This window comes from Perissodus microlepis, chromosome 23 (genome assembly GCF_051167445.1).
Source record: "Perissodus microlepis isolate ML-2025 ecotype Zambia chromosome 23, ASM5116744v1, whole genome shotgun sequence".
NCBI lineage: Eukaryota > Metazoa > Chordata > Actinopteri > Cichliformes > Cichlidae > Perissodus > Perissodus microlepis.
In genome coordinates this window covers 36,301,099-36,367,326 of record NC_140482.1, presented here as the reverse complement: position 1 = coordinate 36,367,326, position 66,228 = coordinate 36,301,099, and the positions used below count along the sequence as shown (strand labels likewise).

At 39.4% G+C, this 66,228-nt stretch overlaps 3 protein-coding genes across 3 annotated transcripts; all 3 read right to left on the bottom strand.

Moving 5' to 3' along the window:
• Window positions 1–18,253: 18,253 nt before the first annotated feature.
• faslg (Fas ligand (TNF superfamily, member 6)) lies at window positions 18,254–23,357 on the bottom strand. Its single transcript, XM_084922185.1, has 4 exons — window positions 21,192–23,357; window positions 20,592–20,637; window positions 20,443–20,505; window positions 18,254–20,359 (listed from the first exon to the last, which is right to left on the bottom strand). Exons 1-4 carry the CDS (start codon window positions 21,486–21,488, stop codon window positions 19,941–19,943), a joined length of 825 nt encoding a protein of 274 aa, XP_084778311.1. The 5' UTR covers window positions 21,489–23,357; the 3' UTR covers window positions 18,254–19,940.
• Window positions 23,358–23,368: 11 nt separating this feature from the next.
• On the bottom strand, window positions 23,369–27,725 carry LOC146362002 (uncharacterized). Its single transcript, XM_084922183.1, has 5 exons — window positions 27,579–27,725; window positions 26,531–26,571; window positions 26,362–26,436; window positions 26,089–26,278; window positions 23,369–23,906 (listed from the first exon to the last, which is right to left on the bottom strand). The coding sequence occupies exons 1-5, from the start codon at window positions 27,643–27,645 to the stop codon at window positions 23,419–23,421; spliced, it is 861 nt and encodes a 286-aa protein (XP_084778309.1). The 5' UTR covers window positions 27,646–27,725; the 3' UTR covers window positions 23,369–23,418.
• Window positions 27,726–42,975: 15,250 nt separating this feature from the next.
• Window positions 42,976–45,692, bottom strand: jun (Jun proto-oncogene, AP-1 transcription factor subunit). The gene has a single exon (XM_084922142.1). The coding sequence runs from the start codon at window positions 45,296–45,298 to the stop codon at window positions 44,315–44,317; it is 984 nt and encodes a 327-aa protein (XP_084778268.1). The 5' UTR covers window positions 45,299–45,692; the 3' UTR covers window positions 42,976–44,314.
• Between the last annotated feature and the right edge of the window lie 20,536 nt (window positions 45,693–66,228).

The window sequence follows — 66,228 nt, the reverse complement described above, 5'->3', positions numbered from 1 at the left end:
AAGGAGAAGACGCGTGCGCTTTCTTGGAAAACTGGCTACCGGAGGCTCTGAACTTGGCGCCGCTACGAACCGCTCTGACGCTGGAGAGAGCGCATCGGGTCGGACAGAAGAATATGTCAAATACCGCTGCACCAAGGACTATGATCACGAAGTTTCTAAATTACAAGGATAAAATGACCGTGATAAGAGCTGCCAGGGCAAAGGGACAGATTCTTTTCAAGAATCGCCCGGTGAGATTTTATGAGGACTTAGCGACCGGAGTGCACAAAAAACAGAAAGAGTTTGACGCCGTGAGACAACAGCTTCGCTCCATGGGTATCCGGTACGGCATGATTCCTCCTGCGCGACTGATAGTGACACACAACGGACAGTCCCGCATCTTTAACCTGCCAGGTGAAGCGGAGAACTTTGTGAAGGCTCTGAGGTCAGAAAGTGGACCGGGGTGAGATGATGTAATCATGGTCATACTACAGTGTGTTGGCATGGAGGGATGATTACTGAGCTTTAAGTTTAAAAAGAAGTGAGAGGGAGAGAGAGAAAGGCCAGTTTGTTATACTTATTTGTTTATTGGTCCAGAGGCTCACAGCCACTATTAGTACCCTGATTTTCTTATCGTATTCAATAACGAGTTTTTTGTTTGCATAGCGGGGTGGGGTAAGGGAAAAGTGTTCAGGCACAGTCGGTTGATCCTCACTTTTGGGTGGAACAACCTTTAGCTGTTAGACAGGTGCCAATATGTATAGGGGGAGGGAAATGGGTGCCCAAGTTCAAGTTAAAGGGGCATATTCAGTATTCATTGTTATGGATGTAGTTTTTGACATTCAGGTATTATTTGTTTCTCTGTCCTTTAATATTTCAAATGTGTTGGGAAGCTCATTCAGTGTTGTATGTTATGTCTGGTGGGATAAGAATTAAAATTTCTTCTTGGAACTGCAGAGGGCTACAAAAACTGGAGAAGGTAAAACAAGTAATGTCTAGGCTGAACTCTATGCACTCTGATATCATGCTGCTGCAGGAAACGCACCTGTTGTCTAGTCAAGAGGCGAAGATTAGGAGGAGGTGGCAAGGCAGTATATATTCTGCGCCCTTCACTTCTCAGGCAAGAGGTGTTATGATCTTGATCCACAAATCTATACCATTTCAGGTGACAAGGGTTATTAAAGACAAGGCTGGGAGATATGTTATTTTACAGGGCACACTTATTACGGAAAAAATAATCCTGATAAATATCTATGCTCCAAACATTGACGACCCAAAGTTTTTTCATAATCTTTTTCTTACAGTATCATGTCTGTCTGGTAGCCTTATTATAGCAGGGGATTTTAATTGTACGTTGAACCCAGAATTGGATAGGAGCTCAGGTATTGATCTCTCTCATCCTAAAAGTAGGCAAACTATTCAACATTTTATGAAAGAACTTGATCTGAGGGATATTTGGAGGGATATGAACCCTAAGGTCTTAAAATACTCCTGCTATTCACATACACATAAATCATACTCGCGTATTGATTACTTTTTAGTTTCTGCCAATTTGAGTTATAAAATAAAGGACTGTCACTATGATAATATTTTAATATCTGACCATTCGCCAAACTCGTTAATATATGAAGATTTGAGACTGAAGAGAGATCCCCCTAGGTGGAGATTTAAACAAAAGTGGCTCCTAGACTCAGAATTTATATCTTTCATAGATAACCAAATAAACATTTTTTTTGATACTAATAGGGATGAAACATCACCCTGCTCAAGATGGGAAGCTTTTAAGGCCTACATAAGGGGTCAGATTATTAGCTTCACAAGTTATAGAGCAAAGCAAACTTATCAGAAAACAAAAAAGTTGGAGGCAGAGATTGAGATGCTTGAGGGAGAATATTTTCAAAGTTTTTGTCCAAGAGTCCATCAAAAGCTTCTGTTACTAAGAACACAGTATAATGAACTTTCTGCTTCTAAGGCAGCCTCACATCTTTTGCGTCTTAAACAGACATTCTATGATCAAGGGGAAAAGCCCGGGAAATTATTAGCCTGGCGCCTCCGTCAATTACAGAATGAGAAAAACATTGCCTCAGTTGAAAACAGTGATGGACAGGTTATTGTTGACCCTCTAGGAATTAATGAAACTTTTAAGTTTTTTTTTGAAAAATTATATAACTCAGACATAACACACATGGGACAAGAGCAAGATCTCTTCTTAGATACCCTTCAGTTGCCCAGCATTTCAGGACTAATGAGCGCAGATCTTGATACACCTATAACAAAGGAGGAGATATCTATAGCAATAGACCATTTGAAAACAGGTAAAGCCCCAGGCCCAGATGGGCTGCCGACAGAAATTTATAGGGCATTTAAAACTAAACTGCTGTCCCCTCTTTTTGACATGTTTTCGGATTCATTTGAAAAGGGAATCCTTCCGGTCTCATTAAGAGGAGCCCTGATAACTTTATTGCCCAAACCTGGTAAACCGTGCAATAAATGTGGTAACCTAAGACCAATAAGTCTTCTTAATGTGGATCTAAAGATACTTTGCAAAATTTTGGCTCGAAGACTGGAGAGATTTTTACCTGATCTAATTACCTGTGATCAGAATGGGTTTATTGCGGGTAGACAGGGATTTCATAATGTGAGAAGAGTGTTGGATATTCTTCATAGTCAGGAGGGAAAACCGGACACTGCTCTACTATCATTAGATGCCGAAAAGGCCTTTGATAGAGTTGAGTGGCCCTATTTATTCGAAATATTAAAAAGATTTGGCTGTGGGGATAATTTCTGTCGGTGGATTAGACTTTTATATAATGAGCCATATGCTGAAATACTGACAAATGGAATTATATCTAAACTGTTTGAAATTAAACGGGGCTGTAGGCAAGGGTGCCCTTTGTCCCCTTTATTGTTTATTTTAGCAATCGAACCGTTTGCCATTGCGGTGCGGTCCCATAAGAGCATAACTGGTCTATCAGTAAACCAACAGGAATACAGAATTGCTTTATTTGCAGATGATGTTGTTCTTTTCTTGGAAAAGCTGAAGGAGTCTATCCCAGCCTTGTTGGATCTACTACACATATTTGGACGGATATCAGGATATAAAGTGAACAAAGAAAAATCTTCATTAATGATACTTAACTCAGAAGAGAGAGAGGGTGCTGGAAATTCTTTCCAACTCAAAATGGTAGACTGTTTTACCTATCTGGGGATTAAGATAGTGCCATGTTTGAGAGACATTGTTGGAGCTAACTACACCCCTATGGTAGACTCAATCACCTCATCCCTAGATAGATGGAAGCCCTTGCCTTTGTCACTTATAGCGAGAATTAATGTTCTTAAATTAAACATAATGCCCAAACTTTTGTACCTGTTCCAGAACATCCCATTGTCACCCCCTGCTAACTTATTTTCACACCTGAAGACAATTTTTGTACGTTTTTTGTGGAATGATAGACGACCAAGGCTCCGTTTATCACTCTTGTACTTACCGTATGACAGAGGAGGCCTCAAATGTCCCAATCCACTTTGGTACTATTGGGCAGCCCAATTGAGGACTATGATGTATTATTTTACAGATAAATCCCCCCCGCCTTGGACAAATATGGAAAACAGTTCAGTACCTCTTCCCCTTCCCCAGTACCTATACTCAGCAAAAGTCAAAATGTTGAAAAAAAAGACAAAAAATCCTATAGTCAGAAATATGATTATGATCTGGTATCGGGTTAAAAAATACCTGGGTGAACCCACCTCTTTCGCACGCTTTAGCCCAATATGGGGTAATCAATTTTTCCCTCCAGGCAGAGCAGACCCTGGTTTTAGGAAGTGGGCTGACAAAGGCTTAAAGACAATAGGGGATCTCGTGGGATCAGAGGGTGAGATTTTGATGTCATTTGAGGAGTTGATTTCCAAGTATGATATCCCATGCAAACATCGATTTAAATATCTACAAGTGAGAAACTTTATTAGATCATCTCAAAATCAGTGTTTATCAATCCCTCCGTTTTCCACTTTGGAAACAGAAATGAAAAGAGATTGCTTTGGAAAGGGAATAATCTCCAAATTATATAATATGTTAGTAGAGGGTTCCCCTGAATCTTCTTTAGGAAAACTTAATGCCTGGAGGGAAGATTTACAGGAGGACTTATCCTCCGAAGACTGGGAGGAGGCATGTACTGAAGCACAAACACAAACTACCAATACTCGTCTCAAAGTATTGCAATATAATTGGCTAATGAGGACGTATGTGACTCCAGAAAAGCTTAATAAGTATAATGGTGATATCCCAGACTTGTGTTTCAGGTGCGGAGAGGAAAAAGGGACGTTTTTCCACTGTGTCTGGGAATGCAATAAAATACAACGGTTTTGGAAAGAGATTAAACAAGCTCTGGATATTATATTGGGTACACAACTAGCTCTTGACCCTAAACTTTTTATTTTAGGGTTATATCCTGATGGACATCTTATGTCTAGAAAGGTAATTACCGCCCTGGACTTATGTCTACTGCTGGCAAAAAGAGTCATAGCACTCTCATGGCGGAAGACCAGTAAACCAAAATACATTAACTGGATTAAGGAATTGTCCACAACTTTACCTATGGAAAAAATTACTTACATTATCAAGGGGAAACTACCACTTTTTCAAAACATCTGGGGTCCCTTTATGCAATATATGGGAAATATGGATCTTGGCAGTATGGTGGATGGGGCAGATGGGGTGTAAATGTTGGTGGTCCTCTGCAGTTTCCTAAATTAATCTCTTTTATACTTGATCTTTAATGCTGTGTGAATTGTACATTTGAGTTTGTAACTTTGAACCATGCACAATAGTGTAACCGAGTTGATGTTGAGCAACCCTTGGAAATAGAGAAGCTTATTATTATTATTATTATTATTATGTATATATATATTTTTTTATTTTTTTATTTTTGGGGGGGGGTTTGTGTTTTCCTTTTCCTTTGTTTGACTAAGTTATTATTTACAGGTCATATAGTTTGTACTTCCACTTAAATGTTGCTCTCTAACATCTTATAAGTGTCTGATTTGCAAGGGAGGGCGATTGACTGTTATACAATGATTTAGCTGCCCTGGATGTTTCCTTTGCTGTGGAAGTACTCCAATTTCTGTATGTAATTTTGAAACGCAATAAAGATATTGTTGGAAAAAAAAAAAAAAAGAAAAAAAAAAACCCAAAGTTCAATCAAGAGCAACATGGCTGCATAAACCTTAACCCGTAGTTAGAGTCAGGCTATTTCTGACCCACCCTTTGAAATCTTGAGTAAAAAAAACACAAATAAAATCAGTGATTAAACTAGCAGGTGAAAGCAGCAGCTTCTTCTTTTTCAAATTTTTTCTTTTAGCTAGAAATCTTTAAAGTTTAATTTTGGCTTTGATAGTCTGTTGTTTTTAAATCTCTTAAAAGCTGAAGTCTTTTTGTTATCTTTGTTAATTCCTTTAATGCCATTTTCCAGGGCTGACAATTAGACTCCTGCTTTGGATATAGCTTACAATCGGAATACATCCAGTTCTAGAAGTCAGAATAGAAACGGAGACTATTTTTGTTGCAGATATTCCAGAAAAAGATACTACGGATGTGGGTGGCATGGTGGTGCAGCGGTTATCGTGCGAAGCAGGCTATCACTTTCCTGGCTAAGGCCTTCTTCTCCTTCTCTGGAGTTCCTTTTGGTATTCAACCTTCAGTCCAAAGACAATGTTTGGTTCATCAGTGACTTGAGGTGACAGATGTATAGACTTCTGTATAGATTGGCAGCCTTTTCAGGCTGTAGCCCTTCTGTCACCCTGTGACAGCTGAAAGAGACTCAAATCTTCTCATGACCCTGATTTGGATGAGTGTTAAATGAAGGAAAACTGTTATCTTTGCTTGAGTAAATAAAAGAAACCCTGCAATAACAGAAATCCCACTAATTAAAATGTTGTATCTGAGTTACATTTGTATGAAAACCAAAGTGTAGCAAAAAGTAGCATGCATATTCTAACATAACTTTGATATTTCTGTTTGTTTTTTCTGGGTAATCCTGCTTCCTCTGGGAATCTATAGAAATCGATGTTTGGTTAATCACTGACTCGAGGAATTTACTGCAGATGTGGATGTGAGAGTGTGTGGTGTGTCTCTATTTCTCTTTAGACTTGCAACCCCTGCAGGGTATTAACGTTTTGCAGACACATGACCACTAACCAAGCGACATTAACTTGTCTAATATTTTGAACAGGTGACAGTCAGGCTGACAGTTTATGGTAAAGTGTCATGCAGGCCTGCAGGCTTTGGTCAGCGGTCCCCTGGCAACCACCCGTTGCTGGAAAAACATGCATTGCCCAACTGGGTGGAAAAACCTTACATTGCCTTGGTCATGCTATCATATTGCTGTGGTCGTAGTTTAAATGAAAGTGATGGATTTTTCTGGAAACTCTGTCCAGCTACACTCCAAGCTGTAGTGAAACTGAGAAAAGTGCAGCACAAACAGGTAAAAAAAAGCAAAAAGTATGCCTTTTGAAACACCTTGTCCGTTATTTATTTTGTGTCGCACTATTTCAAGTTTAATAGAATACCCTATTATTTTCATTGTAAGTGTTCAACAGTTACAGCTTACACCCCCCCCCCCCCCCCCCCCCCCCAAAAAAAAAAAAAAAAAGAGCATCCCCTGTTTCATCCAGCAAGAGTCAGCAAGCTCCATAAAGCACTGGCAGATAGTCGGGAAAGCACATTTTTCCCGGCAACAAGTGGTTGTGTCATGTCCAATGTGAGGGCCAACTCTTGAGCAAAGTGCAAATTGACATGAGAAATCTCAATATCCCACCTCTATCTATGTGTCACACACACACCCACACACAGGGCTAATACGTCAGGCTACTTCTTACCTGCTGTTATGAAATACCTTATGATTTTTTTTCTTTAAAGTTTCATTTTGGGATTTTAAATGTAAACATGAATTTTTGTTTAATGACTTACAAAATTTAGTTATCTCTGTTATTTTGTAAAACACTGAATTGTTGTGTGTAATGTCATTTCACATGGCAAACAATAAATACATTTGGAGAACTTCTAATCTTGTACAAACTTGTTCTTGTTCTTGATGCCACAACAGAAAGTGAGAGCATTGGCATGTCAGGTATGCCAGTAAAATATGTTACTGTTGTTTTTGTGGGTTACTCAGTTCCTGGTTTCACCATCCTGGTGGTCTGGGGCCTTTCTATGTGGAGTATGCATCTTCTTTCTGTGTCTCTGTAGATTTCCTGTGAATATTCCAGGAAATCTACAAATACCAGAGGAATAAATGTTTGATTAGTCAGTCGTGACTAATCAGTTGATGAGTTTGTAAACTTTCAACTTTTCCTTGTGATTTGGTCTCTTTTCTTTTCACACGGAGATAAATCCAAGTGAACTCCAAGTGAACCAAAATGCACCACTACAAGCCACTTGAGAATGTTCGGCTTGCTTATTGGCCAGGTGTGTAGGACAGGAGCAACGAAAGGTAATACAGGAAGAAGGTGCTGTGTTCCAGACAACAGGAGAAGATGGAGAATTGACATTTATTTTATGGCTAGCTGCCCGAACAGACCTTTGCACATCTATAGTACCTTGCCGTATTCAGAATTAAAAGCATATGTGTCTACAGGAAGTCTTTTTTTTTAGCTCATACTTGCAATGTACACTTGGTAGTTGGGTTGGATCAAAGTAAACAAACAAACCGCACTGAAGTTCATTTGGAGGAGACCACCTCCTCCAAAGGGTCTTGGTGCAGTTGTTTTTGTTGGCACCTGAGTGCGATTACTGTGTTCACACATACGCAAGCGAACCACACCAATGGGGAAAATTCACCAGTGACCACAGACCAGCAACACAAGTGACATCACACCAATGACCAAGTGACCACTGGCGTGGATGTAATTGTGTGTGGTTGACTCTCTCTCTCTGTTAGCTTGTAATGGACTGCCAACCTGTCCAGGATGTATCCCACCTCTTGACCCATGACAGCTGGCAGAGGCTGTTTACTTTTTGCAACCTACTTTTAGTCTATTGTTATTTGTTGTGAAACTTCAAATTGAACTGAGCTATATTTTGAACAATATTTTTCTGGATGCACACATGTCAACCCATGCTAATGATGTCAAGATCAAAGCTCGAAAAGTTCCAATTCAAATGCCAGATGCTTATCTTAAAAATAAGCATCTTTATCTTAAAAATCCGTATTGCATGACTGAAAAATGAAGCAACTCAAATACTAAAAGACAAAACAAAAACTGGAGCTGCAAGCCATAGCAATGGTCGAGCAGAGCTATGGCTCAGGTGTCATGCACACCAGGGGTGCAACGATACACAAAATTCACGGTTCGGTACGATACTTTGGTGTTACGGTTCGATATTTTTTCGATACAAAAGAATGTTCATGCCTTTTTAATTTGTCATTTATTAAAATTACAAATAGATATTTTAACTCAAAAGTACAGTTTTTAAATGTAATGTTGCTGAAACAACAAAATAATAGTAATAAAAAAAAAATCTATCTGATCGAGAAATCACTCATCTTTGGAAAAGAGAGTTTATTACAGAGAAATGGCTCTTTCCAAAATAAAAGCTATACTATACTCTTCTTCTGCTCTATATTCTCAGCAGCATATTAAACATATCAGGTCTCCATAAGGAGAATCATGTGCTAACAGCTGTCTAAATGACTCGGGTAAAGTTTGTAGCATGTGTGCTTGTTGTTTTTGTCTGCTTCCACTTGTCTTTGCACTAGGATGATGTCGGCGTAAATGTGCAGTCATATTCGTTGTGTTCCCACTAGTGCTGTCAGCGTTAATCTCGTTAAAATGAAATTAACGCCATAACGCGGCAAATCTCCGTTAACGAGTTACCGTGGATCGCCCCGTGCGTGGGGCTGGATGGCGTCAACACGTTAACAAGCTAACTGCGCTAACGCACTAGTTCCCACCAATTGAGCACTGCGTGGCACATCCGACATACTGTTTTACTTTTGTCCATGATGCGCTTACCATCAGGGTCATGCTTCACATGAAAACCAAAATAGTTCCAAATGCCAGATCTGAATGAGGGTGGGGGAGGTTCAATTTCGGCGTTGAGGCAGTTGCCATGTTGCAACAAGCTTAACTTCTGTCTTGCTAGCTTGCGCTGCGCTCAGTGGATCTGCACTCGACAGTGCAGCCTAGGCAGAGTAGTCGAACGCAGATCCACTAAGCGCTCAACACAGACAGCATCGTCAGAAGAAAAGTTGATAAAATAAATAAAAAAATTGGTATTGTTCGATACATATGCGTACCGAACCGAAAGCACTGCATCGAACGGTTCAATATCGATACGAGTATTGTTGCACCCCTAATGCACACATATGTTTGCTAATTAGGTGTTGAGTAATTTAGCTACTGAAGACCTCGTATCACCACTAGGTGGCAATAGAGAATATCATGAAGCTGCCAATGAAAATTTCATGTACATGGAATGATGATTATCACCTACTGTATATTTCTTGTTGCTACTAGGTGGCACTATGACTCTGACAAAATATTGACACATACACACCTTCACATTTGGAATCTGGAAAACCTATGCTTGAGACATAAAATTTCGGATACTGCCACAAATGACCCAACTACCGCCATTACCACATCCTTTCATTCAAAATTTAACAACACTGAGATCTTTAAATTGAACTCCCCAAAGATCATGTTGATTAAATTAAATCTCTGGGAGGATTTTGTTAAAGTACAAGGCCTGAGATGGCAAAAATGTTGGCAACATTACAAAATTTAAATCAAAATGGCTAACTTCCTGTCGGGTTTAGAGTATAGCTCCAAGAGACTTTTTTGCCAACCTTAAGACATTACATAAGGCTGCTGAATCTCAGAGACCTTGATTAAACGAATATATATTTTTTATATTGTAGGTGGCGCTATGGAACCAGTTTGCAAAACCCAGAAAAAGCCACCATAAATTTTTAAAGCCATACACTCCCTGAGGGTGTGTGCTAAGTTTCATGGCTTTTTAAGCTTTCCAATCCTCTCCACAACAACTTCTTTTTTCATTGCAAATCGCCATACCACCAGGGTCTGCTGTTAAATAAAAATTCAGAACTTTCACACTGAAGCGCTGTAACTATAGTTAACTATTATCATAGTCATTTGTTCTGGACTGGACCGTTATCACACTACTATGAAGTTTGGGCCTGATTGGATAATGTACATGTGAATGATAGCAACTTAAAATTTCATGGCTGAATGATCAAAATTTAACATTGTGCATTGGACACACCCTTCAATAAAAACAAAACTTTCCCAATTTAGATTCACCCAAGTCAAGTTTAGATTGATTAACTTAAGCTGATAAAATCACGGGGCCTTGGGATTATTTTGTACATTGGCATTTGTTTACCAAATTTCATGTAGCTTGAACCAGGTGTAGGTTATATTCTAGAGCAGTGCTCCCCAGCCCCTGCGCCACAGACTGGCACCGGTCCGTGAGTCGTTTGGTACTGGGCAGCGAGAGTTGAGGCTCAGGTGTAAAATGTATGTTTTTCAGGGTTTTTTATCAGTTTTTAGCGTCATTTAAAAAAATAATAAATAAAAATGTTATCGTTAACTCTGTTTCCCTGGGTTTTTCCCTGTGTGTTATGAATAAATCCTCTTTTTTTTTGCACCAGTACTGGTTTTATTTTGTTGTATTTATCCCCGACACTTTAAAGGCCGGTCCATGAAAATATTGTCAGACATAAGCCGGTCCGTGGCACAAAAAGGTTTGGGACCATTGTTCTAGAGTCATCGCACAAAGCCCATTTCCAAAACCAATGAAAGATGTAAAATTTCACCAGACCTGATGTGAACTTTTATGAGTTTCTAAGCATGGTTAGGCAATCTAAAAGGTGATGAGTTATCCCATTGATGTTTAACCCCACACACTGCACTACAAACTGTCATCAAGACAGCAGTTTTATATCTGAGTGTGTGTATAGTAAACATATAGTATCATCACATTTAGTCAAACTCAACATGTCACATACAATTTACATTCAATTTAAAGTTGAAATTGAACATTAGAATTGGTCAATTATTGGAATTAATACAATATTTCTGAAGTAATTTTACATATGCAAAAGAGTTACTTGTGCTTCCTAAATACAGGCTGGCAGGACCAAGGAGTGTTATAAAATGATAATTTGGCGCCCTCTAGTGATGGAACCTGAACTTGCATGTTGAGATAAAGTGAATCCAGCGGTGGGGAACCCCAGGCCTCAAGGGCTGGTGTCCTGCAGGTTTTAGATCTAACCCTGGGTCAACACACCTGAAACAAATAAATTACTAGGCCTCTGGAGAACTTCAAGACTCGTTGAGGATGTAATTTAGCCATATAAATCAGGACACATCTAAAACCTGCAGGACACCTGTCCTTGAGGCCTGGAGTTCCCCCACCCCTGCATTATAAAGAGAAAGGTTCTGGAATATTATACATTTAATACATTATTTAATGATGTATTTATTTAATTCAATTTGTCATTTCTGGCCCTCCATACTGGAAATTTATGGAGCATAGTTATAAAAGGTCCTCTGCTAACTGCCGCTGACAAAATAACATCAGCACAAAAAGGAGCTTCAGGGCAAGGGTTTCTATGGCTGAGCAGCACCTGTAGGCTGTGTCCACATATAGATAATATAGTGGCTAAATATTATTATTAATGCACAGAAAGAAAAATAAATTCAGTTTAAAATTGCACATGCACTTGTATATGATAAATAATCAGTTCCAATATTGTCTGTGGCTGAAGTGCTGTGGTTTCTAAACGCTTCCACTTTGCAATATTACATCTAATGGCTGGTTGCGAAATGTCTAGGAGGGAAGATTTAATCGACTGACATGTTGCAATGATGATACCCTATTACAGCACCATGGTTAAATGTAGCAACCTCTTTAAAATAACCTTTACAAGTTGTGTAAAAACAGAATGCATGGACTACGCTCTTCCTCACATCAATGGGAAAGATTCCAAGATAAAACATCTATACATTTATATATTCAGATTTGAGCATTTATTTCACTGGCATTAATAATTATATTGTTATTCCACCAATCCATCCGTTTATTTTATATATTTAGGGTTTCCAGCGGGCTGGTGCCTATCGCTGTTATCATAGGGTGAAAGGTGGGGTATGCCAGGTCACCAGTCTATTCTCACATTCACACCTATGGCCAATTTAGAACTGGAGTCCATGCATATCTTTGGACTGCTGGTTGCTGGTGCATCTGGAATGAACCCATGAAAGCAGGTGGAGAACATGCACTGGCAGGCGGATTAAACGCCCTGTTTTGTTTTCTCTTTTCTTTTCTTTTCTTTTCTTTTCTTTTCAGGAAGAGGCTTTTCATTTTCACAGTATAGTTTTAGTCTACTGTAGTGTGATGTGAAAGTAGCTCAGTATGTAAGAATTTTTCTGGATGCACACGTCTGTATAAACACCCACACCAATGATGTCAAAAACAAGGCATGGAAAGTTCCAGTGCTTATCGCTCATAATATCAGTATCGCATGAGTGAAAAATGAAGAAAACTCAAATACTAGAAAAAAAAGGGCAGTTCATGTGTGATAATGACTTGATATGGGGAATTTTGACATAGCTTTGTATCATGAAGGTGGTCCCGAGCAACTGAAACTCTAGATGTGTCAATAACCGCACTACATGAAATTCCCGATTTAGGCTCTCTTTTAAAAAATGTTGCTGTTTAACCCCACTACAAACTGTCAACAAGACAACAGTTCTATATGTGAATAAGTTTACAGTTACTTTAAGTGCAATATTACCTGCCAATCATTTTCATAAAAACTATCAAGTAGCACAATTTTATCTTCCAACTCAAGTTGTATTTCAATGTATTGTTGTGTTCTTTTCGCCACAAAATTATACGTAGTTTAAACATGATTTTCACTTGGTTGCACGGTCGGTTTTAAGTTTGGTGACTTCATAGTTTCGTGCAAACATCTGCCCACCTGTGGCTGAAGATGAATTACAATCAGTGCCATGATGTGCTTTTTGATAGAGCCAGTAAAGGGCGCCAAAGTACTACTGTTTGGATTTAATGTGAATCAACCTCTATTTGGCACCATGTTCAGGAGTAACATCAGTACAAGCACCGATATTAATATTCGCCTTAACCCCGAAGAAAATGATTTAGTTCGCCGAAACAGTGTAGTGAGAAAAAATAAAGTGAGCCGTAGCCTTTCACTTCTTGTCACAGCTTCAGCCAAATGATGGTGCCAGGCACATGACTCAGTGGCTGTATGACTTATTTACAGTAACACAACAGAATAGCAGAAGTTTAGAACAACTGAATATCTGTTCTCAAGATCTAGCCTTTTTTTCTTTTAGTGTTAATCCGCTATTATTTATTTATTTACTCATTTTGTTTTGCAAACCCAAAATCTTCTTATTCCGGCTGCTCCCTTTAGGGGTCGCTAAAGTGGAGCTCTAGCTGAGATCCTCCACTGCAACACCAAACCGAAGGGAGACAAGCCATGCCTCCCTTCACTAAACCTCCCCTGTTGTGTTTTCCTCTTACCTGTGTATCCACCATCTCTCCTTTTCACATTTCCAGAACAACTAACCGAGCCTGGCGAACTTTATTAACCTGTGTGTGTATATGTAGTAGTCAGTCTTTTTCTAATGGATGTTTATTTTTTGCTTTTAAACCACTTTAGCTTCAGACACACACTCAAGCTCTCCTTTTCACACAGCGTGTTTAATCTATGTCTCCAAACGCGTCAGTTCCTACAGCTATTTAATGGTGAATCACATTCACCGTAGGCTGCGCCTTTCAGTTTCAGTTTCCTTACCAGCTAACGTAGAAGTCTTTTTTCTTAAATCTGATGAGTGTTTAGTCCAATTACTGGCTGCTACACCGCCGAACAGACATCGGGAAAGGTTTATTCCTGCAGGCCTACCTTTGATGACTGCAGCTCTGTCAAGGCCACGTGCTGCCAAAATGACTGGTTTATCCAAACTGCTGCTTGAGGCTTCGGACGAGGACCTTTGTGATGACTTTGTCTGTTGATGACTCTTACGGTGACAAACTGTTTGTGCATCAAAGCTGGAACACGTCTCACGTGTAAGCTAAACCTTCCTGCAGCCGCTTTGAAGTCACAGCTACGTGGTTTTGCTTTGTCTTTCTGCCTGATAGATGTGAAACCTTATGAAGACTCCTTTGATCTTCCTCAGTCTGTTTTTTTTTTTTTTAGATGAGTCCATTGCTGAAGTGATCTGTCTTACAAGTACTAAAGGGTAAATTAAGACATAAGCACATAAATAACCTCATTATGATTTGGGGAAATGCTCTTGTTTGAGTCTGATTGCTACAGGGGTGTGTGTTATTTATTTTAACCAATCTGGACGCTGCTGTGTAACTATGACATCAAACTTTATTTGATTGCCTTCCTTACTCTATTAAAAACAAAACCCCCTGCAGTTTACTGAATATCAAGCGTGTGGCCAGAGCCGTGGGTAAACCCCTTGAAGTTAGGGGAACTGAAATAAGTGTCTCTGTATTTGTTCTTGTCTGGTGTGTAAAACAGTCAAAACTTAAATTACCTGCCCCCCACACTCGAGAAACGTATATCATTGCTGTGCCAAAAAGGTGATCCACTGCCAAAAAGTGATTTCTGGTATTTGCCAAAAAATGATTGCTTGTATTTAAAATGCTATAAATGAATTGTTGGCCTATAATATGTGAAGCATATGCCAAATGTATCCCTATAATAATTCATAATAATTCATAATATCAATTCATCTTGAGCCACAAACAGCATTCCTGTCACAGGGTAGAAGCCACAATCAAACTTATATACAGTCAAGCGCATAATTATTCACACCCCTGGCAAATTTTGACTTAAAGTTACTTTTATTCAACCAGCAAGTTTTGTTTTGGGTTTTTTTTTTTGTTTGTTTGTTTTACCGGAAATTACACAGGCGTCTCCCCCAAAAATAATAAGACAATGTACAAAAAGCATCATTGTGGAAAAAATATTTCTCAGCTTTTATTTATATTTTAGCAAGTGTCATGTCCAGAATTATTCATACCATTCTCAATAATCAGTTGAAAAGCCTTTATTGGCTATTACAGCAATCAAACGCTTCCTATAATTGGAGACCAGCTTTTTGCGTGTCTCCACAGGTATTTTTGCCCATTCATCTTTAGCAATGAGCTGCAAATCTTTCAGGTTGAAGGGTCTTCTTGCCATCACCCTGATCTTTGGCTCCCTTCACAGAATCTCAATTGGATTCAAGTCAGGACTCTGGCTGGGTCACTGCAAAACATTAATGTTTTTGTCTGCTAACCATTTCTTCACCACATTTGCTGTGTGTTCTGGGTTGATGTCATGCTGAAATGTCCACTGGTGCCCAAGGCCAAGTTTCTCTGCAGACTGCCTGAATCTTCATGTATTGCTCTTTTTGCATGGTGCCGTTTACTGTGATTAGGTTCCATGGTCCATTGGCTGAAAAACACCCCAAACGCATTAGGTTACCACCACCGTGTTTGACAGTGGGGATGGTGTTCTTAGGGTTGAAGGCTTCTCCTTTTTTACGCCAAATGAAGGAAACATCATTGTGACCTACCAATTCATTTTTTGTTTCATCTGACCATAACACAGAAGACCACAAGTCTTCTTCTTTGTCCAGATGAGCATTTGCAAAGGCCAAGCAAGCTTTTGTGTGCCTTATCTGGAGAAGTGGCGCCCTCCGTGGAACACAGCAGTGTGCAGTGTCCGTTGGACTGTCTGCCTTGAGACATTGCCACCAGCAGTGCCCAGATTCACCAGGATGGCCTTGATGGTGATCCTTGGATTCTTTTTCACCTCTTTCACTATCCTCCAGGCCAGCACAGGTGTCACTTTTGGCTTCTGACCACGTCCTCTGAGATTTCCCACAGTGCAGAACATTTTGTATTTTTTAATAATACTTTGCACTGTAGCCACTGGAACTTGAAAACATTTAGATATGGCCTTGTAGCCCTTTCCTGACTTGTGAGCAGCCATATTGTGCAGCCGCAGGTCCTCATTGAGTTCCTTTGTCTTAGCCATGTCTGTCCACAAACCAGCTGCAGAGAGCTGCTGTTTTTCCACCTGTTGAGTTGATTAAAACAGTGATTCTCAATTAATCAGGATATTTAGGATGCTTTAGAACAGCTTGGACTATTTGGAATGATATAGAACTTTGGATTTTCCCAGAGACTGCGACAGTTTGTGAAGCATATGAATAATTCTGGACATGACACTTTTTGCTCAAATGTAAATAAAAGCTAGGAAATTTTTTTTTTCCCATAATAATGCCTCTTGTACATCATCTTATTATCTTTTGGGAGATGCCTGTGTCACTTCCAGTCAAAACAAACTTGCTGGTTGAATAAAAGTAACTTTAAGTCAAAATTTGCCAGGGGCATGAATAATTATGAGCTTGACTGTATCTTTTATTTACCCAGTTAAAAAGTCTTGTTGACATCAAAAATGTAGTTTTGAAATGTCCAAGACATTAACAGAGATTGCAGCTAATATAACATCATAGGTCTATAAAGATATTTTAAGTGACCAAAAAGGACTGGATTGATTATAGTGAAGGTACAATAACGCAGTCATAAAGATACCTCTTTCATAATTTCTTTATTTTATATATAAATTTATTAAATCCTGTTCACTATAGTCTATTTACTAATATAAGTAGACACACATTAAAACAATTGAAATCACTTTTTGCCCGGCTTACACACATTATTCTAACACAGGTGCGACCTGGCCCTCAGAAGTTTGGGAGATAAATATCCTGAAATATCCAGTGAGGCACCAGCTTGTTCAAAATGTCTGTAAGGACATTCATCAGGGACGGTGTGTGAATCTCTTTTGTGTCATGGTGGTCGATAACCATGTTTTTAATCCCAAATTAGAGAATGATACTCAGATGAGGGGAAAATTCCAAGAATTTCCAGGGGGATGAAAGTCCTTAATCTGATGCTTTTCTAACCTTGTAGTTGGTCTTTAGCATGTAACGTCATTTGAATCAGATGTTGTACACCATAGGACGTGTTTCAGCATCTTTATCTACAGTACTATTGTTTTCACTTTTGCACGGGTCTTGTGATGTCTGCCTTTTGCGACAGGGGGTGCTGCAGACCCCCGCCTCCCTGCTTATTGGGTTCTTGCATGTGGCACTAAAAATATGATGAAGTGTGCAATTTAAAAAAGGTTCCTAGGCTTTGGAAACAGGGGCAGTTGGCAACACAAATGGTGAGGCGGCGAATTGAAGCTTTAATGAAGTGATGCATCAGGCAGCAATTACTCACACATTTAAATTCACTTCATGAATAAGATCTCAGTTTTTTAAATTTGTTTTTATCACTATGATCATGGGTTTTAGAGCATCACCCTAACGTATGAGACTTATACATTAAAAAAAGAAACTCAAAATCACACCTTTGCGTATTTGTTAAACGTACCACTCCAAAACCATGCCCACTACAATAAAAACTCCACTCATCTCAAGACTCTGGAACTGCAGAGAACAGTGAGGTTGATGGTGATAACGTGAGAAGGTCGGCGTGATGCTTTGTATTCCATCTGAAACTCAGTCGGATACTCAGTGCTGTCAAGTGGGCAGAGCTTGGTTGGAAAAAGGTGATGACAATGGGTATTTTCCTATTTAATCATTAAAACAAACCTCAGTATTTAGAGTCCTTGTTACTTGCATAAATACATCTCAACGTACAAGTTCAATTACTATGAAGCTGTTCTGTGAGTTGGCTCCTAAAATATTTCTATATTGACCAGAATTCTTTCCTTACTTCACATCAGCTTTGGTAAAACCTTTGGCACAGAGTGTAACTTCGATCCTTTGATCTCTTGCACTTATTTGGAAAACACTACCACCGTCACTACTAGTATGCATATGAAAAGTAGAACAGAGTGACAGTGCGCGAGAATTCATAATAGCAAAAAATAAACCAGAAACTCTGTATGGGTGGCAAATAAATTTTTAATCTTTCTAGTCATCTACTTGACTTTAATTTTCAACATGTTTGTGTCAGCCTCTTTGGTGGGTCTAAAAGCCACAGGGGATGTTTTGCTCAGGCAGAGAGTAACCGCTTATCGCTTAGCTTGATCGTGTGATTGAGTTATACATATATCTATATATATATATATATATATATATACAACACTCTTTTGCCACATACTATCTAATCTAGTTGTCAGAAGTATAAGGTTCCGATTAAGTCTTACCGAGGAACTCATTTTAATGTGTGTTTTTGTTTGGCAACTTTTTACGCAAAGTTAAAAGCTTAAACGTAAGGATTTCAGTTGCAAGGCCACCACAGTGAAATGTGTGTACAATAAAGATTGTGCAGTAATGCAATCATTTGGATTTGTTTTATAAAGTGCAGCAATTATATTTCTGTCTTCAGAGGTTTAGAGGGCTTTGGAGGCAAAAGCGAGACTTAGTATAGAGTATTACTTTCAACAGCCAGTATCGTGATGATTATAAACAGTGAATATTGGAACAAGATGAAACCACAAGCCTAGACCAAGGCTTCACCAGACTGATTTATACCGATGAGTAAAACGCTGAACACCTTCACAGCAGTGGTTTGAATAACGCTTTCTAGATAACTCTGTACAGCTGCATCTGGAGGTAAGGCCTCAGCAAAGTAGAACAGACGTGGTTCACTAAATGACGCTGAATTTGTTTAGCACAGCAAAAGAAACACAATTAAATGCACTTCACTTGCTCAACTGTAGACTTCCTTTAAGGACTGCACAGTGCATGAAAAATATCATGTTTCATTTTTGCTCTTACTGATCATTAAAGACTGTGAAAACAGTAACTGCTGAGATAGTTTAATCCAAATTATCTGGAAAAAACTAAAAACAAAAACCCAGATGTTTTAAAGGATTAGTCAGATCTCATTCACAGTTGTACAAGTGTCTTTTAAGCACAAAGTTTTTCACATAAATCAGGATGCACGCATGCACGACCCTCGTGATAGTCTTACAGGAAGGAAACACGTCAAAGCCTGTTTCAGTTTTGTCCCTTCACTTGTGCCCAAGCTGCATTTTCTCACATCTACTAACATGTGTGTTTGTGGTGTACAGAAAAAGAACAGAGCAATGAGGGTGCTAAACTGAAAAAAAGTTGCAAAAATGCAAGTACAGATGCAGCGTGGTCTCTAAATCATCTATGAAGCAGGAAAAGTAGCTTTTCATGACTGGCTGGTTTTCAGGCTCCTTTTCAGATTTAACTGAAAGCTTTAAAGAAAATCTCCTGAAGTGTTAAACTGATGCTGAATCTGAGTGGAACATATGGAAATGAGGGTCATTATCAGTAGTAAATTCAGGTTGGTGTCTTCATGTGAATACTTTCCAGTGGTCATACTCAAAACTCATGTAGGTGTTCCTCATAAGACAGACTACTAACACACCAGATGTCAAATGGAAATACTTTATTTATTAACAAATCTGCTTGCTCTTTCATCTCCTGTTGAAAGAAAATAGGAGTATATACTTTATCTGTATATACTTTTAAACTTAAGTATAACAACATTCGTTTTATAGACAAATATTTAGATCAAAACCAAAATAAATACTTAGAAAATGCTGAAATTAAATCAGCACTTTAGTGTCAAGTGACTCCCCCATTATCAATAAAACACACAATACTTCTTTCTGCATGTGGTTCATTTACTGTCACTGCCTTTTTTTTAAGGTGCCATTTACGAGAATGTGCACTATTTCCCTGTTTTTACCTTCACAGATCATATTATGCAGAGTGCAGTTATTGTGTATGATAGAAATAACATTCAATATATCAGTCAAGTAAAGTAATGAGTAAGTTTCACTTCTGCCTGAGTTGTTTACATTCAGTTGCGTACAATTTCAATATAGGACACAATGCCCAACACCCCGGATTCTTTAGATTTTGTATAGACCAAAGAAGTTGCCATATTGCGAGTGACTAAGATATCTTGGGTGGGATACATTCACATAAACTCTGTCATATTTTTTCAAGAACTTGACCAAGCCGAGGTAACTCTCTGTGGTCCACGAGTAGCTCGTCTGCTGAGGGCAGAAACCCCCCCTGTGGGCTTTCATCAAAGTCAGAGGTTGGGTATGTATTGCTCTCCTCACAAACACAGTGTGATCAAATGAGGACGGAGGTGAGCATTGCTTAAAGATCAACTCAACCCGTGAGTAAATGTGGTAGATTCCGGTCTCATTGACCTGCAGAGCACCATCTGCAGTGAGATAAGCCACTGCTCCGGAGATGAATGCCTGACTTGTCCTTGAATCCCATCTTAAAGTCATAGGGTGTTCTGTTTTCTCAATTCGCCCTGCCAAATGAAAGATCTGATGTTAACAAATGTGCAGTTTGTAACAATCAAAGAGCATGGCTTAAATTTAAAAAAAGACATACCTATCACATGTGCTGCAGATCTTTTGCTTTTGTCCTGACCATTAAGGCCAGATTCATCAAGACCTGAAACAACACACAGATTAGAGTCACATCATCTTTTCTTATCCTTTAATGGGGAAAAAAAAAGCTGTGTGATGAGAGAGACCTACCAATTTGCTTCTGGGGTACACTAAACTCAGCCGCAGGTTGGTTCACCTTCAGTAAAATAAAAGTGACATAGAAGTCTCAATACCACATCATAGACGCTGTGTCTCAGTGCTTATTTCTAAAACTCGCAGAGAGAGGATATCCTGTCTCACTGGACTGGTGACCACAGATGGAACAATGAAGCCCTTGGTATGCCTTTTAAATGTCAAGGCACAGCTAAAGAATAACACATCTGTAAACAGTGCCAAACCGAATAGTTAATTAATTAGTAAACTTTGCTGGTCTGCTAAACTTTCCAACTACTCTTCCATTCTCCCACCTTACACCTACCCATCACTCCCCCTCTATGCATGGGTGACAGTAGTCACCTTTTTCACTTTTGGTGCGTGTCACCAATTAACACATCTGAAAAACCAAAACCGAACATAAAGGAATGTTACTAAAATTATGTCTTTGCAAATGTTACTTACTCCCCTGCTTTGTTAAGAGTCATCACATCATTACTGTATCTCTTTCTTGATTGCACTAATCATTAGCTTATTAACTCACTGTAAGATCGTTGGATTTGTTCATTCTTATGAATTTTCCATGTTAGTCCTTACCTCTCCATCACTGTTCCTCAGTTGGTCCTCTATCCTGGAAATCTTAAAGGCTTCAAATCCCAGGGCTGCAAACACGAGCAGAAACAGAAAGAGCACGACCAATGCCAGCCCGGGGCTGATTCCCATGCAGCCCTTACTCTTCCCACGGCTCTTCATTCTCTCCTGGGCAGGCGGGAAGGACCAGCAGGGTATAAGACTTGGAGGCTGAGCAGAATCCTGCTGTCTTCCTCCTCCTCCATCCACAAGAAACATTTGTGGAAATGGATAGTTCTGCTCAAAGTTCACGGTGCAGGCCATACCACTGATCTGTGATGTGTGACAGATATGTGCATCTATGTCCTCTGCAAAAAGGAGGTGTGTGCTTCTGTCTGAGCACCTCTGACTTAAAAGAAGCTGTCAAGGCATTCACCACCCACAACCCTCCCACGCATTGAAGAGAGCATGTCATTTTACATGAAAATTTTAACCACTGCTTATTTCCTCTGGGTTGTTTTGTGTTTGTTTGTTTTTTTCAAAATATTGCCATGTAACTTTTTATTTAAATGTTATCAAATAATTTGGTTTTTCTATGCTTCATAGGTCAACTATATGAGTGTACTGTGCAACTAAGTCTGAGAAGAAAGGAAGTTAGAGGTTTCAATTGACCCTCACCTCACTAACCACCTTACAAGTCACTTGAGACGTGAAACTTTTTCACAAATTCCACAAAAGGAAAGATTGAGCAACTACAATCACCTGCACTGGATGTTAGAAAAGTGTAAAAAGTCTAGCTGCCCAGTTGACATAGTTCTGAGCTTCTTTACTGGCCTTTCTGGTTTGACAAACTGAAACTTGAAATTTGAACCAGAGAGAGATGTCGCACAAATCTGAATCGTTTTAGAGAATAAACACGTCATTATCAAATGGTATTTTTCCTTTGATTTACTCTTAATGAGACACAGTCTGTTAGTAAACAGTGATACAGCAGTTTCAATAGCACACAGAGTATTCTTGGTGGGATGATTGTGCTGCCACATAAAAGAACGCACATCTCTATCTCTGCACTGGCTTTCCTGCCATCTGCTTGTGAAGACTTGACAGCAACGATACTTCAGAGGTGAGACTCAACCCCAACCAATACCTCAGAGATGGGCTTCCAGGAAAGCTGAACACACACCGCTTTCCTCCCTGCTCAGTACATTGTTAATAGCGTTGTGGTCTTACTGACATTTTGGGTTGGTTTCCTAGGATATGGAGCAAATGCGCCTGCCATCTCATAGTTGTGGGTGCAGCAGTTTCCATTACCTATTATCTTTCAATCACAAAATTCTGCTTACAAGCACAAGTAACCCCTATTAGTGGGCTCTTGGGACAAAAAAAAAGTGTCTTTCGAGTTTCGACCTTGCAGCTGAGAGAGCTGCAAGGCATTTAGAACGGCATCGAAGCAAACGATTTACATCAGCTGTGAATTTAACTAATAACGTCCATTGTCTAGATTCTGTAGTCTTTATCTTTTTTTGGTATTGGTATATTTTAATCAGTTCGGTGCAAGCCCTCAGTCCTGTCCACAACTGTTTCATTTTTCCAAGTTCATGCAGAGACAGTGGGAACTCCACCATAAAGTGTGCAATAGGTTCGAAGTAAAATGGCAACTACGTCACACTTAACCATAAATTGCACAGACTGCATTTAGTCTACAAGCTGATGTATCTGTTTCCCAGAAGTGTCATGCTGAAAGCGGTCCTCGCAGCAACAGTAGCAACAGCTTTAGCAGCAAAGAATGGGTTAGGTGGGAGGGTGGGGTTTTGGGGTCTAACCAGGCCGTCTACGCGGCTGCTCCAGTTAATATAACCTGAAAGAGAAGACTAAAATGAATCACTGAATCAGCAAGTGACTCTATCAATTAGTTGGCTTCTCACACATTCTTCTTCTGTTGCATAATGGAAGTTGATGTGGTCAGGATGACTGACTTTGCTCAGAAGTGCCTGAAAATGACAATGAACTTCTCTACCTGAAATCAACGACATTACTCACCCTCTTTGGAAACATTTCCTTACACAGCAGGTTTTGTAACTTTGTCCTAAAATACTTCATAATTTTCATAAATGAAGCTATTGTTATGACATTATATGACAACAGACATTTATATGCTAATATAAACTTTGGATGGATGTGCTAAATGAACACAGGAGATGAAAGAGTTTTCAATAAACCATTGTATTATAAAATATGTAATATAAAAAACAAGTTATGTGTCAGAGTCATCATCAGAAGAAGAATAACAGTCTAGTCCCAAGACATGACCAGTCCTTTCCTCCATTGTCTCAATGTTGGATGACTTCCCAGGTATCCTCCCTGCTGCTCCACAGTTTGAGTTATTCTGTTGGAAGGCAGCTTTCTGCCCAACAGGCTCTGATACCCCGTCTTTGCTTTTCTCTGAATATATTTGTCTTGATAGGGAATTATTAAGATTTGGCAAGCCACACTGCAGGATCCTGGCAAGACTCTGCGTTTGAGAGGAACTAGGCTGAACTGGTGTTCCTCTGAATGAAGCAGCAGCCACTGCCAGCCGAGTTTGATCAAAAGAAAGCGGCTGGTCCTGAACTGCGCACATGGCCTTTGAGGTTTCAGAGACCAGCTTAGTGGGTGCAAAACATCCTGTCATTCTGCTAATAAAGCCACTTTCATTTTGCTGACTGGCATCGTTTTGTGACTCACAGGTCCGAGGGTTTTTAACTGTAAATAAAAGTGAACACACGTGAGATATATGTATGACCGCTAACACAGTCTTAAAGCAACAACAAAACACACAATGTTAATTTAACAGGATAACAATTTGTGTTAAAAAAAGATTATGTTTTAATATAAATTTTTTACGCTACATCTGGCAATTTAAAAATTGTGTTGTTACTGATATAACTGTTTGTTATAATTTTTATATTATTATTTTTTTCCCCAGGTGGTCTCAAAAATATTATAGAATATTTTACTGAGTATCAATATGAGAGATTGAAATTATAGTTGTGTGACAACTGCATTATGTAGCATGAACGTAATGATGCATTAACCTTCTCTTTCATGGCGTGCTTTTTTTAATTTCTCTTTGCTATTTGGGCTGATTGGGACCTGATGAAAAAAAAAACAAAAACAAAGAACTGACTTTTTACCTGACTTTGCTCTACAAGGGCCTGATATCCACATATGAGGACATTTGTTTTAAAATTTGATAGAACAGTGGCAGCATAATGTCCTTGTAGAGCCAAATTTAGTACTGTGGTCTAGACCAGCGGTCCCCAACCCCCGGGCCTCGGACCGGTACCGGTCCGTGAGTCGTTTGGTACCGGGCCACGAGAGTTGAGGCTCAGGTGTGAAATGTATGGTTTTCAGGGTTTTTATCGGTTTTCAGCGTTATTTTGTTATCATTTTGATCGTTAACTCGGTTTTCCTGGGTCTTTTCACGTGTGTTATGAATAAATCTTCTTTTTTTCGGTACCGGTACTAGTTTTATTTTGTTGTATTTATCCGCGACACATTAAAGGCCGGTCCGTGAAAATATTGTCGGGCATAAACCGGTCCGTGGTGCAAAAAAGGTTGGAGACCGCTGGTCTAGACAACCCAAAATGTGATGTCCACATATGTGGACACCAGGTCCTAGGAGGTTAATATTTACAAGGTAAACACCTTACATTAGTCAAATCTAATGTCAGCTCAAAATAAAAAAAAAAGATGTATATGCTAACTCACAGATTCTATATTGTTTAGTAAAGTCTTGTTACAAGGCCTTGCGTTACAGTTGTGGTCTGCAGTTTCCATCCAGTCATCATGAGCATGAATGTAAGGATAGTTGTAGGCTCTTCATGATTTCCTTGAATTGTTTTTTTTTTCCAGAGAAGAATAATTATGTAACATGAAAATTAAAGGACTTTAAAAAAAAAACAGGAATTGGGCGCAGAAGTTTAAATTATCACTTATTCTAATTATTATTATTATTATTATTATTATTATTATTGAATTTCTCTAATTCACACAAGATCAAAATTTAGGATGAAATATATAATTTGATAACTCTAGCTGGATGTTTTACCACTGTTCTTGGCAAAATTACTAGAGTTCATTTAAATTGGTTATTTTCATGTCACAGACCTGGTTATTCAATAGGATTGAGGCTGTGGCTTTGGCAAAGCCATTCCAGGATCTAAACACATCAAAAAACATGTGGACACTTGTGTCCATGTTTCAACCATTTGGCTGTTAAACTGAAGGAAAGTTGTAGAAGTTGAATGTAGTCCCCTTTCATTATATCATCTACTTTGTGTAATGTACCTGTACCACTGACAGCAAAATGGCCCCACAGCTTCATGCTACCACCATTACCAGATTTACCTGAAGGTGCATATACTTTTCACCCTCTGAAAAGAAAATTCAAAATAAACTCATCCTGGAAAAAGAACTGTTCAAAGAAATCATGAAAAAATGCCATTCATGGTATTGATGGTACCATTCATTCCTCTTATTCATGCCCATGTTGAGTGTATACAAACAACTAAGTGTTTTCACCGTCAACATCTTGGAGTTTTGAAACCTGATGCCATGAGCTGGTGATGGATCTGAATGTGAAATTCAAAGAACACACTCACCAGCTCAGCTTGCCCTGGTCTATCCTGCTTTCTGAAACTAATAATGACCATCATTTACAAATATTTTATTCAGTATGAACTAAAAAGTAGCAAAGTTGTTACTTAGGAGTCACTTAAGCTTTAGCTTCACTTTTCAGACTTGGAAATTATGTATATGGTTTATCTTATTTCCACATTACACATTCAGACTGTATTTTTTGTGACATTCTAAGATGAAATATTCTCATAAGTCAAAAAGAAAAACTATTAGTTTCACTCTAAGCAGAAGATTAACTACTTACCAATTCCTGGAGAATCTTGCATATCTGCTCTTCGTTTGCAATAAGCTCGAGGAGTCCATGGCTTGTGTTTACACGATGGATCAAGAACTCGTAGTTTGGCAATGAAGCGTTTGTACTCTTTCTCTAAGGCCTCAATGTGCAGCTGGAACTCTCCTATCTTCCTCTCCGGGTAATGAGAAAGTTGTGATTGCTGGAAAAACAACAAGAACTCGGTAAAGTATAAATAAATAAATAATAAAATAAACCCAATCTTGCTTTGTTACAAACACTCACCTGTAGATAATACTCAATTTCATTCTTGATGCTGGGGATCCACTTTTTCACAGCAGCAGCTGAATTAAGAGTAGACTGTGAAAGGAAATGGCTTGATGAAATTAGCCAGTTAAGTGAATTATGGTGACAATTTCATGACTTTTGTGTATTTTGTTTGCTTCTTCATTACCAGCTTTGGTCGACGCTCATGAATATCTCTGAGGCGTCCCTCTGTAAAGGAAAAGAAACCTGTGTAGCCAAAGTCCATCTAGAACATAAGTGAGCCCCCCAACGAGGTGCAATACCATCTTAGATAAAGTGCACAAAAGTGCCAGTGAATATCTTCATCAAAACATGGTCAAAGGTCACAAGGAATATATTACTAATAACATAGATAAATTAACTAACGAACAAAAAAATCCTGCTAAATATTCAGTTCAGTAGCACAACAGTTACTTGCCTTGAGATTCTTAGCATAATGTTGCCTCTTATTAATTATTTTGTTTTCCTGCAGAACAGCCTGCAGGCCATATTTTATGTGTCTGTAATCTAGAAACATGTCTAACCACTCAGCCATCTTGGTCGACCTAAAGGCAGTTATTTGGGCAGTTATTCTGCAGCCTTATGTAAATGACCTTAAATTTCATTAGCCATCTGGGCATAAAATATTTATTTACAGATTCACTTGATGAAAATGCTTCTAGTATCATCCACCTAACTTTATAGATAGATATAGATAAAAGTTACTCCCCTCTTGTTTTATATCTGGGGAAGTTTCCGATTAAGAAGTACTTACTTGTCCCTACTGGGAAATCATCCACAATCACCTTAAAGCTTTTATGTAACAGTCGTCTTACTCTTCTTTTTTCTATTTTCTAACATAACAACAGGTAAAAATGCAAACTTATATTTTAGTTGGTTTTGTCTCTGGTTATCATCTCTGGGTTTCAGAAGGGATCGCTTATGGTCGGATATGCGTTTTCACGTGGGCTAAAGCCTGTGTATTAAACCAAGTGAATATGTGAGAATGAGAGACAGTGGACAAATAATGCTATGCAGTCCAGCTACTTTTTGAGCTTTGGTGAGCGTGTAAACTACAAGATTTCAATGTATGTTTTTAATTGGACTAGCAGCTGAGGGTTAGCACTAGTGTAGTTAACAGGCAGAGCTAGCTGCCCCCAAAGCGGCTTGTTTTTATCAACTGAATGCATATCGCACTAAACTTATTACCCGCTTACCCTCTCTCTCTTTCTGGAGCCACAGTCTGTTCAGTCTGCCCTGCTGTTTTTCCTCATTTCTCGCCATTTCCACTTCGTCCACAAAAACCGCTGCGAATAAGGAAAAACAATATCACGTGACACAAAACAGCCCTCACGTGATCTCAACCAACATAACGCGAGAGCAGCAGTTAAAATCGCAAAATACATGCAATACCTCGTAAAACCAAACCCAAAATATTTGTCTTGTGGTTCGTTGGTAAGCGAACGAAATGAAATGTAATATATGGGTTAAAGCGTGCAAACCAAGTGCATTTCTTTTTCTTTTTATTATATTATTTTTTTTTTTTTTTAAATATTATTATTATTATATTTTTTAATGTATTACCTGCAAAGGAGCAGGAAATCCGAATATTCAAGCAGAATCTGTGTAGAAAATAGTGTACATAACAATCGCCCCTGTTACAGATTTATTACATGCAAAGTTGTTAGACATGATTAGATATATTTTGTGTTGGATAATTATTAAAAAACAGACATTACTTAAAAATATCTAATAATACTTAAGTAGCTTAAAAAAGTTCGGGCGATTTAAAATATAATTAAGCTGCTTAAATGTAGAATTGCACTTTTCATATTCTTAAATGGAAATTATTCATTCATATATGTGCATATCAATTTATTGCAGCCGCTGATTAGTTTACTTACTCATATACTGATGAGTAAATGTATCTATAACAATTAAATTGACATATCTGCAACAAAATGTAAGCAAACATTTATACTGTTTATTTTATTTCAAGCAACTAAGACGTTCAAATGAATTATATGGAGTAGAAAGAACAACATTTTCATCCAAAATATAGAACAGGAAAAGTAACAAAAAGCCCCTTTAAAAAAAGACAGTAGCGCAACATTGAAATACTAATATAAAGTACATTAAACCTGTACTTCAGTAAGGTATTTGAGTAAATGTACGTTAAGTTACATTCCTAATCGCTGTCATTGATATCCAGTGACGTTTACCACTGTAAGATTAACAGCACTCTAGTCCAGCCTAGTCAAGCACAACACCTACTGGCAATATTTGGGTAACAAAATACTTCCTCAAACATATTCTTTAAATTTGTTATTTACATATTTCTTCACAAGCCTTGACATGATAACAGTCTAGCCTATGGGTGTGCAATCTGCTCCATATATGGTGGCCTCCATAATGTTTAGGATAAAGTCACATTTCTATAGTTTTGCCTCTGAAGTGCAGATATTCAAATGTAATTCAAGGGTTTTTAAAAAAAAATTGTGCATGAACCAGAATTACAGGCATTTTTATAAACAGTCCCCCATTTTCAGAAGCTCAAAATGAATAGGAAAATTGACTGACCAAGAGGTTTCATGGTCAAGTGAAACCTGTTTCACTGTTATTTCATGACAAACAAAGCAGACATACATCTCAGCAACACCAAAAGGCCAGAAAGATCACAGAAAACAGAGAAGTGAATAATTTTGTATTATAAATTATTTCCATAGTTAAGAATAACAGCTTCGCAATATCTAACCAAGTCCAGAACTGTCAAGAGACATAAACCATGAAAGGAAATACTGAGAGTGCAAACCACTGATTACACTCAGGAACATAAAGGTCACATTTGAGTTTTCCAAAAAACATCTAAAGACGCCTGCTTAGTTCTGTTTAAAAAAATTCTTTGGAAAGTTGAAAGCAAGTTGAACTTGTGCCAGAATGGGAGGAGACAAATATGCTCATGAACCAAATTGCATTATCTTTCAAACATTGTGGACTTCAAGTAGTCATTGACTGCAAAGGTTTTTTTTTTTTACCCAAGTATTAAAAAGAGTCTATAGTTTTTACATTTATTTTAGTTTGTCCTATTAATTTTGAGCGTCTATAAATGGGGCACTGTGTATAAAAATGGCTGTAAATCTTAAATGGTTCATACAAAAAAATTTAACACCTCGAATTAAAGTTGAACATCTGCACTTGAATCAAATATTGATTGTTTGATTTGAATTGAATTTGATTTAAAAGTTGTATCCAAACATTATGGATGACACTCATTTGGGAGTTTTTTGGAACCTACATTGACTGAAAAATGGCCGTATGCGGCCACTGAACCTATAGTTTAATTATAAATTTGTTTAAAAAAGGAGCCGTATCCGACTGTAAATGACCACGGCAGAGTCGATGACTTTATAAAGCTTTTCAACATATTTTATTTACACTTTCCTCACAGTTGCTGTACACACAGTTAGCCGCCGCTCTCCCGCTGCCAGCCACACAACTCCACAACAACAACGACATAGGACCCCGGTCAGTCTTTTAACCCGGCGAGGCGTGATTGCGGATGCCGTTGCAGGTGCGTTCGCCTACCCTGTAGCGACACCGCCGACCACGACCCGCCACACCGACACTTTCATCGCCCAGCCGGGGTGAAGAAATATAGAAATAAAAAGCAGAATCTGTGAATTCCTTCAGTGAATCAGATTATAGAACTAGTCCAGGCAGTAAAAATGCATTTAAGCTTTTACATTTCCTAAACTAAGAATATACCCACTTGATGAGACCTGATATTACCTAAACGTTAGGAAAATTTAGTCTAGTTCTTTGAGGACAGAGCAGTTGACCTCTATCTAATTTGGATTAATCTATATTTTGTGTCAGTAAATTTGTAAAACAGGAGCGATGTCATTTATTTTTACCCAGTGTAGCAGATCGTGTGAGGGATGGCTGAGCAGTGGAAGCACAGATGAAAGGGCCTAAAGATAAAAGGCCAAAACTAAATACAGCAACTAGGAAAATCGTTCAGGCCCAGTTTATTTTGATGACTACTAATGACGCTCAAGAGGAGTTGAAGTTCTTGCCTAAATAGTCCAGGAAGGACTCCTCCTATTCCTTGAGACCAAGTAACCATAAAGCAGGGGTCCCCAATCTCAGTCCACGAGGGCCGGTGTCCCTGCAGGTTTTAGATGTGTCCTTGATCCATCACAGCTGATTTAAATGGATAAATTACCTTCTCAACATGTCTTGAAGTTCTCCAGAGGCCTGATGATGAACTAATCATGTGATTCAGGTGTGTTGACCCAGGGTGAGATATAAAACCTGCAGGACACCGGCCCTCGTGGACTGAGATTGGGGACCCCTGCCATAAAGTAAAGTCCTGTGCATAAGTCTTGAGTCACATCTCTCTCTCTCTCTCTCTCTCTCTCTCTCTTTTTTTTTATTAAAAAATATTGTTTCCAATGATTCTGTTTTTCTTGTAAATTTTTCAAGTGCTCTTTTTATGGCTACTTTCCCCTCATTTTTGGTCCATTTTCAGATGATTTTTTTTTTGTTTTTTTGGAACCACTTTACATTGACCTTTGGGTCATTCATCATGAACAATGCACATAATTCAAGGGATGAACCAGTGTTGTGTCTACACATAATAGAAAACCTAGTAAAGAATCAATTTTCAATTGTATGGTTTGCCCCTCTTTTTTTTTAGCAATCATTCTCTATATGAAGTTATTGTTGATCGTCAGATCAGTCTTTTGACCTTGAAGGAGAGGTCAAAGGTTAAATGGAACACAAGCTTTTACATTTTATGTTGTACTTTCTATATGTTAATGTTGTGATGTGAGAGTGGCTATAAAACTGACATTTTCTGAATCTCTGAAAAAATCTCTAAAGAGTATACTGATTTAATTGTGTTTTATTTTTGGACACATTTTCAGTGAATTATTTTAGTTCACTAGTTCCAGGAGGTCAAAGTTCAGACTTGTGATGTCATCAGTAAGTGCAAGAAGGAAAAAAGTAAACAGCGTGTGGAACGTGAGAGCATGGGTTGCTGAAGATATGCTATGCTGCCTGTAAACTCCAAACCTGAACTGAGGAAAATAAAGTTGCCAAAAGGAGAACGGAGCCATGTCTGTCTGAGGGTGCAACATTAACAATACGCATCACACTTGTGAATGTGAGAACTGAGAAACTTCACAGACATCTTGTGACTTAAAAGGCTTTTTGTAAAATTTCAACCAACAAATCATTAAGTTGACCTTGCAGACTCTGGTGGATGTAAGCCAAGTTTTAATGGATTGTTAACACAACCCCACTATAAACACCCAAAAAGTTTAATCACAGTTCACTCAAATCTATCTTGTTTATAGATGGAATGATGACATGCATTTGTGCTCACATGCCTGCAAGCATACGAGCACACATGCATGCAATAAACGCTATCAAAAACACAACCACTCAGCAGAGATAAAAATCAAGCAAAGATCTGACATGAGACCCGAGAGCTGCATCTGGCTGTTTCATACGGTAAAACATAACCATACAGCAGGGGAAAAAAGCTGCATCTGGCGCTTCAGTTGAACCATCTACACTTTGCCAAGCCTAATCAGACCTCATCATGCGCTTAGTGGAAGAGCAGCTGTCAAAAAAACATTCTTGAAGAAGAGAAACAGGGACAAAAGCTCGAGGTGTGCCAAATTAAACACAGAATGGGCTAAAAATCACTGGCAAAAAATACTGTCAAATTGAATCCTTATATAATTTGTTATAATTCTATTACTTAACACCAAATAATACAATACAATTTTATGATGAATATTTTAGCATTGTCCTACGATATTTTTGACCCTTGATGGAAAAAAGTACATTTTACACACTTTAACAGTTGTTAGTGCGAAGATTCGTTGACATTTCTTATTCATATAACAGCGTTGGAAAAGTAACAGTTAGCCTGATGAGAAGGAAGCGCACATTTTTCCTGTTGTCATTAAACCTCAAAAAAAAAAATCCCACCGTAGTGCTAATAGGTCTTCAGGGGTTTTGCTGCCAGGACCACAATCACACAGGAAGAACTAAATGACGGTAAATGCAGATAATAATCACCGCTGCACAATCATCTACAACATTTTGCAGCTATACCAAGCTTTTGTAAAGCATTTAAATGCATCAAAATCTGTGTGAGTGAAGGGTAATCTAGTGTGTGAAATTACTGTTCTTAGATTTTTCAGGTATTTGTATTTTACTCAACATTGTATTTTCATAGTTTTTATTTTCTCAGAACTTTCCCCCCCAGTTTTCACACAAATTTCTACTCCTACCATTTGCAAAATAGACTCATTGCTTTAGGTTAAAGACATTTGAGGCAAGTTTATATTTATCATCACTGCAGGCCTTCAAACATCAAAGTGATCTGAGCGTAAATCTTACACGTGTATTCTCCACCACTGGAGCTTATCAGACAGAAAGAGGTAAAATCATATCGTTTATGCATCATTTATAGCAGTTTTAGAAGTGGAGCGAGTGTAAGAAGTAATGTTTTTAAGTGGCAGGTAATTTTAAAATGCAAAGTTTCTAAAAGTTCAACAAAAATCAGCAAAATACAGAAAGTAACTCTATTATAGATCTTTTTGGGTTTGTGCCAAGAATTCATTTGTCAAATCAAATATACGAGCTATCTGTTGTTGTGATCCCTTAAGGGGGAGCAGCTAAAAGAATCTAAGGAAGCAGAAAGTAGAGTAACATAGAAACACTTAAGTAAATTAAACCTTTACTTCAGTAAGATACTCAAGTACATGTACTAAGTTAAATTCCTACCGATCCTCACCATTCCATCCAATGATGTTTGCCAAGATTAACAAGTTCAATGTGTTGGATGAGTTGCTTAACCTAGTCCAACACAATAACAGCAACTGGCAACACAAGTGCCAGGAACCAAGCAATAAGACATAAAGACAAGGACAAAGGCATAAAAAGTACTTTTTGTAACTTTAATTAAATGAAAAATTATTAACTGTATCACTAAAATCCAAATCTGTATAGAGAAAGTAGATAAAAGTAAATGCTAAATAGGGCAAAACTCAAAATGAGGTCAACTAAATGAAAACCCTACCCTACCAAGGTTAATATAACATAGCTGACTTGCTTACCAGTTAGCGCACAAGGCAACATTGGCTAGCCTACCAGACACAAAAAGGGGGCTGATGGTTACACAAATACCACATAAATCTAGAAACCCTATAACATACGGTAATTCCATCCTAACCCTAACCCTGCCTTAACCTCCTAGGACCTGGCGTCCATATATGGGGACATCACATTTTGGGTTGTCTAGACGACAATACTAAATTTTGCTCTTTCAAATGGCTTTTAAATGAGCCATATTGCTCAAAGGGGCACAATTGTTGTTTTTCCTTTTGTTTTTGCACTCAGGAAAAATGCTGCTGTGTTCAAACACCAAATAAGGAGTTTTGCACATGATTACTCAATTGTGACTTTATAGTGTTCGAACACTATAAAGTCACAACAGCAAAGAGAAATTAAAAATGCATGCCATGAAATAATTTGGGTGTTAGGAGGCTAAATAAAGCAACATTGTGCCATCTCATTTCAATATTTATGTGAAAAATAACCACTAACCACTAACTAAACAAAAATACTTACACTGAAGGGTGGTGGTGAAGCTGTCCCAATCGAGGTAACACATTACATCCTCAAAACTAAAATGCTCAACTTTTTTAATGTGTTGTTTACATACTTTTTCATAAAGCCTGACAAGATAACTCAGCATGATAACTGATTTTGTGAAAAATGATCAATATACAGTGACTACTGTAATGTTTGGGACAAAATTAGGGTTTTTTTGTTGTTTTTTTGCAGTTTTGCCTCTGTACACCACCACCACAATGGATTATAGGTCAAATATATTTAAACAACCAATATGTGATTGAAGTGCAGACTTTCTGCTGCAATTCAAGGGAAAAATGCATTAACTATTTTAGAATTGCAGCCATATTTATACACAGTTTCTCATTTTCACGGGCTCTCCTCTTCCCAAGGAGGCCCAAATCACTGTCACTTTATAAGGACCCTTGATTTTTATTTTATTCAGCTCAAGTGCATGTGTAATTTTTTTCCATGACTAATTTTTCTATTCTTTCCTTTTCCTAATGCAAAAATGGTATTGCAAAATTATGTTAATATATTTAAGACATGCAAAACTTTACTTTCACATGACAAAGTGCAGGGGTGGGTAGAAATAACAAAAGAACCAAAAAACTACCTGGCCCTAAAAAAGTAATATTTCCCAAGAAACATATTGCAAATAAGTAGTTATTGTTATTTCATGACAGACAAAGCAACTTACTATCTGAAGTTGAGGTGTTGAATTTGTATTTTATGAATTTTCACTGTAATTATGTCATTGTCATTTTAAATGTGAGACCCAAAAGAGTTGTTAATGCAAGCCATGCTGTGGCCATCATTAGGCTGAAAACTCCAAATAAACAGAGAGAGAGAGAGAGAGAGAGAGCAACAGCGCTGGAAGTGGACGAATCAACAATCTGGTGCATTGTTAAAATGAATGAATGACTGCACTGACCAGCTCAGCAACACTAAAAGGGCTGAAAGACCACAGAAGAAAACCAAAGTGGATGATGATTTATTTCCATAATATCAGCAAATACAGAAGCTGTTTGTGTGCAGTTTGTCCACATAATGTGTCTTCTAACTAAAGGTCGAGCTGCTGCATTTCCCAGAAAGAGAAAAGAATGAAAGATAACTTAATTCAGAGATAAAGAAAGATAAAACAAGAAGGAGCAGAAGAAGAGAGTTTATATTTAAAAGCAAGGATTGCTCAGTGTGTTTTGTAATGTCTTCATTTTTAAATCAAATATTGGATCTGTATACGATGTGAAGTTATTTTTTTTCTATTGTGAAACATCCTTAAAAACAAACTAAGCTATATCACCTTTGGATTATTAAAATTCTCAGCAGTTTAGTGCAGGGTAAACAGGTTAGTTTGCCATATTGTGGTGAATCTACAGCATAGCACTGAGCTGTTCAGGGTGGGAGTTAGGATACATCAAGAGTAGCAGAAATTTATTTGAATGTAAACTGGTGATTACATTCCTTCACTGAATTTAACCCTTATACCAGCTGTATGCTGTCTTGTAAAGACAGTATAAACAGAATGCTGTCAGTGTTCGGGATGGAGCTCAGGCAACATAGCATGGGAAACGTGCTTACATCTAGCTGAATTCAGCTGTGCAAATCCACAAAAAGCAGCAGCATAACTGCAAAAAAACCTACTGGAGCTTGCATTAGAAATGATTGTGAGTTGTGATCCTTCCCCATGCTGAGCCACTAAAACTGCTCTCTCCCCACCTGTTCCCCACCTTCATCCCTGGCTGTAATCATTTTTCTGGCTCCCTCCGGGTACTCTGGCTTCCTCCCACCGTCCAAAGACATGCAGTTTGTGGGGATAGGTTAATTGATTAATCCAAATTGTCTATAGGTATGAAGGCGGGAGTGTGAGTGCGAATGGTTGTCTGTCTCTGTGTGTTAGCCCTGTGACAGACTGGTGACCTGTCCAGGGTGTACCCTGCCTCTTGCCCTATGACAGCTGGGATAGGCTCCAGTGAAAAGGATAAGCGGAAGCGAATGGATGGATATTATTTTATTATGTTACAGCATGAGGTTCAGTTAGCTTTGCACAAAGTTCTACAAAAGGCTACTTTTTACTTTCTTACTTTCAGTACATTTCAGAGCCTGAACTTCTTTTTTTTACTTTTATTTGAGTAAGTAAGTTGAATCAGTACTTCAGTACTATGACTGGAGTATTTTTCTTAACACAAGTATCTGTATTTTTACTGAAGTGAAGAACGCCCGTGTCACTTCTTGTGTCAACAACAAACCACTTGTTTTCAACAACAACCTAAAGTTGCAGATATCATAACACTTCCTTCAGTGTCCTTCCTGCAGAAGCTAAACAAAATATCTATGGAGAAACAGCAAACATTACCAGATTAGAAAATGCACAAACTGTGCAAGGGACGAGAACCAAAGCTAAATTGTGTCATTTGCAAATAATATTCTCTACAATTGGTTTGCTTTGACTCCATCAACCAATACAAATTATTTGAAAGGCAGTAGCTAGACTATTGTGACTTAAGTTAATCTTTTTTTATTATCTTAGATATTCTGCAGTCCTTTTCTAAAGGCCTCGGAGAGCTCTGTAGGTCTTGGCATCACACTACCCCAGACTCTCAGCAGCTTCACCAGCCTCTTCCTAAGGAGGCCCAAATCACTGGCACCTTATGAGGACCTTTGATTCATATTTCATTTAGCCCAAGTGCATGGGTGTACCAACTTTTTCATCACTAATTTTTCTTTTCTTCTCTTACTGCAAAATGCAATTGCAAAATAAAATTTATATTTTTTTTGAGTTTGAGTCCCATTAAATCTGGCTTGAACTAAACTTTAACAGTAGTAATGTGATGGTCTGAGGCTGCTTTACTGCTTCAGGACCTGAAAGACTTGCCCTAATTGATGGAACCATGTACCAGAACTCATTTCTTGCTAAAGGGGACAATCATAGCTTCTGAGGCCAAAGGCTTGGGTTTTCCTATTACGTCAAATGATATTTTTATAGAGTATTGTTCAAGTAGGCCACCTCCATATACAGACATTAGACCTTTACTTGTCCAAAAAAACAACAACAAACTTAAATAAAAATAAATAAATGCAGGAATAAAATCGTTATTCAGCTTGCCATGTGCTCTATTCTTATGAAGGATGTGGTTCAAAATAGCTGTCACCAAGCACTGCTGTCTTTCTGTGCTTGGAGTTTGACCCAACGCTTGCAAACCCAGGCTTGCATACAACTTGCACAACCTTTAAAGAGGATCTGCGAAGGTGCAAGCTGGGCTAGATGTCATCAACATACTTTCCTGTATGGTTGTTGAAGTGACTAACTCTAAAACCACAGGTGGGCAAAAAGAAGTAATGGTTAGATTTTTTTTAATGTTTCACCACAAAAAGGTATCAGTCAGCTTAGCCGAAGGTGTATTTGGTAGAAGGTGCTAGGAAAAGTCTGAGTTTCATTTTAATCTGGATGAAAGTAGAAGAGCAAAAAATAATCGACCTTTAGGTGCATGCCTAAGAATAAAATATGAATAGTTGACTGCAAGAATACATAGCAAACAGGAAGAAATATAATGAATCAAGAGCGATATATGCAAAACGAGAAAAATACAGTATAAACAAAAATAAGAGAAAGACACACACTAGAGAACAAGTTACAAAGTGCTTGGATCAACATCGTTCACAAATTATGATGCTTACTTCATAAGAAACATCTTCCTCTTGAGTAAAATTGCAGTGTTCTCATGCTCTGGTGTGTGTTTAGTTTCTGCCACTTGCAATGGTATCTTCCCTATATTATTTTTAGCCTGCAGATTGGCTTTATTCCTCCATCCTACATTTCCAGCTTGTCCCCAGTTTACAAGTATTTTCATTACTTTGTGGTGTCCACCACGTGCAGCACAGTGCAGAGGTGTGTCTTTATTGTGATCTGTAGCATTTATCTTGGCCCCAGCTTCCAGGAGCCGCAGAGCTACACTATCATGCCCCTTCTCAGCTGCAGCATGAAGTGGTGTTTTCCTCCATGCATTCCTGTCTTCAGTCCCCTTATTGTTGAGCAGCTGAAGAAGGGCTGTAACCACACTGACGTGCCCACCAGCTGCTGCGTAATGAAGAGGAGTGGAGCCATCCATGTCTCTAGCTCGCCTCTTTGCCCTGTGGGAAAGCAGTGAAATCGCCACGTCTACTTTTCCCTCCATAGCAGCCAGGTGGAGGGGAGTTTTTTTCTCATTATCAGTGGCATCTGGGTCAGCTTTGGCTGACAGCAGCAAGTCCACCACACAGCTATCTACCTGGGAAAAGGCTGCCCAGTGCAGGGCTGTCCTCCCCAGCCGGTCTTTGACTCCAGGTTCTGCCTTGTTATGAAGAAGTTGGATCACTGTGTCTGTGTGACCCTGCATGCTGGCTATATGCAGAGGGGTCAGACCATCCTGGCCTACTACATTTACCTATAGCAATGACACACAACTTTGCATTAATATACTGAAAATCTACAGAACTGATAGCAACCGTTAATGCTTTGACAATTACCTGTGCTCCACCTTTTAACAGCAGACCAGTTATGTCAGGCCCGTCATATTGAGCTGCCAGGTGGAGAGGGGTATAGCCTTTAGCTCCCTTAATGTTTGGGTCCAGTCCTTTTTCTAGCAGTGTGTGCACTATGGGCTTGCTACCACTGCGAGCAGCCAAGTGCAATGCTGAAGAGAGGTCAGATAAAGTAGCATCCAGTTTTGCATTTTTTGCTACGAGAACACTAGAATAAAAAAAGCCAAAATGTAAGATATTACATATTTGGCTTAGCTGCTAAATAAATACAGAAAAGGGACAGTTAAAATAGATGCATATGCTCTGCACCAAATATGTACAACACAACATAAATGATGGATATATATAAAATTAGAAACAGAAACAAACATGGAAAATACATATTTGTTATAGAAGGACAATGATGAGCATTTTGCCTTCTCTAAACCCATTTGTGTCATTGCGCCTGTACAGTCGTGATTTTATTCTGCTATTTGACTTGGACCAGCATCTGGTGCCACAAATATCTCACTGCTATTTTTTTTTAACATATACATAAATTATATTTGTGAATATAAACATTTATGAGGCAGGGTGGATTTTATAAAGGTAGTTAGACAGTGTTCTTCTTATTCTAGTATGTTCTTTAAGTTAACTACATAATTACGTGATTCCCACAATGATATGATTGATTTTGTTGAAATGCTCTTGAGTGTGAGTGTGAAGGCCTACGGGGGCTACTTTATTGCCACTGAATTTATTTTGAAAGAGGTCACCTGAAGACTTCTGAGTGTCCCAGCTCAGCTGACAGTAGGAGAGGCGTATATCTGCGACCGTCACGCATGTTCACATCTGCTCCACTGTCTATCAGTGCACTCACCGCACCATCAAAGTTCATTCGAACAGCTGAAAAGAGAGCAGAGCCCAGGGCGTCTTTGTTCAGGACTCCTCTGGCATTAGCTGTGGTTTGAACAAAACTGACCGTGAGCTTGGATGTTTTGCAGGCTTATTCTGTATTTGTGTAACATCTCAAAAACAAAGCAATGAATTGAAATAGAACTGGACAAACTCACCAAGCAACAGCTGGAGAATTGATTCTTGATGAAGATTAATGGCTTCATATATGACATCATAGTCAGCTTTAGCCCCTGCATTGAGAAGGACAGTCATTGTTTTCTCATTGCTCTCCTTGACTGCATAAAACAGAGCTGCTTTGTTATGGCTGTTTAAGGCATCAACAGTGGCCCCGCTCTGCAACAGCAACTCAGCCAACCTCCAATCATCTTCCATGGCAGCCATGTGCAGAAACATATTCTGTCTGTGACTTTCAGACTGCCTGGCTTCCTCCTCCACCAAGAGTTTTACAGATTTCAGATGCCTATTTTCTGCTGCCAGGTGAATGGGAGTTTTGCCTTTCAAATCCAGAGTATGTATAGGAGCCCCAGCCTTCACTAGGGTCTTCATGAGCTCTGTGTGCCCTCTGCTGGCTGCTCTGTGAACAGCTGTGTGGCCAGCGTCATTCTGAAGGTCCAATCTAGCCCCTTTTTGAATCAAGAGCTCAGCGATGGATAAATGCCCATTTTCTGCAGCTACATGTAATAGAGTTTCTTTGGAAGAATTGACAGTGTTGATATCACTGTCTTTTAACAGCTCCTCAAGTAATAAGAGATCCCCTTTTCTAGCGGCCATGTAAATGAGGCTTTCTGGTTTACTTTGAGCTGGTGTATGCTCTGATGTTGCAAGTACTATGGTACCACTTCCTTTCTTTGTAACACTAGATCCTTTTTTAATCTTTTTAGTATAAGTTCTCTGGGTTCCAATTTGATCTGTTAATTTTTTCCCCCATTCACAATCTCTCTCCAGCAAATACCCAATCAGCTGTCTCCTGTTATCTTGAACTTGCTCATTCATACTCCTTACATAGGTCTTGATTCGCTGGTATAGTTCAGGTTCTGCCAGCATAAGACACGGATGAAAGAATTTCCGACATGCTCGTTCACCTCTGGCCTCCAGGATGTCCAGGACCCTGGAGTTCTGATCTTTATGGGTCCTGATGGACAAAACAATAGATCTCCTTGCTGTTGTCATAACCCCCTCTGCAACCAAAAGATTCAGGAGATCCTCAGTATGTGAGATACCATAAACCAAATCCCTTCTCTTTGTCCGGATCACATCCACTGCATAAGGGTTCTTAGAATTTGATGCTGCATGGCTTTCAAAACCTTTGCCTTTATTCCACATTTTAAATTTGCTGGAAAAAAAAAAAAAAAAAAAGTTCCTTCAGCCTTCATGCGCCACAGTTGTTAGAATTTGTTGTTCTGATTTCTGTTTGTGTATTTTGTACCATATTGCTTAGTAAAATACCCCACCCATAGCAACTACAACAGACAGAAGCCTTTCACTGTACAGATTCAGCCGACTCAACCTGACCTTTGTGCAATTACGCGGTCAAGTTTCCATTAGATGCAGTTAATTGTTTTATCTAGTAATAGCACTTCAATCCTCAATCACTGTGAAATTATTATATTAGTATTGTATTAGTAAGAGGTGACAAGAATAATAGCTGTGTAAAAATAACATTGTTTTGCATGTTTGTGAAAGCGATAAAATAGATAATGGTGTGTGGGGGAGAAGAAAGATTCTCCCTTATGTCTGAATCACTCTTGGCCTAAATGTCAAAATCGGTTTGATATATAATAATGAAAACTTTTGATTTCCTTTTATCATTTGATGAAGAGATATAGAGCTATTAATAATATTTATGAGTAAAATTAGCAGAAGTTTTATACCCTGAAAGAAACTCCCCCAATACAAGTACAGTTAGACTTTATGCAGCAGAATGCTGCTGCATAAAGTCTCATGGAGACAGTCTAACAGTATTTATTAGCATGAAGCAGCATGTTTTTGTATAACAATCCATTTTATTTTATAGATTAGATGCATGAATTAAAGACTCTATAGTGTGACTAAGGGAGTGGCTGAAGCCTGTACTATAATGCAAACATTTGCAAAGTAACTTTAACTTTCAAATACATGTAAACTTCTTTAGTAAAAATATACATATGCCCCCTTTGAATGTGGGGAAGTTTAGGTATAAAATAGCCTGGATACCAAGCAACTAGATCGATCAACATATTATTTCTATTCTATTGTTCCTATTATCATTTATGTGAGCTGTTAGTGAACTATTCTACAGAATGCGGATTTTGTTAAAGAACGTTTGTTTTTATTGTGATCTCCTGATATTTAACATCTAGACGTCTGCTTTTAGTCGCCCTTGGAGTCCTTTGATGGATTTGTCCGGTCTATTCTTTAGATTACGTCTCAGGACACATCGTATTATGCAAAGAGGAGATTATGGAGTCAGTCGATTCACTTCCCGTAATAAACGCCTCCTCGGTCCTGACGTGGGTCTTCCGAGCGTTCCCTCTCCTTATATGGCAGGGGAGGGCACTGCTTTCCGGAATGATGTCACAATGCCCCAAGTTTGAGAAATCAGAGCAGATTTGTAGAGAAATCGGGATTCCTAAAGGAATAATTAAAGGGAAAGGGATAAAAGTGTCTATTTGGATATGTCTCCCACAGAGATTGTCTCTATTAAGGAAAAATTATACAAACAATTAAAACAAAGACAACACCTGAATTCCCTTATTTGACGTGTTCAAACTACCGCAGGTTATGTTATAAAGATATTTGTTGTTTGTTTGTATATAAAAGAATTAAAAAGCAAACAAAAAATAAAATCGGAAAATATAAAGATTGAAAAGAAAGAGAACATTTAATATTCTGTCAGCCTTAGCATCACAGTGTGTCAGAGACGTCGTTAGGTTTTCAGTCAACAACCCGTTCTATTTTATTTACACTCTATATGACAGTCTCTATTAATTTCCACACAAATTAATCTCTGATAACCCGATATAAATTGCAACAGATCTGTGGAGATTTCGAGCACTTCAGGCAATTTCTCCGGTAATCCACCCCAATGTATGTCGCCCTCCAGTGTTTCATTAAGAGCAGCACACGTGCTGATGTCCAGCAGTATTTGAAAGCCCACTCCTTTTATCTGCTGTAGGCCACGCCTGAGCTGCACCTGCTGCGTAAGCATGAACGAGGCTCACTTTAATTGCTGGGTTTAGTGAGGATATCAAGAAAAAAATTTACGCCTGTTTTTTTATAAGTGAAAAATTTGACCCCCCCCCCCCCCAAAAAAAAAAAAAAAAAAAAATCCCAATTTATTTCAAAAGTGCTCATAACATATTTATAGGCCCACATTGCTGTACCGTAAATAAGAGAATATTCAGCACTTTGAGATACTGAGCTCCAGGCTTGTATTTTCTTTTTCCTTTTTTCTTGTGGTTAAAGCCATCACCACAAAGCCTTTGTTTGGGTTGTTGTTTGTTCTTTTAGCTGGTACTGACTGAAAGATGACTATGTGATTAAAAAAAAGACTCACCATATATATACATAATCCCACCAAGCCACAGTTTATTGTATTAATTTATCCCATACAGAGATTTGCACTTCAGAACCTAACACTTCTTTTTTTTTCTTTGACATGCTGAAACCTTTTTGAATACTTACAAAAGGACAGAGCAATGGTGAATAACTGAATGATGAAATAGCAAGGGAGATGTCGTATTAATCAAATCAGTTCCAGATTTCTTAATTAAGGGTTGCACACCTTAGCCTATTGTGACTGAGTGTTACATGATGTGAAAATGTTACTTATTGCTCAAAGCAATGGGAGACTTTATAGGGCAGTTACACTTTTCTTCTTCTGAGCCTGTGTGAGCTGAGACACAAAAGTGGAGATCGCAAACTCTACAACCCCAATTTGCAGAATTGGCCTCCATCAGGAGTAAGTGAGCCCGGCCTGCCAGCTGAAACACAATCACTCAGCTTCAATCAATACCAGTACTAATGGAATTTAGCTTGAGGTACTCAGCATTAGCAGCTCTTACAACATGTTGCAACATGTTTTATTGTTTGACTTCTTCGTGGCACACCCACTTTTTATGTCACACTCTTACAAGTACACAGAGGCGATGTTGCTTCATTTTATCAGGTTTATTTTCTTAAATATTGATTAATTTCTTAAGTGCTCAGAAAACAAACATAAAAAATTATACAGTATTCTTATTACAAATGGTAAACATAAGTACTCCAAGTTGATCTTATATACATATAACAATGAGTGAAACCCCATTAACAGCTTTAGAAAAAAAACAAGTAAATCTTGAAGCTTTTCTAACTTAATTTCTTACAATTAAGAAAAAAATGTACTTTGTACTTTAACTCATGAGTCAGGCAGCATTTGTTGCAACTTTTCAGCCATTTAGAGTTGACCAACACGCCTAAAAAGTGAGGCCATTAATTATGGCTACAGCAAGAAAAGTCTGTATTGCGTGTGATTTAAAAAAAAAAAATCCTCTAATACTGAGTTTTTCCATTGATGGTCATGATGAAGTCCATGCAGGGCTCGGTGTAAATCAAGAAAACGTCAGTCCTGTCCAGTTCTGTAAAGAAAAACAGCACGACACAGAAACAGAAGGGGTTTCTGCCTGTTGCCATGTCCCTTCTGGTTCATGGCTATTGTCACAGTCCTGAGCCCATCTCTAGGACGCGCCACTGGGGAGCGCGTGGCACTCAGTTTGGTACCGTCCCCGGTCCCGCCAGTGTCGCGCCACATCATCCCAAATACCGGAACGATTTCGGGAGTCGCAGACACTCACTACCACAGGAAGCGTCCTATTCTTTCAACTACAGTCTTTTCTCTCTCTCCTCTGTCGCTGACACCACCTCAGAAGGTCTGGAGCTGCTGCGTTAACATAAGCTGGCACCCGCTGTTTACGTGGTTCATCACCTTCTGCTTCAGCTGGGCCACCTGCTCGCGCAACATGTTGGCGGTGGATGCGAGCTCGGAGTTCTGTGACTTTAGGGTCTTCACTTTCTCCTCCAGCCTTGAGATCCGCTCCAGCTTCCTCTTCCGGCATTTGGAGGCAGCGATGCGGTTCCTCATCCGCTTTCTCTCAGCCTTGATGCGCTCCTGACTCTCCATATCGATTGGAGAAAGAGGAGGGGTCTCCCCTGGCATCTCGGGCACGGTTTGGGGCTCCTCTTTGAGCGCAGTGAGCCGGGGGAGCTGGGCAGGGGAAGGCTGGCCGTAGATGGGAAGCTGAGGCGGGGCAGCAGAGAAGGACATAGTGGGGGCTGAGGTGGTGTAGTTTGGTGCCGACACGGTGCTGATGGCCGGGTTGAAAGTGTTCAAGTCCTCATAAACCGGCGACTCAGAGCGCATGGCAGCATTGTTGTTGTATACGGTGGCACCGGCAACAGATGAAACAGGCGGCAGGGCAGTGTTGACAGTTGCCGGTGGAGTCGAGGTGACACTCACGTTTGTTGTGCCCGGCATGTTCTGGTGGTGGAGCTCAGCCAGGGCGCGCACAAACCCCTCCGCAAAGCCCTCCTGCTCGTCAGTGACATTCTTGGGGCACAGGAACTGGGTCGGGGTCGGCGTGGTGGTGATGAGTCCGTTGCTGGACTGGATGATCAGCCTCTCCAGCTCCGGAGAGGCCAGCTTCAGCAAACCCACGTCGGGGGAGGTGAGGATGTCGCCAGCTTTGGCGCGGAGGTGAGGTTTCAGAGCGATCGTCGGGTCGGTGAGGTTCAGTGTCATGTTGTGTTTCAGCGCTTTGGGGTTGCTGTATCCGTAGCCGGCGTTGTCGTGCTGGGAGAAAGCGTTGAGTGAGTCGTCATAGAAAGTAGTTTCCATCTTGGTATACATAGAAGAAAAAAATAAAACAAAAACCGAATGTAGCTACACAGTCTTCTACAAAAACAGCTTTCCGTCCCCCCTTCTCTTCTTCCTGGTTACCGAGGAGGAAAACACTGGTTTCCAAACGTCCTCTCTGTGCGTAAAAACTTCCAAACTTTGAGAGCGCACTTTTCTCGACACAGGAATCAGAACTTACTTCTTTCACCAAGCGACGATCGGTTGTTCTATGTTGAGTGGAAACTGTTCACAAAGCTTTTGTCAAAGTATCCAGACTTATATTGAGTCCGTGAATGAAAAGCGCCTCGCGGCTCTAACTTTTCCTGTCAGCCACCGAGCGTCTCCGGTGTGCTCACCGCTTGCGTGTGTGTATACTCTGAGAGGTCCAGCGTGGAGGCAAACCTTATCTGCTGCCGCTGCCTCTCTAAAAATAACCATGATGTCATGACGGGGCTCTCCCATTGGCTGGGGGGCGTGTCTCTGAGGCGGGGTTGAGTCCTCCGATAAGGCGCGTTGCCTAGACGACCACCACCCAGAAGATTCTTAATCTCGCGGTGGATTGTGGGATGAGGTCATGCTGTAAAGGGGAACGTAAGCGCGCTGCATTGTGGGATGACGTATTGTTTTTGAATATTTGGTTACCCGCTTTACTGTCAGTGGCGGGACAGGCAGCGATCAGAGCAACGCGTCCAGACCTCAGTCTCTCTTATTACGATAATTTTGTTGTGAACCAGCCCAAATACTCATCTGCTAACTTTTACTGTTACTTTTATTTATGCCTTTTTTTATTTGCTTAAAGTTTTTTGCACACATGGAAGCTTTTCATTTAGTCGTTTAGAACCACGCGAAAGTAAAAATAAATCATAATATATGATGAATTTCATCAGGCTAAACTTTTCAAAGTTTCTATGACTTTAAAATAGATGATACTATGTGGAGAAGTGATATTTTCCTTCAACACTCAAACTGCTTGAAATTAAATACTTGTCTTTTTATATAGGGTAAGAAAGGTGTATGCACTCAGTAATAGCTCTGGTTTACTAATAATTATAAAGAATATATTGCTGAATTTGAGACAAAAAAAATCAAAGTTACACCTGACTCAAAATATTTTGTAGCAGGCCTGTATTTGTTTCTTGTTTTTATCAGTTTGTAGAGTTTTATTTAATTTTATCTATGTTACTTTATAAAAGTAAATAAATTGTTTAAAAAAATAATAAAATAAGGTGGCTTTAAAGTGTTATATATAGATTATTATTATTATTATTTATTTTTATTTTTTTTTACAAATTGAGCTCTTTTTATTACAGGTTTCTTTGTAATTAACCTCATTTCTTTTGTTTTTGTTTCAGTAAAACATGGATAATTCTGAAAGCTTACAGATGAAATCACCGAAACCCTTTTTGTATGAACAAATTACAGCTTATTTTTCCATGTATATGCAGACTTGCGATGGAAAGTCTTTGTGATGTTTTACTTATTGGTCTCGGAATATTATGGTGGTCTCGGGTTGGTGGTCCCATATAATTTGTCTTACCTAGCACATAGACACACCCTGCATTTCCTTGTGACCGTACTGTGTACGGTAAATGCTGAGGGAGTTAAAATTTGACACCTAAGAAAGGTTAATATAAACACAGACATATTTAGTCACAATCCACCTAGCACTGCACATTCTGGGTGGATTGGCATCAACCAGTACTCTGACATTTCAAGACAACTGTCTGTTGATTCAGTCATCAAGAGACATGTTTTAATCAAGTCTCTTGCTTCTGCAAAGACGGCACACTGCAAAGCCATATTTAAGACCTTTTATTTCTGCTAAAACTGCAAGTTGTTAAATAGATCTACAGACGTCTGTTTGTTCTCATAAAGAGCAAGTATATGTCCTATTATCTGTGTCAGGGTGTGTAATTAGTGCAGTACACTCCATTGTCCCATGGCCCTTGGTCAGAAATCAAGCTGGTTTAATGGCAGGAGGTTAACTGGTGTGTCTTATGTGTCTCCCCCACACTCCCACTGTCTGGGTCATCCACTGCCCTGCCAGCTTTACTGCACACTCTCTCCAGCACATCCAGTCTAAATATGTCCCCCTTGTGTGACAAGTAAATCAGTCCCCTGGCGCTGGCTGGCTCAGAGAGGCACCTAAGGAGGCTGAACTGGATCATAAAAAACCACCACCGTCTGACTTTTTATGGCTGCTAATGTTGTCTTTATGTACTGTTGTATGTGTCAAACTCGGGCTATTAATAAAGTCAAATATAATCTGATCTAACTGGTTGGCTCAACAGATCTTATTTTGTTTCAGTTATGAGACAAATTGCTTTTCTTTAAGGCGACAGGACACATTAGGAAACGCTTAAGATGAGTTTTGCAAAGTAAATTTATGCAGCGTTTCCTATTATGTTACGTTCTGTCAGTTTCATTCACTGTTTTGTAGTTTCATAACAATCACTCTGGTGACAAAATAAGAGGAAGCAGAATATGCACGAGTTCTTTAGATGCCTGCTTACGATGTTCAACCAGCACATTCTGAAATATTTATCCGCCTTTTCTCATTAATCTATTCATGACTTCTTTTCATTTAAATTAAAGCACACACACACACACAAAAGAAATCAGTGTTCTTGTGGTCGCCACCAGACAGCAGGGATCCACGTGTATGGCTTCACCCATTGTCCTGAATAGACGAATTAAGTTAAGGCAAAACATATGATGTCATTTAAAGTTATTATCTCATTTAAATTAAAGTGCTTTTAAGAGTCAAATCCCATGGCAAAAGTCAGGCCCTGGTGAATTCTGTTTTATATACTTTCAAATGGTGTTTAATACAGAACCCTTAAATGCTTCAATATGACTGAAGCCTGGATGAATGAATTGGGCCTGCTTTTCTTCCCTGGTTGCCATGCATAAAAAGTTATAAAGGGGTAACCACAGCATGGTAGTTTGCCAAAGTGATTTTCTGTGCAGGAACGTATGGGATAAGTACCCATACATTTACCATAAGAGTAAGAAATCATGTAGCTGGCTGTTCCCGGACCTGGACATTTAGACAGCAGTGGATGCAAACATCAAGTAGCCATAATGGTAACCATAAAAAAAATATAATGTTTGACCTGTAATTTTTACATGCACTTTTGCAGTCATTGTTGAGCATATTTAAAGATTAACATCCACAGTTTCTTATAAGATTTTCCTCATGCTCACTAAAAGAATAAATGAATATGTTAATAAGTAAATTTAAAAAAGAAAAAGAAGCAAAACAAAACAGAGGTCATCAACATTTTTAATTGGAAAAAAAAAATAGGATGTCATCGTAATATTTAATCCAGATGTGAAAACAAAAACAGATGTTTATTTATAGGACAGATTTTACAGAAACACTTTGTTTTCTATGCAACACAAAGGCCAGAGACACTTTCCTGGCTGCTTCTGGGGTTTATTTTCAAGATAAAGAATCAACACTGTCACACAAACGTTTTTTTTTTTTTGTTGGGTTTTTTTTTGTCTTTCTTAGTGCTTTGTTCCTGCTCAGCTGCATCCTGTCCCGAAGTGGTACAATTGTGCCTTCTAAGTTGCCTCGTCTTTCCTCTGGTTAACTAACCCTTGCTGCTTGCTCAACATTTGTGTATTTTATCATAACCTTTTCCTCTCCAGCCTTTCATTCGTATGTTTCACCCCCTACATTCTTACGGTACCTCTGCGCTGTTTTCCCTCTGGACTGGATCACAGATGTCCTCCTCACGTATCCCCCCACACTTTGCTTTTCTCTTATCATTCTCATCCTCCTCTCTCACTCTTTCTCTCGTCTCACTCCTATCAGTGGCCAAACAGGCAGCAGGATTTCCCCTGTGATGGAAACAGGCTGTGGCCTAATTGTATTGTTACAGCAGCTCATTTCAGTAAAATCTCAGACTGCTCTCCGTGTTTGTGTTGGTATCAGTAACTTAAACTGAAACACTGGCCAAAGCACCACACAGTGAGAAAGAAAAGCACAAGTGCAAAAGCAGTGAAACGTTTTAGAAACTTTTGCTCTTTACGTCAAACTGGGCATCCCTCGAGATTTGCAGGGTGAGTGAGAGACAAGGAGACAGACTGTTGAAGCGTTTGAGACAGTGCACACACACAATGGTCTTACGCTGTGAGAACAATTGTTGTTTCAGCTGTTATGTGACGGAAAAAAGCACCCAGCTGTGTCGATTGTGTGTGTCCTGCTGGACTGTAAGAAAGCTCGCACATTCGGCGTATGTGTGTAAATGTCTGGGTCTGTAGACTGAGGCCATCATAACACCTGAACCACACAATTAGAGTGCAGTAAAAGTGCACAAAAACACTGATCAAGCAGACAAATCAGTTGATAAATATGCAGATGAAAAGGAAAGCTAAACTTTAGATCCAAATGGCTAAAATATTCAGCTGAAAGTAATGGATTAAAGAAAGAGCAAGCATTTGCTTTAGAGTACAGATCCAGCTCTGGAGACTCCATGTGGTAGTACTCTCAAATGTAACTATACATATCACTGATAGTACTCAAAAATATTGCAGCATATGTTTAGATTTAGACGCACCTTTAAGTGATACGACCCGGTTTACAAAGGAATTGAAGTTAAAAATGAACACAATTAAAATATTTCATGCACAGTTTCATTGGGATTTTGAGGATCATGTCAGAAACTTTAGCTTATACTTCTTGAGAAAGTCATTTACTTTATTTTAAGGTATGTTTAGGATCTGTATGTTGTTTTAGAAGCCATTCTATTCAGCTTTTACATACATTGTGATGTTTGCCTCCAGGATTTGCTGTGGATTAATCTAATCCTTCCATTCCATGCTACTGACTGCACGATCCATGCAGCCCTGTCCTCGGGATTTGAAAAGGTGTTGCTTTTATACATTTCTGCACCCCTTTTCCCTCAAAACACATTTGCGTTCATTGCATGCCCTCTGAAATTTCATTTTACCATCATCAGTCTACAGGACTGTTTTTCAGAATGCATCAGGTTTGTTTAGACTTTTATTTGCAGAAGTCTGGATGGAGAATTTTGGGTTGTGGATAGAGGAAAGTTTTTCTTCTGATGATTCTTCCATGAAGGTGGCACTCTATTTGTGCAGGTGTCACTGCTCGGCAGAACTGTGCACCACCACCACAGAGTCTGCTAAATGTTCCTGAGGGGCTTACTGCTGTCAAATGGGTGCTCTGACTTTTTTTTTTAAGACGTCAACTTGACCTCCACTGTTTCGTTTATGAACTGAGGAACCAGCGTCCTAAAAATATGTTGCTTCAGCTCTTCTGGTTTGCCGGCATCAGTTATTTAGTCAGTTTAATTTTGTGAGGCTTAGAGGAGTCTCGACGGTGATAGTTAGGCAGACACAGCATATAGTTGAGGACACACCGTATTTGGAAGGCTTTGAAATTTGCTTCGCCTGGACTTTTTTTTAATGATAACTGTGAACAGATCATAGCCCAAAACAAGCCATTCAAAGTTTGAGATCTTGCTAAAAAATTTCAGAGAGATAAAATTTTCTCAGGACCTTTCCCCTTAATAATACACCAATTTTGGTAAATATGTTGAAAAGAAGGTCTGAATTCTAACTTTGGGTCATTTGGGGAAAAAAGGTTAATCTTTTATTTACATAACTGTTCAAAGTAACACAATTTCTAGTTTTGGTTTCCAAATTTTGCAATGCACATGGATGCTTAATTGTTAGATTAGACGTAACTGAGCGAATTTGAAAAATAGATCAGCTTGAGCTATTTAAGTTTAAGTTATCTGTCACAAGGATGCCAACCGCTAATTTACTGGTTTAAGAGTGGACAAACTTCACTACAAAGTTTAAACTGAACGGAGGCTCTGAGACAAAAACAGTGGCACAGTTCATCATCCATAACAATGTCATTTTTCCCCTCATGCTCTCCTTTGTTAGCCTCTGCGTCTTTATCCTAGAAAAGATCTTCACCCTCCCCCTTTGCTTTTTTTTAACCACCATTTGAGAATTATGTTGGGTGCATGCACATTTTCACGTAGACCCATCTTTACACATGCTCATAGCTCTTACACGGTAATAAGATACCGTGGCAGCAATTTTTATAATGAAAGAGGAAAGACAGTGCTAAATGACAAATGTCCCTCTTTCCTTTCTAGATTTACAACATGGAGTAAAGGAGGGAATCATTGTGTTTGATTATTACACACACTCAGACCCGCACTGAATCTCCCAGATTGATGTCTCTTTGTTCTGCCCTTCCCTGAGTGTACAATGACTGTTTGATGCCGGACTTTGACGGGGATTTTTAAGGCGCCGTTTTAATTAATTTGCTCGTAAAATCAACACGATTCCCAGCAGCCTCTCTGGCACCCTCACACTCAAAGGACTTTATTAGCTTAGCCAATTAATCGTCGCCAACTACCCTGACTAATCACATCTTAGATTTATTGGTCAGAATCATATGGAATATCGATTGGCTCTCCCTCATTTTGACCCTTTCAGAGCACTGTAACTCACTCACAAGTGTGCGATGACGTCATTGGGTGAGGGTGGGCACACTGCAGGTTCTCAGAGTTGACTTTTTCTTTACAGTTGCTCTTTTACCACGGCCAAAGCAAGAGAACAACTCCAGTGAAAGGGTTACATACTGAGATTTGTATGTTTGTAGGGTGCTTGTCTGTATTCATTTTTATTTGTTGTCTCAGAGTAACTCAATCTATGAGAGTGAGCCTGGGCCTCATTATGTAAATTAAATAACCTCATCTAAAAAGAAAGGCAGAGTGAGCCACAGCAGGTCTCTCTCATTTTCTCTCCACACACGTTTACACACACACAGACACACACACAGAGACCAAAAAAAGGGCTTTTTGGTACTGTATTATTAGGTTGTGTGCAAATGTGCAGTGTGTGCCTTTGTGTATACTCTTGGGGACCTGTATGAGTCCTCAGCTGGCTCTGTTTGGCCTGTAACAGGGAGGGGAGTGTGTGAGTGTGTCACCAGGGAAAATGATCGATAGCTATTAAAACCCACCAGTGCCTCAGTCCAGATGGAGCACTATTAGTGTGTGTCCGTGTCCATGTCCGTGTCTGTGTGTGTGAGCCTTTTTAGCCGCGATCAGGCACTGTGTTTGTACAGGTGGGACACTATAAGGCAGCAGTGCTAACCTGTTCCACTCCATTTACCTCTGCAAGCTGGGGGAACCTTACCCAACCGCACAAGGTGCGTGTGTGTTTTTGTTTTAGTATGTCTCGGGCTGCATTTGTGTGTTGTTTGTGTGTACAAGTGTGACTGGGAGGTTGTCAGCATGTGTTTGGACTTGCTGGTTATTCTAGCCTGGCTTTTCAGAGGCAATAAAAAAAAGTAGAGGGAAGGAGGAGGGAGAAGAAGGCAGAGGGAGGGAGAAAGTGACAGGACTGAGCGATTGTTTTAAGCCGAGCAGCAGTTTTAGCCTGTGGGTGAAAGAAGGAAGAATGGATGTTTGTTCTTTTGTATTTACTGAAGAGGAAAGAACATAAATGCAGGGTTGTCAAAAAAGCTTAAGATAAATACAGAGTTACTCAGAGCACAGTGAATGTTTTGTTTAAATTATATTCAGGTCTACCTGATATATATATGAATATACGCTATCTCTATCATGCTGAATGCTCTCCTATGAAACCAGAGATGTGCAACAGTAAAAAGAGACTCTCTTCTCTCTGTTTTCATCTTCCTCTCTCTATCTCTCATGGATCCACACATGTACAGGCCAGCACATTAACACACTCCAGCACATAGAGATATTTCTCAAAACACTCCTCTGAGATGGCTATGAAACCTGATCACAGATCAATATTGAGTGGTATTATGATTTTAGAGGAGGAGGCTCAGACTTTGATCGCTGTTTGGCTGTTAACGATGCTGTATTAACACTGTAGTCATATAGGCTTACATGTGTCCATTAAAATGACATTCTAGACCACCAATTTAAATTTATTTTAAACAGAAACATAAGCAGGACTTGGTAAAGTCTTGTGCTAATGTCCATGAGAGAAAAAGGCATTTTAAAGCAGATGGTAAGTTTCTATACTGTAAACTTTTGTAAACAGCCACCGATGTGGCAACAAGACACAATAACAATAAATAATAAAACATTGAGTAGCAACGGCAACGTGACGGGGTAAGTATTATCTTAGATAAGTTGCTTGTCATACTGATGTGGCAAGATCTGCAGTTGTTCTGAGGCTAGGTCCAAAGCCAGGTAAGGTCCCACAGACTAGAAATTAGTACTAAGGGCCCTGAATTATAGCAAGGAAATATCTCCCACACCATTACACCACAACCAGCAGGCTGAACCGTTGATACCAGGCGGGTTGGATTCATGAAATTGTGACTGTGGCATCAGAATATTGCAGCAGAAATCAAAACATTTTTCCAAACTTCTATTCTGTTCTGTTGACGGGAGAGGCAACGGGAGTATTCTTCTGCTGCTGTAGGGCATCCACAACACATCAAACCTTCAAGGGTGCTCTCCCAGAGAACTGGATATTTTCTTTGATTTTCTCTGTAAAATGTTAGAAATCGAACCCAAGTAGAGCAGCAGTTTCTGAAATATTCAGACCAACCTGTCTGATGCTCTCAGCCATGTCGCATTCAAAGTAATTTAAATTGCCTTTCTGCTCTTTGCTGGTGCTCAGTTTGAAAAATGTCTGCACGCCCAAATACACTGAGTTGCTGTCAGATTAGATAATTGGATTGGCAAGTAGGTGATCAGGTGTACTGAATGAGGTGTATATGTTGTCTACAACAAGGTACAGAAAATGTTTTGTGTCTATAGCTAATTTCCCTGTTAATGAACCCTATATGTCTGTCATTGGAATTGTATTAACTTGTACGATTATGCATGATTAAGGGCGTGGTCGCTTAATCATTACAGTGTGTGCTGACACTGATTTCTATTATCTTCATCAGTTTATTCTATATAAACAGATTCTGCATATCATAGGGAGAATCTGTAGGCAAAGGACAAAATTTTAGCAGCAGAAACTTTCTTCTCTGTAGCTTTGGTTGCATGAATTAGATTTACTAAAATGCTCAGACAGCCATTGGTTATTGTGTGATGGTAATTTGGTTTTATAACAGTTTTTAAATATTTATTTGTATTCCTAAACAATTACTGTTCAATGAAAATCCATATCTTGGTGACTACAGCACAATTGGTCAACAGAGTAATCAAAGGATTCACAAATGACTGATCTGGACTTCTTGGCCATGTTTTTGATTTTTTTGAGTATTTTTAACCAGCAGACCACCCAAGAAGTCTTTCCTCCAGTGTTTACAGTGAGTGGAGCTCTACTTTCATTTTTATTATGTTTGCACTAATTAACAGGAATCTGTGTGTCTGTGCATTACAGACATTAGAAGATAACAAATTTAATGCACCGAGTGTTTCTTCTTCACTCACGGGTGCTATATAAATAAAATTAAACTGAACTGAATTGAATTGAATAATAAAAATTAACAAAACCAAATGATATCAGTGCCAAATTTTATATACGGTTATCAGATTATACGATTGGGGAAACCTGCAGTCAGCTGAGACTGAAGAAGTCACTTGGATGAGTGACGAAACGTTTCTCCTACAAAACGCTACGTCCAGATGAACAGAATCAACTTTTGGAGATTTACTTACCTGGATGATTGAGCATGCATCAAGACGTGAGACTGTCAGTTTATTGAACTGAAAAATTGTATAGCTTTGCATTCAATTTATCATTTTTAAGAAGCAGAGTGGGGTTTTTTGTTTCTCAAAGGGATAAAGACTCCCAGAATCTATTTTGTTCTTTTTTGCATTGTTAACTTTCCACAGTGTGCGCTAGTAATAGAGCATTACATTTCCTAATTTGATCACCTTGCTGTATGCATCATCATATATGGTGACAGCAGACAGCAGAGAACTGGGAGAACATGGGAGATTTCCCTCCTTTGTGTGTGTTTGAGGCTAAGTTGGGTGAATCTGAGGGAAGCAAATGGCCTCCATAGTTGAGTGACAATAGTTTGTTCTGTTCCCCATGTGTTGCTCCACTTGCAGCTGTGTGCAGCTACAGATACCTGTAGCTTCCACTGTACGTGGTTATGTGAACATGTTGGTATTTCCACCCTGCATTTACCAATGTAAAGTCAACAATGAAAGTCACAGGCTGTCTCTTTTTATTGTTCAGCCCTGTTGTGTGTGTGTTTTTTTTAATGATAACTTTTTGTTCCCTATCACGGCCGTCATTCCTTTTCACTGGGTGTTTCCTCTACTTCTCTGGACTCGCTGGTATCGTGGTAGGGATTTGCTAATAAACACGACGGTTGTCCTGTTGCCGTGCCGACAGAGCAACAAATATTTTGGAACAATGTGGCACCTTCCACCAACATTCCAGGATCTGCTGTTTTGGAAAGTCTTTCTGTCAGTCGTCTTTCTCTTCTCTGTCCTCGCTCTCTGTTAGTCTTCACTGCCTCCTCCTTCTCTCGCTGCCTCCCCTTAGATAAATGGACTCTTTGTCTGCTGGTAAAATGAACTTGAGAACAGTAGTTTGGACAAGTGGTTTTGTCTAACAGCAGGAACACACACTATGACTGGGCAACAGCACAGATCTGGGACATCAGCTGCTTTGTTATTATCTGCATCTGTACTGTACAATTTATCAGAGAGTGACAGTTATACCAGATAGAGGTATATCGATACGCAATGTCATGCTTTTCTCAAGTTTAGGCTGGGGAAATACAGTATCACTACATGGGGTATTAACAGGTACTTCAGATTTTAAAAAGTCAGTACATTTAATCCAAGTAGTTTTCTTGTAGTATTACCTTTGAGTCTACTAGAACAGAAGCAAGCTATTTTTTTAGCTCCTTTTCCTAAGCCAGCTTTGTTCTGATTGGCTGCCCCCTGCAAACCGAATATTAGAACAGTAGGTGGGCGGGGCTTCTGTGCTTACAGCTTAAAGAGTTGTGCCTGAGATGACACTGCTCTCATTCAAGCTGATATCAGTGAAAAACTTTATGATTAGAGCAGCCCATTACCTGAGCATCCATTACTTAACTCTATATAAAAAAATATATATATAGTATATTTATGTAAAATACCATATTATGACATATTAGGACATTATGACTCTTTAATTATCCTTGTGAAATTCTTAAGTGCTGCTTTTCAATTTTATGCTACTTACTTTTTGTACATTTTGACAGATAGTGCTACAATAGAGACTTGATGGTTGAAAATATGAAATCGAATGTTTCCAAGGTTATGATGTTGCAGTTAGGCCCACCTTTGCAGAGAGCTGGAAATACAAGCATATGGTATGTAATGACTTCCCCTAACTGACATGCTGCTTCGATTTCATTTCGAGTTTTCCTTCCTGTTCGTTCTTTTTCAATTTAAATCAGTGTTGGGCAGCTCTTTGGTTAATCATTGCATTACCTAGCAGAGCAATACTGGGTTGATGGAAGGCAATCAATTCCTTGTGCATGAAATCTGAAACTTCTTGCATGTTGTACACAGCTGGTCCCTGAAAGTGTGCCCGCTTAAGGATTTAGATGCAAGCTTGCACATATACTGTGCACCCATGTCAGATCAGTTTGAGGAGTACGTGCTATAACTTGCATGCACAAACATTTGTAAGTGTTGTAATGGGCAATAATGCAGCATGCTGATGGAAGCCTGAAGCAGTGGAATTCTGCAAAATTCCAGTTCATCTGGTCCATCTTGTACAATTCATCTAAAAGTGTTACACCATGATTTTACAAGTGTGTGCTAGATGCATTTTGCTTAAATGTGCAGAAAAACAATGTATTCTCTGTTTATTGCTGTACAGAAGAAACAACAGTGACTGTTCTTGTAAACTGAGCTTTTTAGCATCCTGTAACTGCTCAGGCTACAGAATTTATGGGATCAATGCATCTCATTTTCTTTGGCTGTGTGGGGTTTGTTTTGTTGTTGTTATTGATTCCTATATTTTGATGTGTCCTCTGTGTTTTAGGACATACATGCAAGTTTTCTTGGTGACCTTAAATCTGTAGGAGACCTTAGTTTATGTGTCTCTAATTAAACTGTGTTTGCAACCTAGTCCAGTAGGAAAATGAAGGAGCTTAATGTCTACCTACTTCCTACAGAGTTAACAGAAGAGATAGTAGTCTTGCAATATGCAGCATTAGTGTGCATTTATAGTTTGTTGTGCACACTGGCTAATTCTGTGGAATGCACTTCCAGCCTCTCTACCAATCAATCAGTATTTGCTCAGTGTAGCCCGGGGCACTCTGGCCGTGAGAAACCTTTCACAAATCACCTCTCTACTTTAGCACACTTGTGTGCACATTTTTGTGCATGTGTTTGTTTCTACTAGTGTGTGTGTGTGTGTGTGTGTGCGCGCGCGCGCGCGTGCGTGCGTGTGAATATGTGTGCAGTCAGACTGGTTTGTCAGAGAGAAAAAGAAACACGTCTCAGCTGAAACTTACTCCGATACATTCACATGTACACACTGTCCATGTTTCACATGCAAACACACACGGGTGATTGAGAGAGCAGTAGAATTCCTGTCTGCACTTAAAGTTCTCCCTCTATCTCAGAGGGTTAAGGGCTGTAGCACTTATCACATACTGGGACTGTGAATGCACATGCACGTGTGTGATCGTGTGTGTTTGTGTGCATGTTTGAGAAAACACAGACTGACCCACGGGACTTGCTCAGGCTGTATGTTTTGGCTCTGTCAGGCAGACCATTACTATGGCGTCGAAGGTCAGGTGGTCTGGCAAAAAGGCCCAGATATATTTCTGTGTTTGAATTAGATATGCTGGCTGATGAATAATCTCACTGGGAAGTAGATGTGCACTTCCTTAGTTGCTAGTTGGGTTTGTGGGACTTTCAGGACCAGCATGTATATCTTTTAACTGCTTAAAGGTAAATCTGTAACGAGCCAATTCACCCTGGAAGTTAAAGCTTCTTCTTGATCCATCAGCTATTATTTCCTTTGTATACCATTTTGTTATCGCTAAGATGTGAAATAACAGGGACAGGGACATATGAATATATATATATGTCCCTGTCTTTTTCGTTAAAATCACCTTGATTTCCAAATATTTAATTATGGAGTTACAAGAGAGTGACAAAGTATGTTTTCATTACTATGTATCATTTCTTTAGTATTTTCTCAGTGTTTGTTTGGCATTTCTTATCAGATCATGATTAATAAGAAAACTTGAGGTGATTGATCACATATAGCAATGCAACAATCAAAACCAAACAGTAATACTATTAGTGTGATTAGTGGGATTTCTGGCCGACTTTACAAATTCAAGTTGGGACCCGTCCTGCTTTACCCAAGGTGAGCGTGCTGTAAGGCTAATATTACTTCTTCTTCTCTCAGCTTGTCCCCAATTCTTCAGTGTTTCTAACTGGTGCTGTTATGCATTTTAGCTGTCTGCATTAATAATAAATGTTCAGAGGCCTCCGTTTCTCTCTTTGTTGTTTCTGTCCTTTTAAATCCAGGTCAACAATCATGTAAATCCTTGGCGTTGAAGGCCTCAGTGGTTCTTTGCAATACCGAGTGCCTCACAAGTTTCAGCACGCAAAGGTAAAAGGGCAGATATTATCAAAATAAACGTCTTGAACTTACCTAAGCTTCTAAAGATATCTGGAAGCTGTATTTGAAGCTATCTTTTAATTCAGAAAAGATGTTCACTTTTTGTCAGTGTTTTTCTCCTGTTCCATTTGCCACTGTAACTTATTCAACTTATAGTTGGACGTTCTGATGAAACACGCTTATTCAGTGTTCTGGCAGAGAGTTAGATAAGTTCTTTGCCTCCAGGGTTTGCGTTAGATTAGCTAACAGGCTCCTGGCAATAGCTTCATAACAACTGCAAATATTTGCATCAAGCTGTCTGCAAAAATTGACAGAAGACTCAGAAAATTCAACAACTCATTAAGAAATTCACATTTAAATAATAAAACATGTGGCAAATGTAAAAGATACATTTTAAAACATTTTGTGTCCACTTAATGCAAGTGATGGGAAAATAAACTAAAATGTGGTAATTTAGACTATGATTGTATTCTTTCTGTTAGAATGTGTGCAGGTTGTAATGACATGCTGGATGTCAGAGGTTGCAGCTGAAAATAAATGCCGTATTTAAGTTTTGTCAGGACATCAGCTCTTATTTGTGAAAGCATTTGAGAAAGTAGTTAGTAAGTAAAATGCACGTGATTTACGTTAATTGCAAAATTGTGACTAGTCTGCCAAGCCCACATGCTTAAATGGTATTTCCACACTGATGTGCATTCAAATGGGCAGTGGAGGAAGTCATTTTGGTGTAATAGCAACAAATGAGTGGGCTAACTGGCAGTAATTACCCATTGTGCATGTATGTGTGTCAGAGTGGGTGAGTCTTTGACAGGTTGTACAGACACCAATGATAACACAGCTGTGTCTTATTCCCCTGGGTCTGGGAGTGATTAAACTGAAACTGAATAGTCCCCTTTTTATTATTGCCTTACCATTTTTATTTAATATTTGTCTTATATTTTAGCTTTATCTGCGCTCATGTTGTTCCTATTGTTCTCCGTCTGTCTTGCATGTGGGATGGAGAAATGGAGAAAGAGATGGAGGTGGAGAGAATGGACAGACGTCACTGTCAGTCGATGTAGGAACAATCAGACACTCACACACTTTCATTCAGCTCATCACAAGCGCTGCCTTTAACTGTCTGGGTGCCATGCCGGGCAGCAGTGGGCGTGTGACGTTATAGGGGGAGTAGGATTCCACTCTTTGCTCTTGACGTACGTCCGCCCTCAGCCACGCTTGTGTGCATGTTTGTGTTGACGTGGTACTGTGAGGGGACGTATTTGTATGTGTGGTTTTGCAGAGCGGAGAAGCGAAACCAGTGAAGCCTCAGAGCAGGCACCATCCTCCCTGTATCAACCAGAATCTAAAATTCACAAATCGAAAGAGCTTCGTGTCACGTACAGCCACCTCACAGACCTGCAGTATCTGCTGGTTATTTTGCAGCAACAATTACAATCTTGCACCAACAGCGGAAGTTATAACCATGCTAAAATAAAGTTTATGGATTGCATCTTGACAGTGACACAGAGATATTTCATATGAAGAACACAAAATGTGAGGAATGCACTGCTACCCAGAAGACCAACCTATTTTGTCAGTAAACCATCACACTGGCATTTTACAGTGCCATGCCAGTTTTGGGTAGCATTCTGCCACAACACTTAACAGCTGTGTTTCTGGTATCTTGGACATCACTGGCAAAAAGACAGGCCCAGTAAAGCATAGTTATGCCTTTCGAGAACTGCAGGAAGGACTTACAATACAACTACTCAGGCTGCTTCCTTTCTGTGCAGAGGCTCTGAAAGAGAGGCACAGGGCCAATTTCTCCTCCCCACGCCTGAGGTGGGGTTTTTATAGTGTTCTGCTCAAGAGTTTGGGAACATACAGAACAAATAGCGTGATAGGCTGTTGACTGATTGATTAATGACCGTGTTTGTCAAGGTGTTGCAAAAACTGTTCAGGTGTGGCATTAATACACATTAAAAACAGACCACGTTATTACATGGCTGTTTTGTTTTATTTCCTATGTGCAAACTGTTGAGTGAATTTGCTTGCATGCACCTGGTTATACGGTTAAAAATAAGGCAAGGTGCTGATGCACACACTCGAGTCATTGTGCTTCTGCACCTGAAAGCTGTGTTTATTTTCACTGCTGCTGTAAATGCAAGATCTGTTTTGTGCTTCAGTCCTGAGAGTCACTTCCTGAGGTTCCCTCCAAGCTTCCTCTCGGAGAAGTCAGAGGTTATCTGCAAATACCGCCCCTTTCAACCCACACAGGTCCACGCAGATGTTTCCTCAGATGATTATGGATCAGCCTGATTCACACACACATGCATACATGTACTGGGATTTAACAAAGGCCGCAAGAAGCATACACATTACTCAGAAAACAGTTATGTTTCTGCAAAGTTGCAATGTCCTTTCATGGGGGGGGGGATGCTTTTCTGTATCTGATGTGTTCCTTAACTTCCCTTTTTTACTTCAATTTGAGTTTGTGCGTGTTTAGAAGAGTTGAAGCTGTACTTTCAGTTCCAGGACAGGAACTACATGCTCCAAATGTGTGTTTGCATCAGTGTGTCTCTGCGTGTTTTCTTTAACATCTGCTCCTTGTTGGCTCTCTTTTCTGTATCCTGCATGGCCCACCCCTGCAATGGGTGCCTGACTCCCAAGCTCTCTTATTGGCTTTCTATGAAAAGGAGAGCAACAGAAAGGTGAAGTAAGGGAGCAAGATAGAAATAAATCAAGATGCAAGTTTGTGCAGTTATTTTTTTAGTAAGGTTTAGGTGTTTCTATCTCATCAGGTTATGAAAGCTGGTTTCTGCAAACTGTAGTGTGCCATTCAACTTTTTTTCCTCTTCATACTTTCTTCAGTACACTTGGTCTCTGTGTTCAACTTCCTTATAATAGCAGATGTTGGGTCAGTGTCCAGATGTTTTATATTTATCACTCTCCAATCACATCTTTTAAAAAAAACCCTCTCATACAGTAAACATTTACGGAGGTGTCTCGTCTACTCTACTGGACAAGAACAGTCCCGAGAAAAGAAAGAAAAGCAATACTGACATGACACAGGCAGCAGAATAGAGCAGAGTGTGAAAAGAAAAAAAAATTGTTGTCACCTGCACATTTATATTCTTGTTGCTAAGAGCTAAAGCTGTCCTTGATTTTCTCAGTTTATAAGATGAACACACAGTGTACTGAAGCACACACAGACACATGCACGTACACATGGAAAGAAGTGTGCATGCTCCTCACAGTTTCTGTACTTGTTTGAGTAAAACTTTGCTTTGTGTTTACTTAACAACAGTCAGTCGCCTGTTGTCAGACAAAAGGAAGTCTTCAGATCTTCTTTTGCACTCACTCCAGAAATCATTCATTTCACTCTCTGCTGGCTCCCCTCTTGTTTTCATATCTGTGGCTTCCCCAGATATGAAACGAGAGGGGAGTAACCTTTATCGATTTCTGTTTTGCATTTGACTGACAGACATAATAATTGTAACCCTGCTGCTCTCTCACACACAATTATGAAATGTAGCATGAGCTATAAATTTTAAGCAACTCAGCAATGATATACTAATAATACGACGATAAATAATTCTCGTGGTCACCTGGCTGAGACTATATGCTAGTTATTAGATATGCATGGACTGAACCAGCAATAATAAACTTAACTCCTGTACCCCTCCTTTGCTGCTGTTGCATGGACAGGGTTGCTTTCCTTTGCTTTCCATTTTAAAACAACTGCGTGTGAGGATGGTTGTGGGTTTGGGGGTGACATCCACATTTCTTGTTACTTTCAGTTTACCCCAAGGCTGACACTGTAACACCCCTTTCGCTCCTTTTCTATAGCCACTGCATTGTGCAATCATCTTTTACATCACAGAGCTAAGATGAAGCCAAAAACAGGTCTGTAGTCAGTGTTAAGCAATAGCCTGTAAATGTCTTTATGCCTGGCAGTGTTGGTCTGACAGCTGGCCACCATTGTGGTCCAGATATGACACTTTTGATACCCAGAAAAAAAAACAATTATTCGTTTAGGTAGTGCCCTGACTTTTCTTTTGTCATTACACTGGTATTTGTGGCTTATGTGGCTTAAAAGATGTTTCCCATAATTTCAACATTTTAATTTGTCCTATTCTTTAGTGTATGACTCATCAAATTTTTTATTCAAAGAAAGATTTTAAAGAAAGAAAAGGGGATACTGAGAAAGATGGAAAAAGTAGACAAGAGTAATGGCATAGGTAAACAGCAAAGTGAGAGGCAAAAAAGAGGCTTAACGTCAGTTGCACGTGATGCTAGAGATGAACAGACAAGTTATATCAATTAGCGAGGGAGAAAAGGAGATGAAAAGGATGTGCAGCAGATTAGGATGATTAATACAGAGCTGAAAATGTACTAATGGGTAATGACAGCGTGCTGCGAAAGTGAACAAAATACTTTGAGAAGCTGATCAGAATCCTAATCAGAAGCAGAGAAACTTTATTAATCCCAGAGGGAAAGTGAGTTGTCTTAGCAGCAAATATACAACAAACAACAAGCACTCCTATAAAATGAGTGTAGAAACATAGTTATGATAGATAAATATTAAGATAAATAGATAAATATAGAGATATAGGTATAAACATAAATATACAAGTATGTGTGCAAATATGTCGTGGTGTACAAAAGTGACAGTGTGATTAATTCTGTTCCACATGTGTGGAACCAAGTGGATGAATTAAAGAGTCTGATAGCAGCTGCAAGGAACGACCTCCTGTAACGTTCCCTCAGACAGCGAGGTTGAAGGAACCTATTGCTGGAACTGCTCTTCAAATTGTCTAGTGTGTTATGGAGCGGGTGCGAGTCATTGTCCATGATTGCCAGCAGTCTTGCCGCCATTCTGTCACTGATCACCTCAGCTCAAGGTGCTGAGCTTCATGCCAACAACAGACTCGGCCTTCCTGATGAGTTTGTTCAGTCTGTTTGCGTCCTTTGATGCCTGCACACCACCATGCCAACAGACTGATAAAATCTATAGAGCATCTAAACATATAGATACATGTGGAAACTAAGGGGACAGTTAGTAAATCAGGAGGTGTGAAGGATTAGAAAGGAGGACAAAGACTGAAGAGGATGAAGAGCGAAAGAATACCTCAGGGTGGTATGAAAATGTCTTGGTGTGAGTGGCGTGGACTTTTTGCAGGACATGTATGAGAATAGTGAGACAGTAGTGAGGTTTGTGCTCGAGTACCAGATGACTTCAAGGTGGGGGTGGGACTACATCAGTGATCAGCTCTGAGCCCCTTCCTGTTTGGGATGGTGATGGACAGATTTACAGATGAGGTCAGGCAGGAGTCTCTGTGGACTCAGATGTTTGCAGATGACCATTTTGATTGTAGTGAGCTTAAGGAGTAGGTAGGGAAAGATGGAGGTATGCACTAAAGAGAAGAGGAATGAAAGTCAACAGAAACAAGGACAGCAGGAAGAATGAAAGGGCAGCCAGGGAGTCGTCCAGAAGTACTTGCCAAAAGAGAAACATTAACAGAACATAATCTCAAGCTCAAAGCAGAAAGCCGCAAAAAGAGGTGGTTGTTGGAAGAAGGTTCATCAAACACACAGACTTTAACAAGAAACGGCCTGATTACCACACTGGTTAGGCAGACAATCTGGAGACCGGAGGCAAGAAATGACACTGAAGTATTAGTTAACTGATGACGAGAATCTGCAACAGGTGCAGCAGCTCCACCCAAAAGTGAGGCCCGCCTTGCCCATCCCAACCTAGTCCTCAGGAAGAAACAAAAGACACAAAAACAAGCGCAACCATTGACAACCATGACTACACAGAGGGCTGTGATGAAACAGGAGGATGCTGTACAGAAGGTGAGATGTAGGCAAATAATCTCCTGTGGCAACCACTAAAGGAAACATGTGAAAGAAGAAGATTTTAGCGTGTCACTGAAACACCAGTAAAATAAATGACATTCTTATCAGCCTCAGCCGCACCTTTTTAGCCTGCATAAAAAACAAACAAGTAGTACGGAGCTTAAACAGATAGGTTGGTAACATGGTAAACATCATACCTTGTTACTATGTTTTTAACGCTAGTTTATGCATTTTAACATTTGCTTAAAAGGGATTGTATCAAAAATATTTTTTCACACAGGTTGTGACTCTTTGTCGTGTTCTGTGAAAGCAACTGTCATTGTTTTCAAAAGAAAAAGATACCTTATCAGTCATTTCAGCATAATGACATTTCAATTCAACATTCAAGTGCTTTCTACCAGCTGCGGGACATATTGCTATTTATAGTGCAACAAAGTTTGTGTAAAGACGAGGTTGAGATGGTTGCATGAGTCAACAACACAGCAAAGTTTAATACACAAGGTTGTTTTCCACTCTGAAAACAATCTTGTGTATACATACTGTATGCATATAGTATAACTGCAAAATTTCCACATGTTAAGAAGCAGTGTTAAACTTTTTAACAGTGAGTTGTTCTGCCAACAGTAGCATCAGAAAAACACTTTTTGTCTTATTTATTGCAGGAAATAGACAAAATCGCATGGCTAACAAGTTAAGGTGCAAAGTATATGGAAAGCAACAAGGGTGTCAGCCTGACAGGTCAGCGGAAAAGAAGCTAAAGGAGTGGCAAGCAAAGTGACAGCAACTAATATTCCAGTGAGTAACAATGCTGAACCTCATGTTGCTGAACTTGACCGCAGGCCAGACTCTGACATGGAAGTGTGATCCTCGGCTTGACGACATTCACAAGGTGCTGCCAAATACAGGGGATTCCCTCCCTCTCCTGCTCGCCTTTCCTCTGCTCCCATTTCACTTTTTCTTGTGTTCACCTGTTCTGTTTAATGTCAGAGATGACGAATGGCCAACGGTTTATTACTTCCACAGGCACTGCAGACATAGACCCACCTCACCTCCTTCTACAACTGCCTTCCACCGCTTGTTTTTGACAGAAAGCATACTTCTGTATCATACCCTTTTCACTCCTGGTTTCTCCTCCTCTTTTTGCTCTCAGCTCCTCAGCACTTCTGTCATTCATCTCATCGCCCTCCCAGGTGATGACATTCATCTCATGTCGAGTCAGACTGGCTGCTTTGTGTGAAGTCCAGGTGCTTAATCCTTTACTTATATTCAGTTAGCCTCTGTTAGCCCTGTGACACGCCGGGCTGGGGACATGGAGCCAGGGTGTGAGCACATCAGACAGACAGCTGCTGCTTTTAGGGTGGCAGCCCAACCCCATGCAAATGTCTCTCCAAAACACAAAGGCTTTTTTTTGACATATAATCAGATGAGGACGGTACATTGCGTACCTCTTGATAATCATAACCTTATGCCTCACAGCTGAATAGCTAACTCTGCTCTGTCATTCAAAT

Coding starts and splice junctions, on each gene's coding strand:
- faslg (XM_084922185.1), bottom strand. CDS start 21,488: ATGGCCTGCACCGTGAACTTTGAGCAGAACTATCCATTTCCACAAATG. Junction 20,638..21,191: donor TGAGGAACAGTGATGGAGAG/GTAAGGACTAAC, acceptor ATTTTACTGAAG/GTGAACCAACCTGCGGCTGA. Junction 20,506..20,591: donor TGTACCCCAGAAGCAAATTG/GTAGGTCTCTCT, acceptor GTGTTGTTTCAG/GTCTTGATGAATCTGGCCTT.
- LOC146362002 (XM_084922183.1), bottom strand. CDS start 27,645: ATGGCGAGAAATGAGGAAAAACAGCAGGGCAGACTGAACAGACTGTGG. Junction 26,572..27,578: donor GCTCCAGAAAGAGAGAGAGG/GTAAGCGGGTAA, acceptor TTTCCTTTACAG/AGGGACGCCTCAGAGATATT. Junction 26,279..26,361: donor AAATTGAGTATTATCTACAG/GTGAGTGTTTGT, acceptor TTGTTTTTCCAG/CAATCACAACTTTCTCATTA.
- jun (XM_084922142.1), bottom strand. CDS start 45,298: ATGTATACCAAGATGGAAACTACTTTCTATGACGACTCACTCAACGCT.